At 36.4% G+C, this 72089-nt stretch overlaps 1 protein-coding gene across 1 annotated transcript; it reads left to right on the top strand.

Moving 5' to 3' along the window:
• The first annotated feature begins 38520 nt into the window (after positions 1–38520).
• LOC101337565 (sodium/hydrogen exchanger 2-like) lies at positions 38521–64878 on the top strand. The gene is given in 5 exon segments (XM_033849291.1): positions 38521–38695; positions 41747–42210; positions 42731–42985; positions 61866–61952; positions 64804–64878. Coding segments are annotated over 5 exon segments (1056 nt in total).
• Positions 64879–72089: the final 7211 nt, after the last annotated feature.

Below are 72089 nucleotides of genomic sequence, written 5' to 3'. Positions count from 1 at the left end.
CATGTGAAGCCATCTGGTCCTTGTGTTTTGTTTGTAGGAAGATTTTAAATCTCAGTTTCAATTTCATTACTTCTGATTGGTCTGTTCGTATTTTTTGTATTTCTTCCTGGTTCAGTCATGGAAGGTTGTACCTTTCTAAGAAGTTGTCCATTTCTTCCAGGTTATCCAATTTATTGACATATAGTTGCTTTTTGTAGTCTCGTATGATCCTTTGTATTTCTGCAGTACCAGTTTTAACTTGTTGTTAATTTCTAATTTATTGATTTGTGTCCTCTCTTTTTTCTTGATGTTTCTGGATAAAGGTTGGTTAATTTTGTTTTTCTTCTCCAAGAACCAGTTTTTAGTTTCATTGATCTGTGCTATTGTTTTCTTCATTTCTATTTCATTCATTCATTTATTTATTTATTTATTTATTTATTTATTTATTTATTTAATATATTTTTTTTTACATCTTTATTCGAGTATAATTGCTTTACAATGTTGTGCCAGTTTCTGCTTTATAACGAAGTGAATCAGTTACACACATACATATGTTCCCATATTTCTTCCCTCCTGCATCTACCTCCCTCTGACCCTCCGTGTCCCACCCCTCCAGGTGGTCACAAAGCACCAAGCTGATCTGCCTGTGCTATGCGGCTGCTTCCCACTAGCTATCTACCTTACGTTTGGTAGTGTATATACGTCCATGCCTCTCTCTCGCTTTGTCACAGCTTACACTTCCCCCTCCCCATATCCTCAAGTCCATTCTCTAGTAGGCCTGTGTCTTTATTCCTGTCTTATCCCTAGGTTCTTCATGACACTTTTTTCTTAAATTCCATATATATGTGTTAGCATACAGTATTTATATTTCTCTTTCTGACTTACTTCACTCAGTGTGACAGACGCTAGGTCTATCCACCTCATTACAGAGAGCTCAATTTCATGTATTTTTATGGCTGAGTAATATTCCATTGTATATATGTGCCACATCTTCTTTATCCATTCATCCAATGAAGGACACATAGGTTGTTTCCATCTCCAGGCTATTGCAAATAGACCTGCAATGAATATTTTGGTACATGACACTTTTTGAATTATGGTTTTCTCAGGATATATGCCCAGTAGTGGGATTGCTGGGTCATATGGTAGTTCTATTTGAAGCTTTTTAAGGAGCTTCCATACTGTTCTCCATAGTGGCTGTACCAATTCACATTCCCACCAGAAGTGCAACAGTGTTCCCTTTTCTCCACACCCTCTCTAGTATTTATTGTTTCTAGATTTTTTGATGATGGCCATTCTGATTTGTGTGCCATGATATCTCATTGTAGTTTAGATTTGCATTTCTCTAATGAATAATGATGTTGAGCATTTTTTCATGTGTTTGTTGGCAGTCTGTATATCTTCTTTGGAGAAATGTCTATTTAGGTCTTCTGCCACATTTTTGGATTGTGTTGTTTGGTTTTTTTGTAATTGAGCTGCATGAGCTGCTTGTAAATTTTGGAGATTAATCCTTTGTCAGTTGCTTCATTTGTAAATATTTTCTCCCATTCTGAGGGTTGTCTTTAGGTCTTGTTTATGGTTTCCTTTGCTGTGCAAAAGCTTTTAAGTTTCATTAGGTCTCATTTGTTTATTTTTGGGTTTTTTTCCATTTCCCTAGGAGGTAGGTCAAAAAGGATCTTGCTGTGATTTATGTCATAGAGTGTTCTGCCTATGTTTTCCTCTATGAGTTTGATAGTTTCTGGCCTTACATTTAGGTCTTTAATCCATTTTGAGCTTATTTTTGTGTATGGTGTTAAGAAGTGATCTAATCTCATACTTTTACATTTACCTGTCCAGTTTTCCGAGCACCATTTATTGAAGAGGCTGTCCTTTCTCCACTGTATATTCCTGCCTCCTTTATCAAAGATAGGTTACCATATGTGTGTGGGTTTATCTCTGGGCTTTCTATCCTGTTCCGTTGATCTATCTTTATGTTTTTGTGCCAGTACCATACTGTCTTGATTACTGTAGCTTTGTAGTACAGTCTGAAGTCAGGGAGCCTGATTCCTCCAGCTCCATTCTTTGTTCTCAAGATTGCTTTGGCTATCTGGGGTCTTTTGTGTTTCCATACAAATTGTGAAATTTTTTGTTCTAGTTCTGTGAAAAATGCAAGTGGTAGTTTGATAGGGACTGCATTGAATCTGTAGATTGCTTTTTGTTGTGGAGTCATTTTCACACTGTTGATTCTTCCAATCCAAGAACATGGTATATCTCTCCATCTCTTTGTATCATCTTTAATTTCTTTCAATAGTGTCTTATAATTTTCTGCATACAAGTCTTTTGTCTCCTTAGGTAAGTTTATTCCTAGATATTTGATTCTTTTTGTTGCAATGGTAAAAGGGAGTGTTTTCTTGATTTCACTTTCAGATTTTTCATCATTAGTGTATAGGAATGCCAGAGATTTCTGTGCATTAATTTTGTATCCTGCTACTTTACCAAATTCATTGATTAGCTCTAGTAGCTTTCTGGTAGCGTCTTTAGGATTCTCTATGTATATTATCATGTCTTCTGCAAACAGTGACAGCTTTACTTATTCTTTTCCAATTTGGATTCCTTTTATTTCCTTTTCTTCTCTGATTGCTGTGGCTAAAAATTCCAAAACTATGTTGAATAAGAGTGGACAATCTTGTCTTGTTCCTGATCTTAGTGGAAATGCTTTCAGTTTTTCACCATTGAGGATGATGTTGGCTGTGGGTTTGTCATGTATGGCCTTTATTATGTTGAGGAAAGTTCCCTCTATGGCTACATTCTGCAGGGTTTTTATCATAAATGGGTGTTGAATTTTGTCAAAAGCTTTCTCTGCATCTATTGAGATGATCATATGGCTTTTCTCCTTTAATTTGTTAATATGGTGTATCACGTTGTTTGATTTGTGTATATTGAAGAATCCTTGCATTCCTGGAATAAACCCCACTTGATCATGGTGCATGATCCTTTTAATGTGCTGTTGGATTCTGTTTGCTAGTATTTTGTTGAGGATTTTTACATCTATGTTTATCTGTGATATTGGCCTGTAGTTTTCTTTCTTTGTGACATCCTTTTCTGGTTTTGGTGTCAAGGTGATGGTGGCCTTGTAGAATGAGTTTGGGAGTGTTCCACCCTCTGCTGTATTTTGGAAAAGTTTGAGAAGTATAGATGATCTTTATGATATCTTTCCCTCTACTAACTTTTTTTTTGGTCTTCTTTGTCTAGTTGTTTTGGGTGTAAGTTAAGTTGTTTCTTTGAGATTTTTCTTGTTCCCTGAAGTAGGATTTTATTGCTATAAACTTCCTTCTTAGAACTGCTGTTGCTGCATCCCATAGGTTTTGGGTCATTTCATGTTTTTGTTGTCATTTGTTTCTGTGTAATTTTGATTTTCTCTTTGATTTCTTCAGTGACCTCTTGGCTATTTAGTAGCATAATTTTTAACCTGCACATGTTTGTATTTTTTACATTTTTTTCCTGTAACTGATTTGTAATCTCATAGCGTTCTGTTGGAAAAGATGCTTGATATTTCAATTTTCTAAAATTTACTAAGGCTTGATTTGTGAGCCAAGATGTGTTCTACCTGGGAGAATGTTCCATCTGCACTTGAGAATAAAGTGTATTCTACTGCTTTCGGTTGGAATGTCTTAGAAATATAGGTGTACCTGGTCTAATATGTCATTTATGTCTTTTGTTTCCTTATTAATTTTCTGTCTGGATGATCTGTCCATTGGTGTAAGTGGGGTATTAAAGTCCCCCACTCTTATTGTGTTACTATCAATTTCCCTTTATGTTTATTAGCATTCCCCTTTATGGCTGTTAGTTTTGAAATGCTCCTATGATGGGTGAAAAAATATTTATAACTGTTTTATCTTCTTCTTGGATTGATCCCTTGATCATTATGTAGTGTCCTTCCTTGCTTCTTGTCATAGTCTTTATTTTAAAATCTATTTTGTCTGATATGAGTATTGCTGCTCCAGCTTTATTTTGATTTCCATTTACATGGAACATCTTTTTCCATCCCCTCACTTTCAGTCCATATGTGTCACTGGGTCTGAAGTGAGTCTCTTGTAGACAGCATATATATGTGTGTTGTTTTTGTGTCCATTCAGCCAGTCTGTATCTTTTGGTTGGAGCATTTAATCCTTTTATATTTAAGGTAATTTTCAATATGTATGTTACTATTACCATTTTCTTAATTGTTTTGGGTTTTTTTTTTGTAAGTCGTTTTCTTTTCCTGTGTTTCCCACTTAGAGAAGTTCCTTTAACATTTGTTGTAGAGCTGATTTGGTGGTGCTGAATTCTCTTAGCTTTTGCTTGTCTGCAAAACTTTTGATTTCTCTGTTGAATCTTAATGAGATCCTTGCTGAGTAGAGTAATCTTGGTTGTAGGTTTTTCCCTTTCATGACTTTAAGTATATCATGCCACTCCCTTCTGGCCTGCAGAGTGTCTGCTGAGAAATCAGCTGATAATCTTATGAGAATCCCTTGGATGTTATTTGTTGCTTTTCCCTTGCTGAATTTAATATTTTTTCTTTGAATTTATTATTTTTCTTATTAATATGTGTTTTGTCATGTTTCTCCTTTTGTTTATCCTGTATGGGACTCTGTGCACTTCCTGGAATTGGGTGACTATTTCCTTTCCCATGTTAGGGAAGTTTTTGAATATAATCTCTTCAAATATTTTCCCAGACCCTTTCCCTTTCTCTTCTTCTTCTGGGACCCCTGTAATTCGAATGTTGGTGAGTTTGATGTTGTCCCAGAAGTTTCTGATACTGTCTTAATTTCTTTTCATTCTTTTTTCTTTATTCTGCTCCTTGGCAGTTATTTCCACCTTTATATCTTCCATCTCACTTATTCTTTCTTCTGCCTCAGTTATTCTGCTATTATATCCTTCTACTGTATTTTTCATTTGAGTTATTGTGTTGTCTATTACTCTTTATTCTTTAGTTTTTCTAGGTCCTTTTTAAACATTTCATGGATCTTCTGGATCCATGCCTCCATTCTATTTCTGAGATCTTGCATCATGTTTTTTTTTGTTGTTGTTGTTTTGTTTTGTTTTTTGCAGTATGAGGGCCTCTCACTGCTGTGGCCTCTCCCGTTGTGGAGCACAGACTCCGGACGCGCAGGCTCAGCAGCCACAGCTCACGGGCCCAGCCGCTCTGCAGCATGTGGGATCCTCCCAGACCGGGGCATGAACCCACGTCCCCTGCATCAGCAGGCAGACTCTCAACCACTGCGCCACCAGGGAAACCCTTGCATCATGTTTACTATCATTACTGTGAAGTCTTTTTCAGGTAGATTGCCTATTTTCTCTTCATTTATTTGGTCTTGTGTAAAAACCTTGCTCCTTTGTCTGCAACATACTTCTCTGTCATCTCATTTTGTTTAACTTACTCTCTTTGTGGTCTCCTTTCCACAGGTTGCAGGGTTGTAGTTCCTCTTACTTTTGGTGTCTTCCCCCTGGTTGGTGAGGTTGGTCCTGGACCTTGTTTAGGCTTCCTGGTGGGAGAGACTCGTGCCTGTGCTCTGATGATTGGAACTTAGTCTTGTCCTTCGAATGGACAGGGCTGCATCACGGGGTGTGTTTTGGGGTGTCTGTGAGCTTAGTATGACTTTAGGGAGCCTGTCTGCTGATGGCTTCATTTGTGTTCCTGTCTTGCTTGTTGTTTGTTGTGAAGTGTCCAGCACTGGAGCCTGCAGGCAGTTGGGTGGAACCAGGTCTTGGTGTTGAGATGGAGAACTCTGGGAGAGCTCATGACGATTAATATTCCCTGAGCCCAGGAATTCTCTGGTGGTTCACTGTCCTGGACTGGAGGAGTCCCACCTGAGGCTCAGTCCCAACCCCTGGCTGGGGAACCAAGACCCCAGAAGCTGTGCAGCACAAAAAAAGAAGAAAAAAAAGGTAAAGAAAACTGACAAAAATGTCAAGACAAATAAAAATTACAAAAACAAACAAACAAACAGCAGAGACAAAAAAAATGAAAAGAAAACAAACAGACAAACAAAACTCAAGACAAATGATAAAACACAACCAAAAACATACCAAAAAAGATAATAACAAAACAAAACATGGGGCTTCCCTAGTGGCACAGTGGTTGAGAGTCCACCTGCCAATGCAGGGGACACGGGTTCGTGCCCCAGTCCAGGAAGATCCCACATGCCGCGGAGTGGCGGGGCCCGTGAGCCATGGCCACTGAGCCTGTGTGTCTGGAGCCTGTTCTCCGCAACGGGAGTGGCCACAACAGTGAGAGGCCCGAGTACCGCGAAAACAATCAAACAAACAATACAAAACAAAACAAAACAAAACATATCAAAGAACAGAAACAAAAACAATACAAAACAGTAGAAAAGTAGAGTAAAAATAGAAAAATAAAAAATTATAAATAGAAAAAATAAATTAAAAAAATAGAAAATAAAGCCACAACACAACAAAACAAAGCAAAAATAATAGTTATTGCAACACTTCCTGGGGCCTCTGTTATCAGTGTGCTTACCCCCACAGTGAGCCACAGCCAATCCCTGTGTCCCCAGGAGGCCCTCCAATACCTCTCGGTAGGTCTCTGGACCTGCTATGGGCACTGTGGTTGCAGCTTAGACTCTTATCTGGCCCAACTCCCATGTGTACTTGCCTCCAAATTCCACAGCTGCTAAAGCTAGACCAGTCTCAGTTGTTGGAGCACTCATCCATTCAGATATTCCACAGATACAGGGTCTACCAAGCTGATCACAGAGATTTAATTTATGTCTCATGCCGCTGCACAGAGAGATTTTCATTCCTCTTCCGTAGTCATAACCCCTGTGGCTCAGCTTTTGTTTTCAACCCACCTCTGCATGTGGGCCACCCACAGGCATCTGTTCCCCACCCAGGCGAGAGCAAGTCAAAGCAGCAGCTGATTGGTGCACACTTACTCGTTCAGGTTGAGGAGGTTTAAGATGGCCACAACTGGGGCATGTGCAAAGTGCCTGTGGTGGCAAGACTGGCAGGAATTTGCAACAGACTGGGGTGTGCTCACTCTGGTGGGAATCCCTCCCAGTGTCCATGGACACAGAAGTTGGCATGTGGGGAGAGAGTCGTGATGGCAGCCCCACCCATTACATGACACTCAACAATGCTGCTTCTTTTCCAAGGCAGACCATGACTCCTCTAGGAGCATTCCTGGCCATGGAGCCCCTCACTCCCATCTCCTCAGGTTGTCTCCACACAGCCAACAGCAGTCCTCTCCCTGGATCTACTCTCCCAACCCCATGCTTTAGCACTCAGCCCTTGCCAGCATTGACAGATTCCTGTCTCGGCTGGAGCACCCAGGGTTGATTCCCAAGGAGGCTTTGGCATGGGTGGTGCACACAGGCCCACCGGGGTCTGCATGGCCAAAGGAGGCTTTGGTGGTGGTGGCGCTCATGACACTGGAGCCTGCGTGGGTTGAGGAAGGTTTGGCTTGAAGGGTGGGCAAGCCTGCTCAGATGGGTGCTCTTCCCAGGGCCTGTGGAAACAGGAGCCAGGGGATGGGGAAGGGAGTTGCAAAGGCAGCTCCACCCCTTGTGCACTACTCAACAATGACACCTTGCTTCTATGGTGTCCCAGGCTTCTTCTACAAACATTCCTGGTTGCGGAGCTCCTTACTCCTGTTCCTTCAGGCTGTCTCTTCACAGCCAATAGCTGTCCCCTCATTGGGTTGGCTCTCCAAATCCCACTTTCCAGCAGCCAGCCCCCCTTCTCACCAGGAGACACAGGACTCAGGCTGGGGTGCACATGGCTGTGGCACAGACCATGGGTGCAGTTCTTACTTTGTCCTGCCTTCCACAGACTGGATGCTGTGTTCCCCTCCAATCCCCTGAAGGTCCCTTTCTGCCCCACCTGAGTTCCCTGCTGTGAGGGGGCATTTCTGAGTGCAGGAACCACTCCTCACTTTCAGGTCCCCACCAGGGGTGCTGGTTCCTTCCGGTTTCCTCTTTTCTTTTTTTCCTTTCTTTCATCCTACCCAGTTGCGTGGGGATTTTTCTTGTTCTTTTAGGTGTCTGAAGTCTTCCACTACTGTTCAGCTCTGTGAGAATTGTTCCATTTGTAGATGTATGCTTGATGTACTTGTGAGGAGAGGCAAATTCTGCATCTTCCTATTCTGCAATCTTGACTCCTCTCCTTCAATCTCATTTTCAAGTGTTCTTTGTATGTTTCAGATAACAATCTTTCGTGAGAGATGTCTTTTGCAAATATTTTATCCCAGTCTCCCGCTTGTCTTATTCTCTTGACAATGTCTTTTGCATAGCAGATGTTCTTAAATTTACTTAAGTTCAGTTTATAAATCTTTTTCTTTCATGGACTGTGTCTTTGGTGTTATATCTAAAACGTCATCACCATAACCAAAATTGTCCAGATTTTATCCTATGTTAGCCTCTAGAAGTTTTATAGCTTTTCATTTTACATTTAGGTCTATGATCAATCTTGAGTTGATTTTTGTGAAGAGTTTAAGGTCTGCATCTAGATTCTTCTCTTTTTTTTGTCATGAGTGTCCTGTTGTCCCAATACCTTTTGTTGAAAAATTTATCTTTTCCCCATTGTATTGCCTTCGCTCCTTTGTCAAAAGATCAGTTGACTATATTTATGTGGGTCTATATCTGGGCTCTCTATTCTGTTTCATTGATCTCTTTGTCTATCCTTTCACCAATACCACAGTGTCTTGATTGCCATAGCTTTGTATTAAGTCTAGAAGTCAAGTAGTGTCAGTCTTCCAACTTTACTCTCCTTCAATATTGTATTAACTATTCTGTATCTTTTGTCTCCATATAAACATTGGAATCAATTTCTGATATCAAAAAACTTGCTGGAATTTTGGTTGGAATTGCTTTGAATCTATCAACCAGATTGGGAAGAGCTTGCAGATTGACAACATTGAGTCTCCCCTATCTATGAACATGAACTATATCTCCATTTATTTGGTTATTCTATGATATCTTTCAACAGACTTTTGTAGTTTTCCTCATATAAAACTTATACATAATTTGTTATATTTATATGTATCTTTTTTCATTTTTTAGGAAAATGGTATTGTGTTTTTAATTTCAAATTCTACTAATTCATTGCTAGAGTAGGAAAGAGATTGTTTTTTGTATATTAATCTTGTATCCTGCAACCTTGCTATGATCACTCATAGTTCCAGGAGTTTTTTCATCAATTCTTTTAGATTTTCTACACAGACAATTATGGCATCTGTGAACTGAAACAGTTTTATTTCTTCTTTCTCAATCTGTATACCTTTTATTTCCTCTTCTTGTCATATTGCGTTAGATAGAAGTTCCAATAGAGTGTTGAAGAAAAGTGATGAGAGGGATATGCTTGCTTTGCTCCTGATCTTAGTGGGAAAGAGTTGAGTTTCTCATGATTAAGTAGGATGTTAACTAGGTTTTTTGTAGATATTCTTTATTAAGTTAGGAAAGTTGCCCTCTATTCCTAGATTTCTGAGAGTTTTTACCATGAATGGGTGTTGGATTTGGCCAAATGAATTCTCCACATCTGCATTTTGTCAAATGATCATATCATTTGATTTTTCTTCTATTACCTGTTGACATGATGGATTACAGGCATACCTTGGAGATATGGTAAGTTTGGTTCCAGACCAGCACAATAAAGTAAATACTGCAATAAAGTGAGTCACATGAATTTTTTGGTTTCCTAGTGCATAAAAAATTATGATTATACTATACTGTAGTCTATTAAGTGTGCAATAGCATTATGTAGAAAAACAATGTACATCTCAATTAAAACCTACTTTATTGCTTAAAAAGCTAACCATCATATGAGCTTTTAGTGAGTCATAATCCTTTTGCTGGTGGAGGATTTGCCTTGATGTTGATGGCTACTTACTGATTAGAGTGATGGTTGCTAAAGATTGGGGTGGCTGTGGCAATTTTTTAAAATAAGACAACAATAACTTTTGCTGCATTGATTGACTCTTCCTTTCATGAATGATTCCTCTGTAGCATGCAATGCTGTTTGGTACAATTTCACCCACAGTAGAATTTCTTTCAAAACTGTAGTCAATCCTCTCAAAACCTGCTGCTGCTTTATTAAATAACTTTATGTAATATTCTAAATCCTTTGCTGTAATTTCAACAATCTTCACAGTGTCTTCACCAGGAGTAAATTCCATCTCAAGAAGCCAACTTCTTTGCTCGTCCAAAAGAAGCACCTCCTCATCCACTAAAATTTTATCATGAGATTGCAGCAGTTCAGTCACATCTTCAAGCTCCACTTCTAATTCTAGTTCTCTTGCTATTTCCACTATATCTGCAGTTATTTCCTCCATTGAAGTCTTGAACCCTTCAAAGTCATCCATGAGGTTTGGAATCAACTTCTTCTAAACTCTGGTTAATGTTGACATTTTGACCACTTCCCATGAATTATGAATGTTCTTAATGACATCTAGAATAGTGAATCCTTTCCAGAAAGTTTTGAACTTGCTTCTCCCAGGTGCCTCAGAGGAATTACTTTATGGCAGCTATAGCCTTATGAAATGTATTTCTTAAAGAATAAGACTTAAAAGTCAAAATTATTCCTGGATCCATGGACTACGGAATGGAAGTTGTGTTTGCAGGAAGGAAAACAACATTAATCTCATTGTACATCTCCATCAGAGCTCTGGGGTGACTAGGTGCATTGTCGATGAATAGTAATATTTTGAGAGGATTTTCTTTTCTGAGCAGTAGGTCTCAATAATGGGCTTAAAATATTCAGTAAATAAACCATGTTGTAAACAGATGTGCTGCCATCCAGGCTTTGTTGTTCCATTTATAGAACACAGGCAGAGTAGATATAGCATAATTCTTAAGGGCCTCAGGGTTTTTAATAATGGTAAATGAGCCTTGGCTTCAACTTAAAGTTCCCAGTTGCATTAGCCCATAGTAAGCGAGTCAGCCTGTGCTCTGAGGCTTTGAAAGCCAGACATTTCCTTCTCTCTAGCTAAGAAAGTCCTAGATGGCATCTTCTTCCAATATAAGTTTGTTTCATCTGCATTTAAAATTTATCTTTGAGAGTAGCCACTTTCAGTAATTATCTTAGCTAGATCTGCTGGATACTTGCTACAGCTTCTACATCTGCACTTGCTGCTTCACCTTGCAATTTTATGTTATGGAGATGGGTTATTTCCTTAAACCACATGAACGAACCTCTGTTATCTTCAAACTTTTTTCTGCATCTTCCTCACTTCTCTTAGCCTTCATAGAATTGAAAGAGTTAGGGCTTTTTAATTTTCTTCAAGAAATTTTTCTTGGCATTCACAACTTGGCTGTTTGTCACAAGAAGCCTAGCTTTCAGCATACCTCGGCTTTTTTTTTTAAAACATCTTTATTGCAGTATAATTGTTTCACAATGGTGTGTTAGTTTCTGCTTTATAATAAAGTGAATCAGTTATACATATACATATGTCTCCATATCTCTTCCCTCTTGTGTTTCCCTCCCTCCCGCCCTCCCTATCCCACCCCTGTAGTTGGTCACAAGCCACCGAGCTGATCTCCCTGTGCTATGTGGCTGCTTCCCACTAGCTATCTATCTTACGTTTGTTAGTGTATATATGTCCATGCCACTCTCTCACTTTGTCCCAGCTTACCATTCCCCCTCCCCATATCCTCAAGTCCGTTCTCTATTAGGTCTGTGTCTTTATTCCCATCTTGCCCATAGGTTCTTCATGACCATTTCTCCAAAGAAGATATACAGATTGCCAAAAAAACACATGAAAGAATGCTCAACATCATTAATCATTAGAGAAATGCAAATCAAAACTATGAGATAACATCTTACACCAGTCAGAATGGCCATCATCAAAAAATCTACAAACAATAAATGCTGGAGAGGGTGTGGAGAAAAGGGAACCCTCTTGCACTGTTGGTGGGAATGTAAATTGATACAGCCACTATGGAGAACAGTATGGAGGTTCCTTAAAAAACTAAAAATAGAACTACCATATGACCCAGCAATCCTACTACTGGAAATATACCCTGAGAAAACCATAATTCAAAAAGAGTCATGTACCAAAACGTTCATTGCAGCTCTATTTACAGTAGCCAGGACATGGAAGCAACCTAAGTGCTCATCAACAGATGGATGGATAAAGAAGATGTGCCACTTATATACAATGGAATATTACTCAGCCATAAAAAGAAATGAAATTGAGTTATTTGTAGTGAGGTGGATGGACCTAGAGTCTGTCATACAGAGTGATGTAAGTCAGAAAGAGAAAAACAAATACCGTATGCTAACACATATATATGGAATCTGAAAAAGAAAACAAAAAAACCGGCTTTTGACATACTTTCCTCACTAAGCTTAATAGTTTCTAGCTTTAGATTTAAAGTGAGAGATGTGTGACTCTTCCTTTCACTTGAACACTTAGAGGCCATGGTAGCATTATTAATTGGCCTAATTTCAATATTGTTGTGTCTCAGGGAATGGGGAGGCCTGAGGATAGGAAAAGAGATGGGGGAAAGACTGGTCGGTGGAGCAGTCAGAACGCACACCCCATTTATTATGTTTGTCAGCTTATATGGGCATGGTTCATGACACCCCCAAATAACTAAAATAGTAACATCAAAGATTACTGATCACAAATCACCATAACAAATATAAAAATAATGCAAAACTTTGAAATATTTTAAAATTTACCAAAACGTGACACAGAGATACAAAGTGAGCAAATATGTTGGAAAAATGGTATCAATAGACTTGCTTGAAATAGGGCTGCCACATATCTGCAAACACAGTAAAGTGAACACAATAAAAAGTGGTATGCCTGTACATTAACTGATTTTCCAATGCTGAACAAGGCTTGAGTATCTGGAAGAAATCTTGGTATTTTGTGCTGTATATTTTTTAATACATTTTTGATTCAATTTGCAAATATTTTATGGAAGATTTTTGCATCTGTGTTTATGATATGTTGATCACCAGTTTTGTTTTATTACAATGTCTTTTTCTGGTTTTGACATTAAGGTAATACTGGCTTCACAGCATGAATTAGGAGATATTCCCTCTGCTTCTATCCTCTAGAAGAGATTATAGAGAACTGGATATAGTTCCTTCTTTAAATATTTGGTAAAATTCACCTGTGAAGACAATTGGGCCTGGTGGTCTCTGTTTTGAAATCTTATTAATTATTGATTAAATTTATTTATAGATATAGACTTATTCAGATTGTCTCTCTCTTCTTGCATAAATTTTGGCATATTGTGTCTTTCAAGGAACTGGTCCATTTCAACTAGCTTATCAAATCTGTGGTCATAGAGTTGTTCATGTTATTCCATTATTATCCTATCCATAGGATCTGTAATGATGTATTGGCTTTCATTTCTATTATTAGTAAGTTGTGTCTTTATTTTTTTTCTTAGTCTTTCTGGAGGCTTTTTCAATTTAATAATATTTTCAAAGTACCAGGTTTTTTTAAATTTACTATATTGATTTAGTTTTTTCCAATTTCATTGGCTTCTACTCCAACATTTAAAATTTATATATATATATATATATATATTACTTTGAATTTAATTTGCTCTTTTATTTCTAGTTTTCTAAGGTAGAAGCTTAGGTTATTGATTTTAGAGCTTTCTAATTTTCTAATATATGCATTTGATGATATGAATTTTTCTCTAAGCACTGCCTTCACTGCATCCCACAAATTTTGGTAAGCTTATTTTCATAGTTATTTATTTCAAAAAATTTAAAAAAATTGCTCTTCAGAGTTCTTCTTTGACTCACATGTCCTTTCTTCCTTCCTTCCTTCCTTCCTTCCTTCCTTCCTTCCTTCCTTCCTTCCTTCCTTCCTTCCTTTCTTTCTTTCTTTCCTTCTCTTTCTTTTTATTGGGATATAGTTTCTTTACAATGTCATGTTAGTTTCTGCTGTACAGTGAAGTGAATTAGCTATATGTGTACATATATCCCCTCATTTTTGGATTTCCTTCCAATTTAGGTCAGCACAGAGCACAGAGTAGAGTTCCCTGTGCTATACAGCAGTTTTTCATTAGTTATCTACTTTATACATACTAGTGTACATTTAGTCCCAATCTCCCAATTCATCCCAACACCTACTTCCCCACTTGGTACCCATATGTTTGTTCTCTAAATCGGTGTCTGTATTTCTGCTTTGCAAACAGGTTCATCCATACCATTTTTCTAGATTCCACATATATGTGGTAATATACAATATTTGTTTTTCTCCTTCTGACTTACTTCACTCTGTATGACAGTCTCTAGCTCTACCCATGTCTCTACAAATGACCCAATTTTGTTCCTTTTTATCGCTGAGTAATATTCCATTGCATGTATGTACCACATTTTCTTTATCCATTCATCTGTCAACAGATATTCAGATTGCTTCCATGACCTGGTTATTGTAAATAGTGCTGCAATAAACATTAGGGTTCATGTGTCTTTTTAAATTATGGTTTTCTCTGAGTGGATGCCCAGGAGTGGGATTGCAGGATCATAGGGTAACTCTAATTTTAGTTTTCTAAGGAAACTTCATGCTCTTCTACATAGTGGCTATATCAGTTTACATTCCCAGCAGCAGAGTAAGAGGTTTCCCTTTTCTCCACACCCTCTCTAGCATTTATTGTTCATAGATTTTTTGATCATGGCCACTCTGATGGGTGTGAGGTGATACCTCTTTGCAGTTTCGATTTGCATTTCTCTAATAATTAGTTATGTTCAGTATTTTTTCATGTGTTTGTGGGCCAGCTGTATGTCTTCTTTGTAGAAATATCTATTTAAGACTTCTGCCAATTTATTAATGGTATTTTTTGATAGTGAGCTGCATGAGCATTTTGTATATACTTGGAGGTTAATCCCTTGTCAGTTGCTTCATTTGAAATTATTTTCTCCCATTCTGAGGGTTGTCTTTTCATCTTGTTTATGGTTTCCTTTGCTGTGCAAAATATTTTAAGGTTAATTATGTCCCATTTGTTTATTTTGTTTACATTTCCATTACTCTAGGGGATGGGTTAAAAATGATCTTGCTGCAATTTTTGTCAAAGTGTTCTGCCTACATTTTCCTCTAAGAGTTTTATAATGTCCGACCTTACATTTAGGTCTTTAATCCATTTTGAGTTTATTTTTGTGTATGGTATTATGGAGTCTTCTAATTTCATTCTTTTATATGTAGCTGTCCAATTTTCCCAGTACCACCTATTGAAAAGGCTGTGTTTTCTCCATTGTACTTTCCTGCCTCTTCTTTCATAGATTAGATGACTATACGTGCATGGGTTTATCTCTGGGATTTCTCTCCTTTTCCATTGATCTATATTTCTGCTTTTGTGCCAGTACCATACTGTCTTGATGACTGTAGCTTTATAGCATAGTCTGAAGTTAGGGAGCCTGATTCCTTCTGCTCCTTTTTCTTTCTCAAGATTACTTTGGATATTCGGGGTCTTTAAATTTTTTGTTCTTATTCTGTGAAAAATTCCCTTGGTAATTTGATAGGAATTGCATTGAATCTGTACATTGCTTTGGGTGGTATAGTCATTTTCACAATATTTATTCTTCTGATCCAAGAACATGGTATATCTCTCCATCTGTTAGTGTCAACTTTGATTTCTTTCATCAGTATGTTATAGTTTTCTGAGTACAGGTCTTTGGTCTCCTTTGGTAGGTTTATTCCTAAGTATTTTATTCTTTTGGTTGCAATGGTAAATGGGATTGATTCTTTAACTTCTCTTTCTGATTTTTTATTGTTAGTATGTAGGAATGCAAGAGATTTCTGTGCATTAATTTCGTATCCTGCAACTTTACCAAATTCATTGAGGAGCACTAGTAGTTTTCTGGTGATATCTCTAGGATTTTCTATGGATAGTATTATGTCATCTGGAAAGAGTGATGGTTTTACTTCTTCTTTGCCATGTTGGATTACTTTTATTTCTTACTTTTTTTTTGATAGCCTTGGCTAGGGCTTCCAAAACTATGTTGAATTATAGTGGTAACAGTGGATATCCTTCTCTGGTTCCTGATCTTAGAGGAAATGCTTTCGGATTTTCACCATTCAGTATGATGTTTACTGTGGGTTTTGTCATACATGGCCTTTATTATGTTGAAGTAGATTCCCTCCATCCTCATTTTCTGGAGAGTTTTTATAATAAATGCGTGTTGAAATTTGTCAAAAGCTTTCCTGCATCTATTGACATAATCATATGGTTTTATTTTTCCATTTTTTAATATGGTGTATCACATTGACTGATTTGCATATATCGAAAAATCCTTACCTCCCTGGGATAAATCTCACTTGATAATGGTGTATGATCCTTTTAATGTGTTAATGGATTCTGTTTACTAGTACATTTTTGAGGACTTTTGCGCCTATGTTCATCAGTGATACTGGTCTATAATTTCATTTTTTTGTGATATATTTGTCTGGTTTTGTTGTCAGGGTGATGGTGGCCTCATGATAAGCTTGGGAGTGTTCCTCCATCTGCAATTTTTTGGAAGAATTTGAGAAGGATAGGTGTTAGTGTTTCTCTAAATGTCTGATAGAATTTGCCTGTGAAGTCATCTTGTCCTGGACTTTTGTATTTTGCAAGATTTTTAAAAAGTTTTTATTGGAGCATAGTTGCATTACAATATTGTGTTACTTTCTACTGTACAGCAAAGTGAATCAGCTATACATATACATATATCCCATTTTTTGGATTTCCTTCCCATTTAGGCCACCACAGATCATTTTGTAGAGTTCCCTGAGCTATACAGTAGGTTTCAATTAGTTATCTATTTTATACATAGTATCAATAGTGAATTGGGAGATTGGGATTGACATATACACACTAATATGTATAAAATAGGTAACTAATAAGAACCTGCTGTATAAAAAATATAATAAAATAAAATTCAAAAAAGAAATAGTGTATACATGTCAATCCCAATCTCTCAATTCATTCTACACGCCCCCCTTCATCCTTGGTATCCATATGTTTGTTGTCTATGTCTGTGTCTCTATTTCTGCTTTGTAAATAACAACGTCTATACAATTTTTTTCAGATTCCACATATGTGAATTAATATATGATATTAGTTTTTCTTTTCTGACTAACTTCACTCTGTATGACAGTCTCTAGGTCCATCCATGTCTCTACAAATGACCCAATTTTGTTCAGTTTAATGGCTGAGTAATATTCCATTGTATATATATATATATATCACATCTTCTTTATCCATTCATCTGTCAATGAACATTTAGGTGGCTTCCATGTGCTGGCTATTGTAAGTAGTGCTTCTATGAACATTGGAGTGTATGTATCATTTTGAGTTATGAGTATATGCCCAGCAGTGTGATCATTGGGTCATATGATAGTTCTATTTTTAGTTTTTTAAGGAACCTCCATAGTTTTCCCCATAGTGGCTCTATCAATTTACATTTCCAAAAACAGTGTAAAAGTGTTCCCTTTTCTCCACACCCTCTCCAGCATTTATTTTTGGTAGAAATTTCTATGATGGTCATTTTGATGGGTATGAGGTGATACCTCATTTTAGTTTTGATTTTCATTTCTTTAATAATTAGTGTTGTTGAGCAGCTTTTCAGTTTGTTGGCCAACTGTATGTCTTCTTTGGAGAAACGTCTGTTTAGGTCTTCTGCCCATTGCTTGATTGGATCACTTCTTTTTTTTTTTGATATTGAGCTGCATGAGCTGTTTGTACATTTTGGAGAGTAAACCTCAGTTAGTTGTTTCATTTGAAAATATTTTCTCCCATTCTGAGGGTTGTCTTTTCATCAGATTTATGGTCTCCATTGTTGTACAAAAGCTTTTAAGTTTAATTAGGTCCCATTTTTATTTTTTGTTTTTATTTTCATTACTCTAGGATGTGTGTCAAAAAGGATCTTGCTGTGATTTATATCAAAGTATGTTCTGCCTATGTTTTCCTCTAAGTGTTATAGTTTCTGGCCTTACATTTTGGTTTAATCCATTTTGAGTTTATTTTTGTGTACGGTACTGGGGAGTATTCTAATTTCATTCTTTTATATGTAGCTGTCTGGTTTTCCCAGCACCACTCATTGAAGAGGTTCTCTTTTATCCATTGTATATTCTTCCCTCCTTTATCAAAGATAAGGTGACCATATGTACGTGAGTTTATCTCTGGGCTTTGTATCCTGTTCCATTGATCTATATTTCTGTTTTGGTGCCAATACCTTACTGTCTTGATGACTGTAGCTTTGTAGTATAGTCTGACGTCTGAGAGCCTGATTCCTCCAGCTCCGTTTTTCTTTCTCAAGATTGCTTTGGCTATTTGGGGTCTTTTGTGTTTCCACACAAATTCTGAAAATTTTTGCTCTGGTTCTGTGAAAAATGCCATTAGTAATTTGATGGGAATTGCATTGTGTCTGTAGAATGCTTTGGGTAGTAGAGTCTTTTTCACATTACTGATTCTTCCAATCCAGGAACATGATATATCTCTCCACCTGTTGGTGTTCTCTTTGATTTCTTTCATCAGTATCTTTTAGTTTCCTGTGTGCTGATCTTTTGTCTCCTTAGGTAGGTTTATTCCTAAGTAATTTATTCTTTTTGCTGCAATGGTAAATTGGATTGTTTCCTTAATTTCTGTTTCTGATTGTTCATTGTTAGTCTATAAGAATGCAAGAGATTTCTCTGTATTAATTTTGTATCCTGTGACTTTACCAAATTCACTGATTAGCAGTAGTAGTTTTCTGTTGGCACCTTTAGGATTTTCTATGTAGAGTATCATATCATCTGCAAACAGTGACAGTTTCGAAGATTTTTAATCACAGTTTTAATTTCATTACTTGTGATTGGTCTCTTCATATTTTCTATTTCTTCCTGGTTCAGTCTTGGAAGGTTTTGCCTTTCTAAGAATTTGTCCATTTCTTACAAGTTGTCCATTTTATTGACATATAATTACTTGTAGTAGTCTCTTATGATTCTTTGTATTTCTTCAGTGTCTGTTATAATTTCTCCTTTTCATTTCTAATTTTATGATTTGAGTCCTCTCCTTTTTTTTTCCTTGCTGAGTGTGGCTAAATGCTTATCAATCTTGCTTAACTTCTCAAGGAAACAAGTTTTAGTTTCATTGATTTTTTTGCTGTTTTTTTCTTTATTTCTATTTTATTTACTTCTGCTCTGAATTTCACAGTTTTATTCCTTCTACTAACTTTGGGTTTTGTTTGTTCTTCTTTCTCTTGTTGCTTTAGGTGTACTGATAGGTGATTTATTTGAGATTTTTCTTGTTTCTTGAGGTAGGATTGTATTGCTATAAACTTCCGTCTTACAACTGCTTTTGCTGCATCCTGTAGGTTTTGGATCGTCGTGTTTTCATTGTCATTTGTATCCATGAACTTTTTTGATTTCCTCTTTGATTTTTCCAGTGAACTTTTGGTTATTTAGTAACATATTGTTTAACCTCCATTTGTTTGTGTTTTTTACAGTTTTTTGCCTATAAATATTTTATAATCTCATAGCTTTCTGGTCAGAAATGATGCTTGATACAATTTCAATTTTCTTAAATTTACTGAGGCTTGATTTGTGACTCAAGATGTGTTCTATCCTGGAGAATGTTCTGAGTGCACTTGAGAAGAAAGCATATTCTGCTGCTTTTGGCTGGAATGTCTTAGAAATATCAATTAAGTCTATCTGGTCTATTACGTCATTTAAAGCTTTTGTTTCCATATTAATTTTCTGTCTGTCTGATCTGTCCTTTGGTGTAATTGGGATGTTAAATTCCCACATTATTATTTTGTTACTGTCAATTTCCCCTTTTATGGCTGTTAGCATGTGCCTTAGGTATTCAGGTGTTCATAAATTGGGCGCATAAATATTTACAATTGTTATCTATTTTTCTTAGATTGATCCCTTGACCATTATGTAGTGTCCTTCTTTGTCTTTTGTAACAGTTTTTATTTTAAAGTATATTTTATCTGATATGAGTATTGCTACACCAGTTTTATTCTGATTTACATTTGCATGGAATATTTTTCCATTTCCTCACTTTCAGACTGTATGTGTCCCTGGGTCTGAAGTAGTTCTCTTGTAGACAGCTTATATATGTGTCTTGTTTTCGTATCCATTCAGCCAGTCTGTGTCTTTTGGTTGGAGAATTTAATCCATTTACATTCAAGGTAATTATCAATATTTGTGTTCTTTTTTTTAACATCTTTATTGGAGTATAATTGCTTTACAATATGTGTGTTCTTATTACCATTTTCTTAATTGTTTTGGGTTTGTTTTTGTAGGTCTTTTTCTTCTCTTGTGTTTCCTGTCTAGAGAAGTTCCTTAGCATTTGTTGTAAAGCTAGTTTGGTGGTGCTGAATTCTCTTAGCTTTTGTTTGTCTGTAAAGTTTTGATTTCTGTCGAATCTGAATGAGATACTTGTTGGGTAGAGTAATCTTGGTTGTAGGTTTTTCCCTTGCATGACTTTAAATATATCATGCCACTCCCTTCTGGCCTTCAGAGTTTCTGCTGAAAAATCAGCTGATACCCTTATGGAAATCCTCTTGTATGTTATTTGTTGCTTTTCCTTTGCTGCATTTAATTTTTATTTTATTATTAATATGTGTTTCAGCATGTTTCTCCTTGGGTTTATCCTTTACGGGACTCTCCGTGCTTCCTGGACTTGGGACATTATTTCTTTTCCCATGTTAGGGAAGTTTTCAAATATCATCCTTCACATATTTTCTCAGATCCTGTCTCTGTCTCTTCTTCTTTTGGGACCCATATAATTCGAATGTTAATGCTTTTAATGTTGTCCCAGAAGTTTCTGAGACTGTCTTCTTTTCTTTTCATTCTTTTTTCTTTGTTCAGCTCCTTGGCAGTTATTTCCACCTTTCTATCTCCCATCTCACTTAATTCTTTCTTCTGCCTCAGTTATTCTGCTATTGATTCCTTCTAGTGTATTTTTCATTAGAGGTATTGTGTTGTTTATCACTGTTTGTTCTTTAGTTTTTCTAGGTCTTTGTTAAATATTTCTTTTATCTTCTGGATCCATACCTCCATTCTATTTCTGAGATCTTGGATCATTTTTACTATCATTACTGTGAATTTTTTTCAGGTAGGTTGCCTATTTCCTCTTCATTTATTTGGTCTCATAGGTTCTTACCTTGCTCCTTTGTCTGTAACATAGTTTTTTGTTGTCTCATTTTTTTTTGATGGGTGGGGCCCTGTTCTTGTCTTGCTGGGTTTTTTCCCTGTGGCATCCAGCACTGCAGTTTGCAGGCAGTTGGGTGGAGCCGGGTCTTGGTGCCGAGATGAGGACCTATGGGAGAGCTCAGGCCTATTAATATTCCCTGGGGCCTGAAGTATCTGTTAGTCCAACAGCTTGGACTCAGCGCTCCCACCACAGGAACTCAGGCCTGACCCCCCAGGGGTCAGGGGGGCTTTTAAAGAGCATAAAATTAACAAAGAATAACAAATAAAATAAATTGGAAAAATAAAAAAATATATTTGAAAAATAATGAAAATTAAATAACAACAACAAAACAAGACAGAACCACAGTAGCAAGAAAATAAAAAATAAAATTAAAAGGTAAGAATAAAAAAATAAAAATTTCCCTGGTGTCTCCAATATCAGTTTCCTTGCCTCTGTGGTGATCCAATGCCAATCCCCACCTCCCCAGTATGTCCTCCAAGAACTCTAGGTAGGTCTCTGGACCCGCTGTGTCAACCCCACCTCTGTGCTTGCTCCTCTCACCAGCGTCTGCTCCTGAAGGTGGCCTGGAGCACATGTGACTGTGCAGGCTAGCTGGGGCACATTCCTCCACAGGGATGCCTTCAGGGGCTGGTGTAGCCTGAGGAGGTCTCGGAGGGGGGAAGCACTCTACCCATCTGGCCCTGTGTGGCAGATGAGGCCCTGTCAGGGGCAGCCTTAGGCTGCACGGACCCGTGCAGCCAGAGCAAGATTTGGCAGATGCAGGGCTCAGGCCCCAGACCTGTGTAGCCCTTGGAGGCATTGGCAGGTTTGGGTTTTATGCCCAGGACCCACGTGGCCAACAGAGGCTTTGGCAGGGCTGGGGCTTAGGTCCAGGAGCTGCAGAGCTAGAGGAGGGCTTGGGGTGGTGGCTCAGGTCCAGGACCTTCATGGCTGGAAGAGATGTTGGCAGGGCCCAGGTTCAGGCCCAGGACCTGGGCGGCCAGAGGGGGCATTGGGGGTTTGGCAGGCTTAGGACCTGTGCGGCTGGAAGAGGCCATGGTGGGGGCAGAGCTCAGACCTGCGGTCTTAGGCCCAGGACCCTAGCAGCCTCGCCAGAGCCCAAGTGGGCAGGGGAGACCCCAGCCATATTCCCTCTGATCCCCTGAAGGCTCCTCTTCATCCCTGCTGATCCCCCCTGCCATGAGTGGGCCCTTCTGAGTGTGGGAAAACCTCTTCTGCCCCAGCCAGCCCTGAGGGTCACCAGTCCCATCCTGCTTCCACTTTTCACCCCCCACCTTCCCTCCCATGTCTTACCTGGTCACACAGGGATTCCTCTAGTCCCCTTAGGTGTCTGAGGTACCCCACAAGTGTCCAGTAGGTGTCCTGTGAGAATTGCTCTGATGCATTCTTGTTGTACTTGTGTGGAGACGTGAACTCCATGTCTTCCTACTCTGCCATCTTGACTCTGTCCCTGACTTGTGTTATTTAGAAGTGTATTTTTGAAATTCCAATTATTTGAGGATTTTCCACCTGTCTTTCTGTTATTGATTTCTAGTTTAACTCCACTGTGATTAAAAGCAGACATTGTATTATATATATTATTTTAAAATATTTAAGGTATGTTTTATGGCTCAGAATGTGGTTTATATTGATTAATGTCCCATATGAGTTTGAGATGAATGTGTATTTTGCTGTTGTTGGATGAAGTAGTCTATAGATGTCAATTATATTCAGTTGATTGATGGTGCTGTGGAGTTCAATTATGTCCCTACTGATTTTCAGCCTCCTGGATCAGTTCATTTCTGATAGAGGGGCGCTGAAGTCTTTAACTATAATAGTGAATTTTGCTATTTCTCCTTTCAGTTCTATCATTTTTTTTCTTGCATATTCTGATGCTCTGTTTGGTGCATATATCTGGATCTTCATTTTGGTCCACTCTCATAACCTCTATCTTTTATTTGGTGTGTTAGACCATTAACATTAAAATGATTATTGATATATCTGTATTAATATTTATTATATTTAATATTGTTGTCTATTTATTGTCTTTCACTCTTTACTCTTTTTCTGCCTTTTGTGGGTTTTAATTGAAAATTTTGTATGATTCCATTTACTTTCCTTTCTTAACATATTAATTATACTTCCTTTTTCACTTAAAAATATTCCTAATTCCTCCCTCTCATTTTTTGCATCATTGCTATTATTCATTTTACTTATACATAAAATACATAGGTATATAAATATACATAAGCATACAAAATTGAATACATTGTTGTTATTATTATTTTGAACAAACTCTTACCCATTAGATCCATTAAGAATACGAAAAAAGGTTTTCTTTTATTCCTTCTCCAGTTTTCTTTCTTTCTTTATATAGATATGAGTTTCTGACATATATCATTTTATTCTCTCTGAAGAATGTCTTTTAACATTTCTTGCAAGACAGGTGTACTGGCAACAGTTTCTCTCAATTTTTATTTGTGTTAGAAATTATTTCTTCTTCAAATTTCAAGAATAATGTTGCTGGATACAGAATTTTAAGTTTGTGTGTGTGGTTGTTTTTTTATTCCTCTCAATGCAATATTTTGCTCCACTCTCTTCTTGCTTGCATGTTTTCTGAGGAGAAGTAAGATGTAATACTCCTGTTATTTCTTTGCTCCTATATAGTTAAGATGTTTTATTCCTTTGGCTTCTTCCCAGATTTTTTCTTTATCTTTGATTTTATGCAGTTTGAATATTCTATGCCTAGGTTTAGGTTTTGGGCATGTATTCTCCTTTGTATTCCCTGTGCTTCATGGATCTATTGAATTAATGTGTGATATTAATTCTTCATTATTCTTATTTATTCATTATTCTTCTTCATTATTGTTTCAAAAATTCTTATGTTATTTTCTCTATTCTCCTTTTATTCCTGTTATGGATATGATACATTTTTTTTGTATCTGTCTTACAGTTCTTGGATATACTGTTCCATTTATTTCAGTTTTTGTACTTTTGCTTTTCAGTTTTGGAAGTTTCTATTGAGGTCATATCGGCAAGCTCGGAGATTCTTTCCTCAGCTGTGCTCATTCTACTAATTAGCCCATTAAATGCATCCTTCATTTCTGTTTTTTATCTCTATCATTTATTTTTGATTGTTTCTTTTAATTTTTATCTCTTTGCTTATACTGTCTAACTCTTCTTGCATGTTGTCTACTTTTTTCTTTAACCCCCTTAGCAAAATAATAATAGTTGTTTTCAATTCTCAGTCTGATAATTCCAACATCCCTGCCACATCTGAGTTAGGATCTAATGTTTGCTCTGTCTCTTCAAACTGTGTTTTTGGCCTTTTAGTATGTCTTTTAATGTTTTTGAAAGCCAGACATGATATACTAGGGTTAACACATTGTGGTAAATAGGTTTTTGGTGGTACAGTGGTAAGGTATTGGGGGAGAGAAGCAGTCTATAGTTCTATGATTAGGTTTCAGTCTTTCAGTGAGTGTGTGTCTCTGGGCTATGCACCTCACAAATACTTATCAGTTTCTTCTCCTTCTTACATGGGACAGGATAACTAGCATGGGCAGAAGTTGGGTATTTCTCTTCCCCCTTGAGGAAGACTAGAGAGGACTCGAGTTTCCCCAGGTCAGTTAGTCTCCTAATAGCTTAGGCTTTGGTAAAATAGTTTCTCCTAAGGACAGGCTTTGTTTAAAAGAACAGAATGTTCTGGTGTATTTCAAAATGATTATTTTTCCCTTTCCCCCTGCAGGTAGCACAGGGGGATTTTTCTCTTCTTCCATATTCACTGTGAGAATCTTGTAGATTTTCTGGAGTTAAATCATGGGAACCCCTTTATAACTCCCCCCCAACAAGAGTTTTAAAATTTTAAACATATCCACACTGATCCTCTAGGAATTTGTCAATTGAAGTTTAAAATTTCCTACCCTGGTATTTGCCCCAGGAAAGTTTTCTGCTTGTGAATTTTTGCTCCAGAATCTTGTGATACTCTGTATTCCAAGTCTAGAATACAGAAAGTAGTTTATCAAGAGTAGAGTACAGTGTATATTGAAAGTGATGGTACAGCATAAGTCTGGAGAAGTAGGTCACTTAACTATTTAGTTCAGTAAATATTGATAAACACTCCTATGTGTGAGGCACAATGCTAAGAACAAGAGATCTATAAATTAATAAGTTATTGCCCTGAAGGTGCTCGCAGTAGTGTAAGGGACAGTAGAGAATAAAAATAATTTCAACATAGCAAATAAAATACAGTGATAGAGGCATGGTGTCATATGGGACATTGAGGTGGGGTACTTAATACAATTTAATTTCCTGGAGAAAATGACATCTGAATTACATCTTGAAGGAGGAATAAAAAATATCCAGAGAAGAAAGGTAGGAATGGCTTTCTGGAAACAAATAACCATATGACCACAGCACAGAGGTGAGGAATACCATATTCTATGAAAGCAACCACAAATATTTTGGTGTCATTAAGGCATGAAATTAGAGAAAGAAATTGGTAGCAAATGAGAGTGGATAGTTGTGTATGAGTGAAGTAATGACCAATATTTTTCATATGTTTGAATTTTATTCTTTTCATTGTTGGGAGTCAGTGATGTGTTTTAGACAGGGATTGACATTATCAATTTGATATTTTAGAAAGATAATTTTGGCAAACAATATATTGAATGGTTTGGATGATGATGAGACCAGATATAGGAAGAGCTGTTAAGAGGCCATTACACTGGTCCTGGGAGAGATGTTGAGGTCACAAACTGATACAGTGAAAATAGAGAAGAAGATAAAGATATGAGAAATGGATAGGAAATGAAATTAACAGGATTTGTAATAGGTTAGATATATAAGGTAAGGGAGAAATAGGTTAGATACATAAGGTAAGGGAGAAATGTAAAGAATAACTCCCAGGTTTCTAGCATGTTTGACATGGTGGTACTGCTAGCTGATATAGGGAATACAGGAAGAAAATCTGGGTTAGAGTAAGAACATATGAGGTAATATATCCAATTCTGAACAGGTTGAGTTGGAGGGTGGAGTTTATAAACATTGTAGCATGTTTTAAGAAATGAGTATTTTTTTAAGTGATATAGCTCTCTGGATATAAATGTTTCCATTTCAGTCTTGATACTTTTTAAGGGGAATATTTGAATGCATTTAGACTTCTTTTTGGTCCATGTGGAAGGTTGGGACAGATGGGGTGTGTGTGTGTGTGTACAGAAGCATGTTCACATGTTTGTAGAAACAGCATATATAAAGAAGGCCTAAGCCCTGCACTGAGCTAGGAGAGATATATAGTTGTGTGAAATTGCAAATACAGTCTTGGGCATGCCATAAATGTCACACTACTTACTATAAAAAGTCAAACTAAAGTTGATTTTTGAGGACACATACTAATCAACTGGTGTTTCAATCTCAGTCACTGTGTTTTGCATATATGAATGTGTGTGTGTGTGTGTGTGTGTGTGTGTGTGTGTGTGTGTGTGTGTGTTTGAGGACCTTTCCCCTTCTTTAGAATCTCAGAAAATTCTGGAGGTTATATATGGTTCCTGGAAATCTTGTCTTTGCTGCAATGTTGATGTTATTGACTTGTTCATCATCTGAATCTACATGATACCTTGAAGACCTGTTGCATTTGTGTCAAGATTTGGCCTGACTTTATTTGACAAGTTTGGAAGCTGTCCTGTCTAGGATACAGCTTCCCTAGATTGTTCTATCACACCGCTACTCCCAAGAAGTCATGGCATCTTTCTAAGGCATCAGATTCAGGGCATAAGTCCTCTGCTGCTTATAGAACTCCAAACCATATTTCCTTTCTGGTCTTGAGAAATTTTATTCTCTTTCACTGCTTATGCTTCTCTCTCCTCAAATTTATACATTTTATTTTTTGTTTCCAAGCCTACTTACCTCAGGTTACTTAGGCTTCTGGAAAACAAAAACTATGAATGTTATAATTTCTGAAAGCAACTTCTGTGTTTAACACTGAATTCCAACACTTCCCTGAGACTAGAAGGACCAAGAAAGGGAAAAATACAGCAAGAACGAAATACATATGCCTTATCCTGGGTTACCTTGAAAGCTGAGCCTGATTCAAAAGCTTTTTCATGCAGATAGTTTGTTTGGGAAGTGATTCTGGGCAGTGAGAATGAGGAACCAGAGAGAGTAAAACAGGGAAGGAGAAAAATCCAATTATGTGGAATCAAGTTGGTTACTACCGTGGATAGTTGATATTCAATCTAGATAGACCATCCTGAGGAGATATATAGAATGCACCTCAGAATGACCACCTGTCTAAGGGGTATCGTCTTTCCATTGACTCCTGGTCCTAATTTAGTTGAGGATTATGCTATTGAGATGAGGTATTGTCAGCATGAAGTGGGATCAAAGCTTGCAAAACACTTTTTGTCAGTATGTGGCTGGAATCAGACCTGAGGGTGAGACTCTGTGACATAGTGCTCAAGATGTGTCCTATAGAGTCCACCCTTTGCATTCTCTGTCTCTCCCTTAAGTTTTTAATGCAGTGGCCAACTGCATTCTCTAAAAGTGACAATACATGGGGGAGATTAATGGAACATGCTACTACTGTCCATGCCATTACAACTGGTCCCAAGTCCGTATTGATATTTATTGTCTCACTCCTCCACCTGCAGTCTATTTTCCCCTCACTCTCAGTCAGTATTTTAGTTGGGATAGGTTGCTTGTCTGGTGAGATTATCCAAACTTTCAATGTTAAGAGGTCTGAATCCTTAGTTGACTTGCCCTTGCCTGGTTATAATAACTGTAATTGTCTATTAAGCATTATTATGAGGTGTGGAAACAAAAAGAGACACCCTAGTAAAATTCCCTGGGTTCTAGAAATTTCTCCCTACCTCACTCATATAAGAGTAACCTTAGCTCTTCATAGTAATATGGTCAATTTCCACCATTAATGTTAAATTCTTCCTTTGCCTGCTGGTCTACTTTTATCAGAAGTCCTAACTGACTAGGTGGGGGTTGTAGTTTCATGTTCAGTGGCACCCTACACTCTCCTCTTTTTTAGAAGCATTGTTTCCCAGTTGAAACAAGGGTTTTGAACCTGGCAGAGCCTAAGAATTTAAGAATAGAAAGTCAGCCCACAAGGGTTGGAGAGAAGAGCCAATCCCATTATTCACTGGACCAATTTATTCTAGTATTGAGGATAAGAACCATATATCAGCTATTTGTTCAAGGAATATGCTTTATACTAGAGGATTGTGCCACAACCTTGTGTGGTGTAGTTTCCAAATGGAACATTCATTGAACACCTACTAGCTTTTTAATTAGGCTGACTGATCTCAGATGATGTGACATATGGTAGAACTAGTAGACCTCAGATGGAAGAAGAATTATGTCATTAACCAACAACAGTGGCTTGCTGGTCTCTTTGAAGGGATCATACTATATCAAGAGTTCAATATCAGTCTCTGCTGCTGGTAGATTGGTTATGCAGAAGTAGAGGTAGCTATATCAGCCTTAGTTAAGAAAAGCCTTTGCTTAGCTCTCAGTGCTACTATTGTAGCCAATTTATTCATGGTTCCATTACAAGAGCACTGGGATAGCCTAGAAGAGAGGTTGGCTGATAGCTATAGGGTGAATTATCCAATTCACTTAAATGTTGAGGACATCCTCAACATTAATGTGTGTTACAAACTTTTTCATGTTTTGCCCATTCCTATGTGTCATTCACATACCTCTACCCTAGACTTCCTTGTCTCCAATATTTTAATCTTGCTATTTCCAGGCCTCTGACCAGCTGGCCAAGCCATTATCACTGCCCAGAAGGCCATGGATATCCACATTTCCATCTAGTTCTCCTTCCACATTGTATCAGTTAGCTATTGTTACATAATAAATCACCCCCAAATTCAACTGTTTAAAACAATAGACATATATTTTTGCTCATGAGATTTTGGTCAGCTGGATGATTCTGTTTTTCTAGATCATGCTTTGTTGATCTCAGTTGGGCTTGTTCATGCATCTGTGGTCAACTACTACATCAGCTGGGAGATGGCTGGTCTAAAAGAGCTTTTCTCACATGTATGGTAATTTGTTGCCTATTGGCTAGGATAATTGGGGGCCACATGCAACTCATCATCCAGCAAACTATCCTGGACTTGTTCATATAGTCATATAAGGGTTTTGAGAGAGAGGGGAAGCATAGAAAGCCTCTTGAGTACTAGGCCCTGAATTGTTACTTAATGCTTCATGCAACGGGCCAGACAAATCACAAGGCCAGCCCATTCTCAAGGGATGGAGAAATAGACTTTACCTCTTAATGGGAGGAGTTGAAAAGTCAGGAAGAACAGGGTAAAGAATTGCAGACATTTTTATAATTAATGTATTATACACATCAAATTGATAACCAGGTATACTATATAAAATTTTGCCAAGTTGGAGGATTTTCATTTATTTCTCCCCTTTAAGGACATCTATATATGTGGCTGATAGATGCAGTAACAGGCTACTTTTGGTTTACAACAGTATACTGAGCCTACCATATGTGAACCAGGCCCTGGAATATTCTCTCTCTCTCTCTCTGTCTTTTTTTTTTTACAGCTGGTCATAGGGTACCCTAGGCAAGGGAGAGACATCAGTGCAACAGAGATAAGTGACAAGAAGTCTAGGCCTTCTGTTTGTGCAACTTATTTTGAGACCAGTCTATTGAATGATGGATTGCTATTGACTTGGTGGATCTGATAATAACCAGCTCACGATGGTCAGCTCTAGTGGTAGTCACTGATGTCCTTTAGTCATGTGTTTAGTCTCTACTAGGGTTTAGTAGCACATCTAGGTCTTCTTTTCAAACATCAAGGAGTTATCTGCTGCAGAAGGCACGACCTTGTTCCATAACCCCTGGAGTCTGTGTTATAACTCTCTAATTGGGGCTATAGAGTGCACACAGCATCCCATCCACTACAGATACCTCTCACACCATCAAATCTGCTAGATCATATGACCTGAGAAAAGGACTGCTTTCACCTGGATCTTTTTCATAGCTTCTGTGATATAAAGTCTAAAATTAAGGCCCAATATTATATGTTGCCTTGATATCTGAAACCAGAAAGGACCCTTTGGCTTAAATGCAAAGTTCCCCTCTGTATTCTGCCTTGTGGATAAGGTCTCCTAGTTAGTCCACCCTCCTTATCAAGGGTGCCAGGCACAATTCCTGCTTATCCCTGGGTAGTGGGTTTCAGTTCTTCTCCAGCCTATAGAATTATTCAAACAAGCCAATTTCATCTTCTGACAGGAACTAGGCAGCACCTCACTCTCTTGATACTATAAAGCCTGTTTTCCACAGCCCTTTCTTGTTCACTCCATTCCAGATTGCAACACTCAGGTAGTCTTGTGTGGCATATGGTGTCCTCCTCCCCTGGGCTGTGAGTATATATGACTCTTAAACTGCTGTTGATTTCATCTGTCCAGTGTTGGTTGTTGTATTTTTGGTCATTGCCATAACTCTAAGGTGTTTATCACTAATGGGGTGAATGGGAAACAAAACACCCTCTCTTACTGCTCAGAGCCCTACTCAAAACTGCGCCTTTTAAATCTCTTGATAAATGGGTAAGGACAATATTTCTAAGTGTGATATACTACTGTATCCAACGTTCGGTGAGGACCACCAATCACTGCATTGCTTTTATATTGGAAGGGGATCCAATATAAGATTTCTGCCAAATGTTGAATATCCCAACCCAATTATTACCCAGGGACTGGAGAAATAACAACAACGTAGGTCCATAGAACATTTGGACCCGTTTTCAGATGGACTTAGGCCAGTACTCCACATATCATCCTGTTCTCCTTAAGCTCCTGTCTTATTCAGAGAACAATGACAGTATTTCATGTCTTTCAATATCAGTGTCATCTCCAGCTTTATATCAAATAGTTTTTTCCTTTAATCTCTTTTGTGAGATATTAATATTGCTATATTTCATTTTTAAAGCAATTTGCTTTGTATATTTTTTCTATCTTTTTCTTTGCAACTTTTATTTGAGGTTTATCTCTTGCTAACAACATATAGCTGGATTTAGCAACTCCAATCTGAGAGCATCTGCCATTTAATAATGAGTTTATCCCACTTACATTGCCTATCATTATGATTATATTTAGACCTATTCCTATATGTTATTTTGTGTCTTCCTATTTGCAGTTTCTAGAGTTTTTTCCTATCTTTTTTGATCTTTGTTATGTTGACAATCTTCATTAGGTTGACTGAGTTTTCTTTGCTCTATTTTTCTTCCTCTATTTTATTATCCTTATTACTTTTTAACTAAGCTCTGTAGAATATCCATATTCTGCTTATGGTTTATATCTTGGGCATATCTCATTGCTTTACTGGTCACTTTCAGGGATCAACAGTCTAATTTTAAGTATGACAAACATCAATCTAGTCTATTACTATATTTTTAATCTCTCTCTCTCTCTTCCTGTATTTGGGTCTGACTCATGATTGGAAGCCTGCAGTGAGAAGTGGTGGTAGAGAGGAGGTTATGTGTGGGTGGCTTCTTTCCTATTCCTTTAAATTCCCTTTTATGCCTTTCTTCCCTGCTTGTTTGGCTGCCTCTAGCTCATGCAGGAGGGTTGGTGTTTGAAGGGGAGTTGAGGGGAAGAAAATATATCTTACTGGAATGCTCCAGTGTATTTTGGCACCAAATGCCCTCATGGTGTGTCATATGTGCAAATGCAAACTTTTTCTCCATGGTTATTCCCCTTTGTGACTTCTTGGGAAAGCTCATCTGCTTTAGGGATATTCCAGTGCCTGTACATTCCTATGTCTGGGATATGCCCCTGTGGGTGACTACTTATCAATTTCCTCTTCTTTTCTATTTCTGTCAGTAATAGATGCTCCATCTTATTTTCTTAGAAAAGAGTCATTTCTCCAGGCAGGAATATCTCTTGGTATAACAAAAGGACTCTGAAAAAGTACAGGCAGGGATTTTCTGATACGGACCTCTTTAATAACGTGGATGTTACCAATAAAAAAGTGTAGTGATTCTGAGTGTGTGTGCGCGTGCACGTGTGTGTGTAAGAGCATTCATCAAAGCTGGGGAGGCACTTCAAACTACACATAACCTCTGGAATACCTAATATTTCCATCTCCACTCCCTTGTTTGCAAATCACTACTCTGCTGAGCCACACATTTTGATGGGATGTGTCATATTCTTAACTGATTGGGTGTAGAAATAAAGATTTCAGTCTATGTGTGGGTACACTCAGGCCTCTCCTATTCAAAGAAGTGAAGAGATTGAAAGCTTTTACTTCTTGTGTGTTTGCTCTTTTTTTGATGTCTTCTCTTCTTTTGTCTCCTTCTTTTTCTCACATGCAGCTGGGATAGTATTAGTATTTGTATTTGTATTTGTATTAGTATATAGTAATTAAAACTGTGTGCCAGTCTTGGACCTGTTTGCTCTCAGATCCATTCCTTGACATTTGCTTGCTTTGCTCTGTTTGCAGAGTGGCAGACTCCTCTAGGTTGTGTTTCTCAGGCTCCTGTGTCAGCTGGCTTCCTGGTGGACTCGTACAATTGTAGGTAGTGATGGGAATTTGGAGAGAGAGAAGAGAGAGGCCAGAGTATTTCTCTCTCTCTCTTATTTTCCTTGAGGAGGTCTCTGGCAGCAACTGTTCATGACTCTAGCTCTCGCTGAACATTACTGCTAATGTTTTAGCTTCTGCCAGGTTATTCTGGCCTCTGTGATAAGTTTCCATCTCCTCTCTTTGTCTCTTCAGCCTAGGGGTAGTAGCAGCTTCTTGTTGCTGCTAATCTTTCTAATCTGTTAACTTTATGTTTTCATTGTTGTGTCTCTATTTCAGGTTACTGTCATCTCCTAATCGGTCTCAAAGTCTTTATTCATGCCACTCAATTAAGATGCAGTCACACAATTTTTTTTTCATTCCTGGAATTTGCCATGATCTTTCTCTGGTTGTTTATGTCTCTATTTTGCTTTGCTAGTGAAACACATCCCTTTTTGTCAGACTATCTCCAACTTTTTTTCCTTTGAGTCTCAGTTCAGATTTTTTCCAGAACGTTTTCTCTGTCTTCTTTCTTCTTTTAGTCTGGGTTAAGAACCTTGATTCTGTGCTCCCATGTGTTGTGTATTCCCCCAGTGTCTAGTTGTACTACATTAGGATTGGATTTTTAATTTGTATCTCCCATTAGTCTGTACCACAAAGGCCAAACCTATATTGGAAGTATTTAGCATCATATGCCAAATACCTAGCAGGAAATACAAGGTATACACTCAATAGATACCTATTGGTTATATTCTTATTGTTGAATGAATCTCACTTATTATATTCTAATGACCTTTCAGGTCGATGTGTCTATTTCTCTCACTAACTCATAAGCTCCTTCATTGCAGGGAATCAGTGTTACCCCTCATGTCTACAGCATCTAGTTCTATCCCCACATAGCATAATAGGTGCATAGAAGATACAAATGATTTAGAACACTAAACCTTATTTTTGAAGACGAGTGAATAGAAGTTCACAAAGGTTAAGTAAACTGTCTAAGGTCATAGAACTGAGGTAGGAGATAGATGGGCTCCAGGCTAGGCATTTACAACTGGCCTCCTATTTACATTGACTGGGGTGATAAAAAGATGGATTTCAGGCCAGGCACTTACAACTAACCTCCTGTTTGCATTTCCTGAGACAGGAGATAGGTGGGTTCCAGGTTAGGCATTTACAATCAGCCTCCTGTTTGCTCTCTAAAATGGAAGTATTAACAGAAACAGAGTAAATAGCCAGCCTTTGTCTCCTGTGGACACCTTAAGATAACAGTCATGGCAGGGACAGAGAGGGGCTAAACCCCGTTTGAGTAAAGATCAAGAGGTTATATATTTCCCTTCCTTGAGATAAGAGAGACACTGCACATGTGCAGAAGGGGTCCTTGGGGGTCAAAAGTCAGGGGACACTGCCAGGCCATAGTGAGTCTTGATTCTCCCAGACCCTTTCACGTCAAGATCCATCTTGGCTGAGAGGTGCGTGCGCACCTAAGGGGAGGGTCCTGAGACAAATTAGCCAAGGGGGACAAAACAAGATGATTGGCCAGATGGGAGACAAAAACCCAGCAAACCACCCCTTTATAAAGAATTTAAACTTCCCAAAGGGGCGACTCTCCCTCTCTGAGTTTGCCCGTGTGTCTTTCCACATGTACTCTACTTTTCCAATAAACTTTTAACTTTTCTCTTTACCTTCTGTCTCCTCGCCCAAATTCTTTCCTGACAAGGCAGGCAAGAACTGGGGGATCCAGGAGCTAGCCACTGGCCTCTGTGGTCTAGCCATTAGGACTCCTGGCCCGGGAACTAGGATCTTGCTTCCAGCTACTACTCACTGCTGCTTGCTGCAAGCTGCTGCTTCCTGCTGCGTGCGTCCGAAATCAGAACTAGCACCTAATGGTGGCACTAGAATCGAGGTCTTCTAATTCATAGTTTATTGCACTTTTATATTTACCAAGTCCTCTGAGATCAGTCATCTATCTCATACTATGAATTTTTTAAATTAATTAATTAATTAATTAGTTTTTGGCTGCATTGGATCTTCATTGCTGTGCACCGGCTTTCCCTAGTTGTGGCAAGCAGAGGCTATTCTTCATTGTGGTGTTGGGGCTTCTCATTGTGGTGGCATCTCTGGTTGCAGAGCATGGGTTCAGCCATGTGGACTTCAGTAGTTGTGGCTCACGGGCTCTAGAGTTCAGGCTCAGTAGTTGTGGTGCATGGGTTTATATGCTCCACGGCATGTGGGATCTTCCTGGACCAGGGCTTGAACCCATGTCCCCTGCATTGGCAGACAGATTCTTAACCACTGCGCCACCAGGAAAGTCCACATATTATGAATTTAAGTTAATAATTATGTTCTTTACAGATTTACATTATATGTCTTAATAACAATGGGTTATAGAATTAAATATTTGTCTTGTATTTTTTAAAAGGAGGGAAATACCTATCAATTACATGCATAAACAATTACCCAAAATATATAAAAACATGTGTTTACACAAAGCTTGTTCAATAATATTCATAGCAGCCTTTTTCACAGTCGCCAAAACTAGTAACAACACAAATGTCCATCAACATAAGGATGGATAAACAAATTGTGGGATATTTGTACAATGGAACAGCACTTGACAGTAAAAAGGATTGAACAACTGATACATATAACAATGTGGATAATTACCACAGATACTATGATGATCAAAAGAAGCCAGACACAAGAGAGTAGATATTTTATGATTCAATTCATATGGAGTTCAATAATAGGTAAAAACTAATCTATTGAAAAAAAATCAGAACAGTGGTTGTCTGTGTGTTAAGGTGGAGATAAGCTGAAAAGGAGCATGAGACAAAGGTTCAATATCTTTCTTTGGGTAGTAGTTATGCAGGTGTATATAAATTGCCAAAACATCAAGTTGAACACTTAAGAACTGTGCATTTTATTAAATATAAATTATAATCAATAAAAAGAGAAAAGAATGGAGAGGTGTTTTTCTTTTCATGGAATAACCTTCCATAGATCCTAAAATCACATTATATGCCTCTTATATAAAAATCTAGACCTAGATAATGATGGACACCAATGTTGAATATTCCACACCTGATATGATTACTCTAGAACTTGGTCTAACATAAACCTGGAAAATAATTACTGAGAATAGTGGTTAGTGTCAAATTTGCAGTCTCTGATCTAAAAACAAAGTAAATAGCTAAATGCTGTGTACAGGATCATGGTAAATGAAATTGCAAATGGAGAAATTTACAGGGAAATTAAATTTTAAGTTGTCAGATTTTTAACTTATACCCCACTTTAAAAAATTAGATTTATTTTCAAGAAGACTGCTTGTTGACATATCAAAGGTTTATGCATTGGTGAGTTTGTGTCTCCAAATTATTCCTTTTTGTTGAAAAATGGGTCACTGATTTATCATTAGCTGTTAGGATAGATGGTGTTTAAGCAACTAAGAAAAAAATTGGGTCATCGATTTATTTAATAGCCTAGGGCTCCCGTATTTTAATTACTTGTGTTCTCTGTGAATAGTCAAATATGATAGCAGTCCTACATCCTGTTTTGTGAAATACTTATTTACTTATTTTGGCCTTCCTTAGTTTCTTCCTTCCTCCCTTTCTATGTGTGTATATGTATATATAGTTTTTGCTTTCTGTCAGAAAGGGAAGGATGATTATTATTAAAAAGAAGAATTTACCAGGAAAATACTTTTCTACTTTTACTGTGTAATTTTGCAGTATTTTGAGCACAAAGAAAACAAGAAAAAATAATTTTCCTTGGTATCACAAATATTTATATTTGCTATAATACTCAAAGTGTACATCATTTTAAAATAGACTTATCACCTTCCCCCATGAAATATTTTTATTGAGTAGCTGTTGCAAGCTTTGTTATATAAACATATGTCTTTATATAAGCAATGTCTATAATGCAATGTCTTTACCCTGAGAAAATGGGGATCTATTCTGGTCTATTTAATTTCACAGGCTGAAAGTACAAAATATTTATAATTAAGAAACAATACTAATAAAGGATTTTATAATAATACAGAACAAATACAAAGATGTAGTTAAAAATGCAATAGTAGAGAAAATTCACCATCTTTATCAACTTGTCACAGGATTCATATGTATATTATTCATACTAACAGTTAGTTATATGGACAATGTGATGTGGATGCTTAGCATTGAAAGTTCAGGGAAAGAAATCACATGGAAATTTCAGAAAACTTTTTCTTTTTTTAGATTGGCTCTATTCTTTCTCTGAAACTAATAACACAATATATTTGTTGATGAAAATAATCAATAAGCAATTTATAATAGAAATTGAAAAGAGTTTTATTTGAGCCAAACAGAGGACTATAGCCCGGAAGACAGCCTCTCAGATAACTCTGAGGAAATGCTCCAGAGAAGCATGGTTTTCAGTACAATTTTATATCTTTTCAGAACAAAGAACATTAAACAAGTCAGGGATACATTCCTTCAAAGTTTCACAAAAGCAGATTTACACGTACACAGTGAATCACTATGGCTTTGGCACCTGGGTAGGGAGTCTTATCATCAAAGGAGTACCAGCATTAGTGTTCAGGAAAGGAGGCTAATGTTTATTTCTAACATGGACATTCTTTACTTCTGGTTAATGTGCCCTTTTCTTTAATAATTAAAGCAGATGTACAATGTATGTTTGATAGGCCACAAACAGCCTATTTTAATTAGCATAAAATTCAAGTTTACTTATGTATAAGACAAATGACTTCCCCATATCTCAATATGTGAAAATTTATTTCATCACATTTCACATTTAATTACATTTTTCCCCGATTGCCACAAACAAAATAAATATGTAAATATTAAATTTTTGATGCTATTCTATTTGGTAATCTATGTAACAAGATGTCCTCTAAAGAGTTTGACAAAGGACAGCAACAGAAAAGAAGACACCAGGTTTAAAATTATGCCTAATTTGAGGATAATAAAAATGAAAAAGGCACAATGATACAAAAGGATATGTAACTATTCTGGAGATTGGCCTCTCTAGTGAAATTTCACTGAGTTTATAAGCAATCAATACATATTTTTCATGGTGAAACCTGAGAAAATTGATTAACAAGTAAAGTAGGCATAATTTACATGGAGTGGAAGTTGGAGTAGAAGGTGCTTGTCCTTTTTCAGAAGTTCTATTGAAAGATATCACATGGAAGATAGGAATTATGGTAAAAAAATAAAAATAGTATTTCTATTCCCCTCTTAAGTACTAGGCCATTTATTCATAAAAAAGAAAAGACTTTTCTCCTAGAATTTCCAGGAGCAGCTGATTTAATTTTGTTGACCCCTTCGCCTCTCTCTGTGGAAATAAGGAGCTCTACCTCTAGAGTTTTCCCCAAAAGACAGCTTGAATTTGGCATACTAGTTAGGATTCTCGTACGCAGAAGTCTTTATAGTCTCTGGAGATTTAGGAATTATTCTTGAATAGTTTTCCATATCCATTCTGAATTGGAGTTATCTTTAGTAAGAAAATAGATTGCTAAGTGGCCAGAATCCAGTTCCCAGTGAATTTCTTCCCTTGAGAGTTAGGACTGGGGGTAAAATCCTATTCCATGTCAATCAATGAATTTGTCCCAGCTTCCTCCCTTTGCTGGCTCTGGCTCTAATTTCATTCCAGGGCATAACAGCCCAGCATTTCTCTTCTAGGACTCCATGGAGCTGCTGGAATTTTCACTGATCCATTAAATGCTAGACAGCAGGACTAAGGGTCAGGGACAGCAAATTGCATTTGTGAGCAACTGCAGCTGCGGGGTGGGGGGGAGATTAAGTATTTTAGCAAGCACAGCTGGCAGAGCTGGTGGTGGCCCATGGGCTGGGCCTCCTCTTACCTCTGCTACTGGGGCAGCTCTGCTCCCAGCTTCTGGGCACCTCTGGGGGTAACATGCTGCACTACTGGGACCAGACGGCAAAAAATAGCAGCTGGGGACCCAAAAGAACACAGGAAAATGCCTCGATGGTGTCTGCTCACACACTCCTCTTTTCCCTGTATTACCAGCATGTGCAAATTCCTTTCGAGATCACACTCTGGATTATGTTAGCCTCTCTGGCAAAGATAGGTAAGTGAGTGGGCTTCCCTGGTGGCACAGTGGTTGAGAGTCCTCCTGCCGATGCAGGGGACACGGGTTCGTGCCCCGGTCCGGCAAGATCCCACATGCCACGGAGAAGCTAGGCCCGTGAGCCATGGCTGCTGAGCCTGCGCATCTGGAGCCTGTGCTCTGCAACGGGAGAGGCCACAACAGTGAGAGGCCCGCATACCGCAAAAAAAAAAAAAAAAAAAAGATAATTGAGAAACTTCCCAAGGCTCTCCTAGGGAGTTGCCTAATGGAGGAGGGGACTTTCAGGGCCTTTCCAGATGTTAAGAAAGGCACCTTTTCCTTAATAGACCAGAGAAAGGCAAAGTGGAATATTTGCCTCCTGAGCTCTGTCACAAGGATCTTTATCTTCATACCTCAAACCCTCTTGCAGTGATTATGTTCAAATGTTGGTGGTCTCCCAGCAGAAGGAGGTGGAATTAATGGGCTCAGCACAGGAACTTAGACTGCAAAGGGTCCCAGCTGTTCAAGGGTTGAGAAGATGAGGCATAACTTTAAAAGGGAGAACAGAGAAATCTTAATAGAATGATTCTAGCTGATCTGAGTCTTTAGGCAACCTTTTTTCCTCACAGGATGCTCATTATAGTTGCCAGGTACTGAGAAAGTGGAACAAGTCCATTTCCTATTTTTTAAAAGATAGGCCTTTTTGTCACCACTCAGAATTTAAGTGGAAACACAAAGACTAAATCCAGCAAGAAAAGAAGAGCTGCTATGTTTTAACTATTTCACCTTTATGAACACCCTGATTTACTAGTGTTGTGATTCTCCTAAGGAGATTTATTATCAGTTATTCCTCTTATGTTCTTTAATAATTTATCAGACCTTTGCCTTGGTGGTATTAAAATTATGAGAGTCCTTTAACAGTTCAAAGTATTTATGATGAAGTTAACATTTTTAAGTAGGTTGAGAACCAAAAACAATGCCAGGAAAACATAAAAGACTGTAGAATTTTGTCATTTTTAAATGAATTTATTCTAAAATAAATCATGTTCAGCATTTCAAAGTGTTATTTAAGTGACTTTATAGACACCAAAACTTTATCATTCATGAAATGTAATATTTAATGATGACACAGAAAATCCATAGATTCATAGCACGATAGATTGTCAGAGCTGGAAAAACCCTAGAAATCATTCTTATCCAGAGGCCCAGGGAGAGAAGATGCTTTGTGAAGTTCAACAAACCAGAACTAGAATGCTAGTCTCATGCTTCCTTGATTAGAAATACATGCTGTTTTGGGTGATAGTAATTAGCACTTGTGGATTCTTTTAAATTATTAGGGTTAATAATTAAGGTTATTAGGATTAGGTTTCTTTTGAATTATTTTTTCAGTACTAGATATATTGATTGTAATAAATAGTCTAATTAAATGTTAATTTCAGGATAACAGGGCAAAGGGACTTCCCAGTAGGTCTTTATCCCAATGTGTTTAAGTAGGACTTTATTGAGCCATCACTGACAGATAATATTTTGCTGTGACCTTGTAAGAGAATGTAAATTTAAAAAAATTCCTTGTTAGCATTCATTCAACAAATATTTTTGAGCACATTTTATGTGTGGAGCATTATATTGGGCCCATGGGCTACAGAGATGAATAAGACCCCATCTTTCCCATGAGGAGTTTTCAAATTATTTCAATGCCTAGAGGAAATAAGTGGTTCTGTAGAGGATAAAGAGAGACCTAGCATGGTTTAGTGGAAAGATAAGATTACTTTGAGCTATTTAATATTTGCTCAAATTTAGGAGCCAGTGCCTGGCACATAGGCAATCAGTATGTGTTAGATGATTGAAGTACTTCTTTGGCCTCATATTTATCATTTCTAATATGGGGATAACAGTATTTACATCGCTGTGTTGGTATGATGAGAAAATCAAATAGAAGAGTATACGTGAAAGCACTTTTGAAACTATTTAAAGTCTAGCTTAGGAACCAACTGACTTTCTTTTCTAAAAATATATTTATTATTTATTTGATAAGTATCTTTTGAGCTATTTCTATGTGCTATCAGTGTGCTAGGGGATTAATGTAAAAACTAGCTTCAATCCTTGAGAAAGTTGTAGTCAAATTAATTAGCAAATATTTTAGAAAGGGATCTCAGCAGTGTATTAGTGGTGACTGGGGCAGAGAGGAAGGGGATGGATTAGCTCAGATGACCATTAAGGTCCTTTCTATAGCAGAGAGGATTGATGACAATTAGAGTCGTTATTTATAGGCTTCATGTAAGCTAGAGCATGATGATGTGGCATATAATGTGGGCAAAGGTAAAAGAATACAGGATAAAACAGAGAACTGCTGCTATGTGGGTTGCTAGATATGGCTGCATTTCCCTCGTGGGATGAAAGACTCATATCATTGTATGAGAAAAAACTAACTTTATAGTTGGGATTGTATTTTGATAATTCAGTAGTATGCATTAGTGTTAAGACCATATCTGTCAATCAGACCAAGTGACAGTTTGGGGTAATTATAGGAACACTAATCTAAAAGTCAGGAGACCTGGCTGGGTTGTCACCTCAGTTCTGCCACATAATTACCATTTAGCCATGAAAAGTCACTTTACTTCTTTGGCCTCAATTTCCTTATAAGTAGTTGTGATTCCTCATCAATGAAGAGTTAGTTATTATTACTAAAGCCCTTTTCAACTCTTATTATTCAAAGCAGACATTTGAATTATGGTTGTCATTTCTATATTTTTAAGTTTCTGATGTCTTTGACTATGATCATGAGAAGAGCAGAAGAATATTGCCAGCTGATAAATGCATTGTTTCCATTTTAAAACATGTACTCACATTTGAAAATGATTCAGTGCACACTGAAAAAAAATATTTTCCATTATAAAGAAAATTGTCTCCACTCATGCATCTGCATCTTTATCAAGTCATTATTAAAATGTAAAATGCAAAATGACTGAGAAGCTATTTTCCTGAAATCATGAGGCTTCAGAAGAAGGCTGACATATAGAGATGACTGATAATAAAGATGTTATAATAGTCTATCTTTTTTCTCTCTTCTAGGATTTCACCTCTATAATAAGTTACCTGCAGTTGTACCTGAAAGCTGCCTCTTGATATTTGTAGGTCTCATCATGGGAGGACTAATTTACAGTTTAAATGACAAATCCCCACCAGTCATAAACAGTGATATATTTTTCTTGTATTTACTTCCACCAATAGTCCTTGATGCAGGATATTTTATGCCTAGTTGGCCATTTTTTGAAAACATAGGGACCATTCTGTCATATGCTGTAGTTGGAACCATGTGGAATGCATTTGGGATAGGCCTTTTCCTCTATGGCATATGTCAGGTGAAGTACTTCAAACTTCAAGATGTGTCATTGCTCCATAACTTTTGGTTTGGTAGTTTGATTGCTGCAGTAGATCCTGTGACTGTACTCTCTGTATTTGAAGAAATTCATGTGAATGGAAAGCTTCATATTTTGGTGTTTGGAGAATCCCTCCTTAATGATGCTGTTACTGTTGTAAGTATCCGAAGCATGAGCTTTCATGGTAATTAATTAGGTTCTCTTATGGTCACCCTTGGAATTTAAATAAGAATTGAATTCTGGTTTAGACCATGATTGAGCAATTTAGTCTTAGGAATAAGTTTATGAATTGAGAGAATATGATTTACTGGTCATTAATATGTTTTCAAAAATAACCATGCTTTTTTGATACTATACTAATCTTGTATCAGTTTATTAAACTAGGATAAAACTTCTGGAGGCCACAGTCTTTCTAGTCATGTCAAATAAGAATATTTTAGCCATGAAGCATATATTCACAGCCCATCAGACAATTTTCAAACAGAATCATACATAATTTGATATTGACTTGTAGAAATATCTTTTGATGTAGGGAAGATTTCTAGGAACTCATGTTGGGAAGGAAATGGGGAGTTGGAGGACTTCAAAGTTGAGAAACCTCAAAATAGAAGGATACATAGGGCATAAGTTGAGACTTTTCTGATTGGTAAATTCACTCTAATCTTTTTTTATGAAGATGCTCTATAAGTTGTTCAAATCTTTCTCTGAAATGCCATCTATCAAACCATTGGATATTTTGGCTGGAATAGGGAAATATTTTTTGGTTGGAATAGGAGGCATTTTCACTGGGCTCCTGTTTGGCATGGTTGCTGCCTTTACCACACACTTTACCAAGACCAGCTGGGTCATCAAACTTCTCTTTATCTTCTTATATAGCTATCTCTCCTACCTGACAGCTGAAATGTTCCATCTCTCAGGGATTGTGGCATAAGTATCTGGAAAAGTCTTTGATTTATTGAATTTCTTTTAGGAATTGAGTCTGATTTCCCACTAGAAATCTAGGAAATTGCATTACCTAGATATGGGAGAAGGACCCTCCCTTTATGTTCTTCTAGGGTTTCCTGTTATCTCTAATAGTCACTTAGTCATAGCTCTGCAAGTGTTATTGTGGTCAAGTTCATGGGCTCCCTGTAGAGACTAAATGACTACATCCCAACTACCTTGCCTATTTTGGGGCGGGGGTCAGTATGACTCTTCCATTGTATAACAAAAATGCTGAGAATTTGGCATGGGACTACCTAGGGCAGTTCTCTATCTTTGCAGGGAAGAATCATTTCTCCTAATGGATTAGTTATCTGAGCCCAGTAGCATTCCAGTGGTAAGTAATTAGTTGGCCCAGCATATAAATAAGCTTGGCATTAGTCCTTGTATAGATGAACTTTCTGCCATAACAATTAAGTAATTTTATTACTTCTTTTGTAAACCATATGGCATGTTATTTTTTTTTTCGTATCCATCACTGGCATTTAACCAATGATGATAGTACCTCATATCTAGTAATTAGCTTGTAAGGCTAAATGCCCACATGGTAAGTATTAACACCAAAATGCTTTTGTACTAGGGTTCAGACAGACCATCCCATTCTGTGTTTTTAAAAGGAATAGAATGCTTTTTTTTTTTCAAATGTTGCATGTTTTCTGAAAGCTTAAAACGAAAAAGAGAAAAGATTGATTTTTTTTTTTTTTTTTTTTTTTTTGCAGTACGCGGACCACTCACTGTTGTGGCCTCTCCCGCTGCGGAGCACAGGCTCCGGACGTGCAGGCTCAGCGGCCATGGCTCACAGGCCTAGCTTCTCCGCAGCATGTGGGATCTTTCCCGACCGGGGCACGAACCCGTGTCCCCTGCATCGGCAGGCGGACTCTCAACCACTGCGCCACCAGGGAAGCCCGAAAAGATTGATTTTTAAGTTAAGTTCTATAGAACTAATGCCATTTGATTTTAGGTTGCTCTAAGTTCTAAATGGAATTACTGTACATGATAAATGTCACAGTATAGTGCTTGAAATTAGTCTGTTTTAAATAAAATGTTCTAGGTTGAAAGCAAAGATTCTATCTAGGGTCTGGGTGATTGTATTTTAACTTGTTGAGGGATGTAGTTTGTGCTTAAATTGTCTTTGATTTTTATTGTTTGTATTACCTATTAATGAAAGACATGTTAAAAAAATCCAATAAAGGAATTGGATTAGGAAATTTAAATTTAATTCTTCTAATCCAGGGCATTTTCCAAAGCTTTGAATACAGTATGTTTTAAGTGGCTTCCTTCTTTTGAGCACCCTGGTCTTTTAAAGAACTTTGCAACGTGGAGAGTATTGCCATGTCTGTGTTGAGTCCTGAAAGAAACAGGGGGTCTCTCAGGTTAAAATGAATCCCAGTCAATCTTTTTCCATTGTCCCTGAGAGATACTTTAATTAAAAAAACAGACAAGGGGCTTCCCTGGTGGCGCAGTGGTTGAGAGTCCGCCTGCCGATGCAGGGGACGCGGGTTCCTGCCCCGGTCCGGGAGGATCCCACGTGCCGCGGAGTGGCTGGGCCCGTGAGCCATGGCCACTGGGCCTGCGTGTCCGGAGCCTGTGCTCTGCAACGCGAGAGGTCACAGCAGTGAGAGGCCTGCATACCGCAAAAACAAACAAACAAACAACAACAAAAAACAGACAAGTATTTATGAGCTCCTGTATGTTTAGTGCTATTCTCATTGTTAGGAGTGATAAAAGTTACTTTTTAAAAAAATTAAATTCTTGCTTTCAGAGATCTTATAATCTACTTGATGAAAAACATACACATGAAATAATAGGTTGACAAGAAAGAAAGATGGGAAATACTCAAATGTACGGTAACAATGAAGAGCACTTATCTGCTGTCATGCCTGGGCCTGGGCCAGAGTTCCTTGTGGAGAAGGGAAGGTCTGAGACCTAGGGGAAAAGCAAGAGTTGGGGGCGGGGTGTAGAAAAGGGAGAAGAGGAGGCTGGCTTCATGGCTCTCTCAACACTGAAGACCTAGAGGCTATAGAATTTTCTGCCTGCTTCCTCCTTTTGCCTTCCATAATAACTTCTTTTAATCTTTAGTGCCATTAAATATTGCACAGTTTTTGATTCATATTAACTGCCTTAAGTGTGAGGACAATTTGTAACCAGGTACTCATTAAATTTTCCAGAAAGTGGCCACAAGGTACTTAATTATTTTTACCTTATGCATATGTGAGCATGTTTTATCCATCGCCACCCCCAAAGATTGTGAGCTCCTGTAAGATAGTGACAATATCCTCCGTACTTTTCTGTTTTAACTAATTAACTAGCATACCATAGATGCTAAATATTTATTGAAGATAAGTTTTATTAATTTATTTATTTAGTATTATTATTACTTTACTTTTGTGTGCCTCCTAGAGAAAAGTTAGACTGGTAAAATGCTTTGGGGACTGGTAAAAATATTGTTATTTTGTTACCAAACTCAAGTTCAGCTGCTTGCCTCTTGAAAGCTGATACTGGAGACACAAGTGTTGGTTGGAAAAGGAAAAGTTGCTTTATTCAGGAGGCTGGCAACCTGGGGAGAAGGTGGACCAAGAACCAATTCCACAGATTCTGCTCAGCCATGAAAGTTTTTAAAGGGGAAAGGGGAAGCTAGTTGCAATTAATTATTTGGGGAGGGCGTCAGAATCTTGGTCATCTTTCACTGTGTGCAGACTTACTGACTCCTTGTGATCTTTCTTTAGATGCTATCTTGTTCATGCAGTTTGCTCGTGAGGTTACTGAAGGGGAAAATAGGGAAAAGATCTAGTCATCGGTTAATTACTTATTCTTCATTCCTACTACTTCAGTCTAAGAAAAAAAATCAACAGGTTAGACAAGGCATTATGTGATCAAAATATTTGAGAAATATGCTTGGGCCAGAGATTAGTGAAGCATGGGGGCACCTGGTGTAAGGTTAAGTTAAAATACAGCTGCTAAAGTGATGGGACAAAGGGCCTCCTGCAAAGAGCTGCTTCCTGCAAAAATCTGTTTCCTGCAAAGAGCTGCTTACAATTTGATAGGTGTATTAAATACCTAGTAGCCCATGTAACAGTGCTAGGTGCTACATACAAAATTTGTATACAGAGATACAACCCCTTTTTTAATTATTAGAGCTTGCTGTTACTTCAACACTTTATATAGTAAGGGTGAAAGCAAATAAGTGTTTGAAATTGATAGTCTAAGTGGTCTAAAAAGAAAGCTGTTCTCACCTTAAAATCCTTGTTATAATATTTTTTTAAAAAAAAAACTAGTATTAGAATTTGATTCCTAAGTGGCTGTACTTCAAAACAATACTATTTGTCTCCCCTTTTTTAAATGTTTTGCTGAATTAAAACTTTGGATTTGTACAGTGAAAAGAGAAAGAAATGAAAAGGAAAAAATGGGTGACCAAAAGTCTGTTGGGTGACAGCTGATAGTGAAGGGAAAAGAAATAAAAGAAGTAGGGACAGGAAACCTTATAAAGTAGGTGAGAATTATTGCCAAATTAGCACATGGGGTGTGCCAGACTATCAATATAAGAACACAAATTTAACTTATGTAGGCAGGCTTGATTTGTTTTGCATGGAGAGCTACAGGAACCATATTTGATTATTACTGGTAAAGGTCTCACATGGATCTTTTTTGACAGGTGTTCTAAACTGTAAATTTTAGTCCTAGCCATTACCCAAAAAGGTGAATAGTTACAACTTAATTTTATAGTAATTTACTATTGCACCATATACAGTTTGTTATGTAAAGAGAAATCATAAGGTATGCAGAGTTATGAAGTAAAAAATACCTGAAAATTTTTGAGTTTAGTACAGGCATATCTCACTTTATTGTGCTTCATTTTATTACACTTCACAGTTATTGCATGTTTTACAAACTGAAGATTTGTGGCAACCCTGCATTGAGCAAGACTATCGGTGCCATTTATCCAATAGCATTTGCTCACTTCCTGTCTCTGTGTCACATTTTGATAATTCTTGCAATATTTTAAACCCTCTACCAGCAGAAAGATTACAACTCACTGAAGGTTCAGTTGATGGTTAGCATTTTTAGCAATAAAGACTTTTAAAATTAAGGTATATCCATTGATTTTCAGACATAATGCTATTGTACATGTAATAGATTACAGTACAGAATAAACATAATTTTATGTGCACTGGGAAAACAAAAACTTCATGTGACTTGCTTTATTGCAATATTCACTTTATTAGAGTGATCTGGTACAGAACCTGCAATATCACTGAGGTATGCCTATATTCCACCTAGATTTTGTTGTGTTTTAGATCTTTGGCTTTTCTTCCTTATAAAGCACAGTCTTGGGGTGCTTACAGTAACTTTTTTTTGTATGAGAAGGATATTAATAACATTTTACTATATGAAAAATAAGTGATCTATGCAGGATAATTTTTTCTATTTTAACATGGTGTGGCATTGGGTGATAGAAAGGCCATAAGTACTGGAATTAGTCAGAGTTGGGTTCAAATATATGCTCTGCAACTTACTAGTTGTTTAACATTGGGCCAGTTAGTTAACTTATTTACATTTTGTGTATTTTGTGAGTTTATGAAGATTAAATAGAATAATTCATGAAATGTGAGTATCATGTATTAGCAGTATCAATATTAGCAGTTCTAACCATTTTATTAGGAATGTGTTATATTTAATAGTTAATAAATGAAAATGTATTTTAATCCTGCTTTATCCCCAAATTTTACTTAAATAGCTTTTCCTTTACCTGATATTGCCACCTTCATTAGCTCTTCTTACCCTAGCTAAAAGAAATGACCAAATTATAGTTCTGGTTTTGCATAATTGATCTTTCACTCTCACCTCTCTTTATACCTTCTTTTTGGTGTCATTTCTAAAAAAGAATTAGAAATGACCTAAGTGTTGTGGAGGGGTACTTTAAAACCACAGCTACTTCATTCATCTTTTATCTGGTTATTGTCTTTCTTTATGAGATATATGAAGGTATGTTTTTCTATAGTTAGAAAACAGAATAGAAAGAAAAATTACAATCAATCTTTGAAAATAATCAGTTTATATGCAAATTGTATTTCTAGCTTAATGTATATACTGTCAGAGTGACTTCATGTTACCTATGATCATAAAATGATTAAGAGTAGGAACCATGTCTAAAAATAGAATTACCATATGACCCAGCAATCCCACTACTCCGCCTATACCCAGAGAAAAGCATAAATCTAAAAGACACATGTACCCCAGTGTTCATTGCAGCACTATTTACAATAGCCAGGTCAGGTCATGGAAGCAACCTAAATATCCACTGACAGATGAATGGATAAAGAAGATGTGGTACATATATACAATGGCATATTACTCAACCATAAAAAGAAGAAAATTAGGTCATTTGTAGAGACGTGAATGGACCTCGGGACTGTCATACAGAGTGAAGTAAGTCAGAAAGAGAAAAACAAATATTGTGTATTAACACATATATGTGGAGTCTAGAAAAATGTTACAGATGAAGGGGTTTGCAAGGCAGAAATAGAGACACACATGTAGAGAACATACATACGGGGGAAGTGGGATGAATTGGGAGACTAAGATTGACATATATACACTAATATGTATAAAATAGATAACCAATAATAACCTGCTGTATAAAAAAATAAATAAATAAAATTCAATTAAAAAAAGAGTAGGAACTATGTATGGGGGAGAAATCACACAATGCACCATACTGATCAGAAAATATTAAGCAGTATCAACTGGGAATTGCCTTAGATGTGGTCATAGCGCATATCTGGTGGCAATAATATATTCTGGGTAATATTTTAATTAGTTACCACCTCTAAGATCCTCTAAGATGCAAATGTAGAACTCTCTTGTGCTGAAAGACACCAGACAGCATGTAGTATTTCAGTAATTTCAGCAGATGATCTATGTGAATCTTACTCCCTGAGGATTTCATTATTTCATTTCTCTCAAACAATCTCAAATTGACCCAAGAGAATGGACATTTGTGGTTATAGAGCTGTTTTTTTTTTTTTTTTTTTTTTTTTTACAGAATAAAACCTTCATGTAACAGGTTGGAAAACAAGAAATTTATGATAATTATTAAGTAACCAAATGCTATTTATTGGAAGAAATTATTAAACATAGTGAAAATAAAAAGGAAATATATTCTCTGGAGATTAATTAGCACTTGAGAGTTCACTTAAGGCTTTTGATGCCCAATTATTTTTAGATGTTTTTTAAAATGAATTTTTATTGGAGAATAGTAGCGTTACAATGTTGTGTTAGTTTCTGCTGTACAGCAAAGTGAATGAGCTATATGTATACATATATCCCCTCATTTTTGGATTTCTTTCCCATTTAGGTCACCACGGAGCACTGAGTAGAGTTCCCTGTGCTATACAGCAGATTCTCATTAGTTATCTATTTCATATATAGTAGTGTATATATGTCAATCCCAATCTCCCAATTAATCCCACCCCCCTTATCCCCCTTGGTATCCATAAGTTTGTTCTCTATGTCTGAGTCTCTATTTCTGCTTTGCAAATAGATCACTTATACCATTTTTCTAGATTCCACATATATGTGTTAATATACGTTATTTGTTTTACTCTTTCTGACTTACTTTGCTCTGTATGACAGTCTCTATGTCCATCCACGTCTCTGCAAATGACACACTTTTGTTCCTTTTTATGGCTGAGTAATATTCCATTATAAATATATACCACATCTTTATCCATTCATCTGTTGATGGGCATTTAGGTTGCTTCCATGTCATGGCTATTGTAAATACTGTTGCAATGAACACTGGGGTGCATGTATATTTTTGAACTATGGTTGTCTCAGGGTATATGCCCAGGAGCAAGATTGCTGGATAGTATGGTAACTCTATTTTTAGTTTTTTAAAGAACCCCCATACTGTTCTCCATAGTGGCTGTATCAATTTACATTCCCACCAACAGTGTAAGAGGGTTCCCTTATCTCCACACCCACTCCAGCATTTATTGTTTGTAGATTTTTTGATGATGGCCATTGTGATTGGTGTGAGGGTAATACTGCATTGCAGTTTTGATTTGCATTTCTCTAGTAATTAGTGATGTTGAGCATCTTTACATGTGTTTGTTGGCCATCTGCATATCTTCTTTGGAGAAATGTCTATTTAAGTCTTCTGCCCATTTTAGGATTGGGTTGTTTGTTTTTATGACATTGACCTGCAAAAGCTGCTTGTAAATTTTGGAGATTAATCCTTTGACAGTTGCTTCATTTGCAAATATTTTCTCCCATTCTGAGGGTTGTCTTTTGGTCTTGTTTATGGTTTCCTTTGCTGTGTAAAAGCTTTTAAGTTTCACTAGGTCCCATTTGTTTATTTTTGTTTTTATTTCCATTTCTCTAGGAGGTGGGTCAAAAAGGGTCTTACTGTGAGTCATGTCATAGAGTGCTTGTTTTCCTCTAAGAGTCTTAGTGTCTGGCCTTACATTTAGGTCTTTCATCCATTTTGAGTTTATTTTTTGTCTATGGTGTTAGGGAGTGTTCTCATTTCATTCTTTTACATGTAGTTGTCTAGTTTTCCCAGCACCACTTATTGAAGAGGCTGTCTTTTTTCCATTGTATATTCTTGCCTCCTTTATCAGAAATCAGGTGACCATACATGTGTGGGTTTATCTCTGGGCTTTCTATCCTGTTCCATTGATCTATATTTCTGTTTTTGTGCCGGTACCATACTGTCTTGACTTCTGTAGCTTTGTAGTACAGTCTGAAGTCTGGAAGCCTGATTCTTCCAGCTCTGTTTTTCTTTCTCAAGAATGCTTTGGCTCTTTGGGGTATTTTGTGTTTCCATACAAATTGTGAAATTTTTTGTCCTAGTTCTGTTATAAATGCCATTGGTAGTTTGATAAGGATTGCGTTGAATCTGCAGATTGTTTTGGGTAGTATAGTCATTTTCACAATGTTATTATTCCAATCTAAGAACATGATCTATCTCTCCATCTGTTTGTATCATCTTTAATTTCCTTCATCAGTGTCTTATAGTATTCTGCATACAGGTCTTTTGACTCCTTAGGCACAACTGAGGCGTGTGCACTTGCTCCAATGATATCCCCCTCTACTTTCTCCAGCAGCAATATGGATTGGTTTAGAGATTATCATACTAAGTTTAGTAAGTCATAAAGAGAAAGACAAATACCATATGATATCATTTATATGTATCATCTAAAATATGATACAAATGATCTTATTTACAAAATATACTCACGGACATAGAAAACAAACTTATGGTTAAAGGGCGAAAAGGGATAGTGGAGGGATTGGGATTAGCAGATACAAGCTACTATATATAGACTAGATAAACAAGAAGGTCCTACTGTATAGTACAGGGAACTATATTCAATATCCTGTAATAAACCATAATGGAAAAAGATATGAAAAACAGTATATATGTATACATATAACTGAATCACTTTGCTGTATACCAGAAACTAACACAACACTGTAAGTCAACTATACTTCAATTGAAAAAAAGAAAGAGTAGTAATATGTTAAGACCTAGCAAGAGCAAATGTTAAAGATGAATGCAAGGATTTCTGTAGATTTGTATGTATAGTTTCGTGTGAAAATTCATGAGATGAAACAAATCCTCTTTCCAATACCATTTTATTTCTAAATTATAATGTGTAGATAACCACTACATCTGGTACGGGAAAAGGAAAAAGATCCTTATCATAAAATAGTCAATGAGGTATCTGTACCTCTTTTAAGCCTGGCATCACAATTTAGTTTAATTTTGTGCCTAGATATACATAGGAAAGATGAGCTGAATACAGACCATATGAGGCTAGGAATTTTTTCCCTTTGGATTTTAGCCATATTAAATGATATATTTATTTGCAATTCTGTTAAATTAGATTTCTGTAGAATATTCTCATTCTTTTGATTTGGGGACCCACTTAGGATAAGTAATAAACAAAACTGAAAAGTCAGCATTCTGGCAATATGTCAATATTGCTGAAGCAATACACCTAAGCTGGCCAAAATGCAGTTTGACTCAAAGTATTCTGGATGAATTTCCATTTAGCCAAATGGTAATTTGGCCTCAAATGAATATCCTGTCACTAACTTTGAGTTCTGGTAATTTTAATACAGCATAAGAATGATTAGAAATTTGATTATACATCTTTAAGCAGTATTGGAACAACTTAAATGTTCAACAGTGGGGAAGTAGTTATTATTAGAAAAATAATAATATAAAGTCATGTGTGGCTTTGGAAGGTTTTGTTCCAAAGTGTTAGCAATAATTTTCTCTCTGGATGGGTGGGATTATGGGTGTTATATGCTTCCTTTGCATATTTGTATTTTTCTCTAAGAGCTTCCATTGCTTTTGTAGTAATAAGAAAGAAAATTAAAAGGGTAAAGAAACTTAGTTTTTAAAAGAAAATTAAAAGCTCTAAAATTTTCAGTGGATTTAGCTCTCAATTATTTTAATCATACTGCTCTAATAGTTTGACTAAGTTTTCATTTTCTGGCACTGTGTAAAATATTTAAATTGAATTAAAATGTTTTTAAAAACAGTAATATGGACCAAAATTCTTAGTCATATACAGAGGCTGCCAGACTACTCCCATGGCCTCCAAATTGCCATATATATATATTTTCCAAACAAATCAATTTTGGCTAAATTGTCTGTTAGCCAACTTATTTCAGCTCAAATTTTGTGTAAGAATCCCCACTTTCAGCCCATCTGTCAAGTAACCTTGCATTCTCTTTCTGGTCTTGAAGTAAATTATCTGATAAACTCATTCACAATAAGATGTTCGAAACATAATCACTGGGAGTAAGATCTATGGGACAAAGGTTTAACTGGTGCCCTTCAAATAGTACTAGTACCTGAGCAAGCACTTCTCTCGTGGTTAAGGCTCATTTTTGAGACTACAGACAAATGTGAGGAATAAAAAGCTTTGGCTGAGGCTTGAGTCTCAGAACTCTAGACTCCGGGTGACAGGAGTAAAAAGAAACCTTTTTTCAAAGCCTTGAAGAACATGGAATCCTGGCTCATCAAAGATTAAAACCAACACAGGTCACATTACTTAACTTTTAGTTCACCAGCTTGGGTCACCTCACTAGTATTTATAAGACTGAAGAGAAGTTACATTCTGTTTGTAGAGACTATTTTTGCAGAATGCCCCAGATTAGTCCACATGGGCCTAAGGAAGGGAATTGCACTGCTTTCATCCTAAAAAACAGAAAAATCAAAGGAAAAACCAAAGCACAACCAAAATAAAATGTAACTATTTAAAGAAATCTCTCTGAGGAAATAAACCTTTAAATAGTTTAGTTAGTTTAGGCTTTTAAATTATTCATCACAAATCCTTAGAATTCCAATCTAGTTTAACACTAATTTATTATAACATGTTTGTAGCATTTTCCTTCTGTTGATTACTCAAGTATTCTACTTATTGGAAAATTTAGGAGTTCTTGTGCTGATTTTCTTCGTGAACAAATGTCATGTGAATACAGTCACCAGAAAGGACCAATTTATTATAGCCTATGGAGGACTGAGGGGAGCAATCTGTTTCTCCCTTGATTTTCTGCTCCCAGAGTTTTCCAGAAAGAAGCTCTTCATTGCAGCAACCACAGTTGTTATCCTCTTTACCGTTATTGTTCAGGTAAACAAAACAAAGTAGTGCAATTTGAAACCTTACACTTAGATGGATATGAATGGGCCAACATTCTCCTTCAGAAACTTGAAATGAGTGTATATTTAGGAGAGACAATTATAGCATGTGAAATAGTCTCTACCATAACTCAAACAGAACATTTGCAAAACTTGAGATGAGATTTATTTTTAAATCAATAGGGGAATGGAAGAATTGCCATTTATTCAAGTGGTTGACACCAATAGCTTTACAGCAAAGACTGAATTTTAGCTACTTAAAAAGGTAAGGTTGAGGGCTTCCCTGGTGGCGCAGTGGTTAAGAGTCTGTCTGCCGATGCAGGGGACACGGGTTCGTGCCCCGGTCTGGGAAGATCCCACATGCCGCGGAGCGGCTAGGCCCGTGAGCCATGGCCGCTGAGCCTGTGCGCCCGGAGCCTGTGCTCCGCAACGGGAGAGGCCACAACAGTGAGAGGCCCAGTTACCGCAAAAAAAAAAAAAAAAGGTAAGGTTGAGGTTGAGAACAGAAGAGGAAATAAATATAATGCTTTAGGAGTTTCATTCTAAGGCAGCTTTTCTCTTGAATTATCTCTTTATCCTCTCCATATCACCATTTCCCTCTAATTGCCATTTCACTTCAGTTTTATAAAGCTGGGCAAAAGAATATTGAAATAATGTCTAAAAACCTATTCAGCAACTTAATGAGATAGTATTTCAAATTTTGGCTAAAATGTTTTAACGAGCATAATGATGGTGGATATTTGTGTGTGTGTGTGTGTGTGTGTGTGTGTGTGTGTGTGTGTGTGTGTGGTGGAATAAGACAAGTCAGAAGATATGAATCTGGCAGGCTTCCCTTAAACAAAATAATTATTTCTCTAGAATGGGTGAGATCATTCCTTAGGCTTTGAATTTTTTGTTTTGTTTTATTTTGTTTGTAAATGACTGATTAAGGTTGAACATTTATTTTCTTCTCATTTAAAACTTAATGAATTGTATTAAACCAGTCCCAAATCAAATTGTGTTTTTATCTAAGCACTAACTAATTTTCACTTTAATATGTGTCATGTAGCGCAATGTTACTTCAAAAGGCAAAGTCATTTTAAAGAATTAACTTTCAATTCCTATATCTTTTAGAATTCTTAATGTCTCTGATAATTTATCAGTAACACTCATGTTCTCCTTTAATTTTGCATTTCTTCCAGGTGTTCAAATGCATCTTACTCCTAGAGACTTCATCATTTGATATTTACATTTTCCCATTGATTAATACTGTAATCCATTTAAGACCCTGATTGGGGAGTTTAGGTGTTTGGGGGAGGTGTTGTTGGATGATTGCAATTGTAGACAGATTGTACAATGACATCTCATGTTATTCTAACACCATCTAGTGGTTAAAATATTTTCAGAAATTTAAAGTTTATTTAAGAATTAAGACCCATTGGGGGAAAAAAAAACCTCAAAGTACAATGTTATATTTTACTTATTGGAGATTGATAAAATTGCCATGATGTGCTTCATGCAAATGAGTACCTGGTCCACCATCAGTAGAACATGTCTTTCAAATTTTTTCTGTGATACACTGGACATGCTCTGTAGTGATCTGGCCATTTTTACCCCTTTATTCTTCTTGAGGGGAAAAGAGGACTAGAGTTAAAATCAGAAGACCTGGGTGCTATTCACAACTTTATTCCAGATGAGCTTTCTATCTTGGACATTTTACTGATTACTCAGTATCTCTTTTTTTGTAGAAAGAGGATACAGGACCTATCTTTCAGGGTTGTTTGTTATAAAGATCAAATAGTAATATAAGTTTAAAAGCATTTTGTGTTTATAAGGTATTATTTTTATTATTACTATGACTGAGCACACTCAAGAAATTTATCTTCACATGCTGTGTCAGCTTGTCAGTTTCACTTAACTACAATTTGGATTCTGCCCTCACTGTTCCACCAAAATTATTCTTGCCAAAATGTCTCTGCTGGCCTCCTTAGTGGCAAGTTAGGACACATTATTTTGTCCTAACATTATGAAACTTGTCAGCACAGTTTTATACAGTGGGCTACTTCTTTCTTGAAATGCTTTTTTTTTTTTTGCTTTTTTTGACCTCATACCCTGCTAGTGTTTCTGTCTTTCTGGGCATTTCATAGACATCTTTGCAGGCTGATCCTTTTCTATTGGGTCTGTAAATGTAAGGGTTCTCCAGTATTAGGTCCTGAATATTCTGTTCTCCCTATACTTTTTCATTAGGTGTTTATGTTCATTTTCATGGCTTCAAGCATAATATAAATTCTGATGACTTCTCTTTACCTGTAGTCCAGCTATCTACTCTGAGATCTAGATGTTTACATTCAACTGTTACTTCATACTTACACTTGGATGTCTCACAAAAATATCACAGCTGTTAACTGAAAAAAAAAAGCACAACCTAAAAATTGTGAGTTATGTTTTATTTGGGCACCTTACTGAGGACTATAGCCTGGGAACAGCCTCTCAGATAACTCTGAGGAACTATTTCAAAGAGGTAAGAGAGGAGCCAGGATATATAGGAGTTTTTGCTGAAAAAAAGTGTAGTCAAACATCAAAACATTACTGCTAATCACAAAAAGCAGACATCCCAAGTTAATGATTTTAGTGCTTTTCTATGTATGGGAAGATGCAAGGGTCTGAGCTCATTGAAATTATTCCTTAGACATGCATCTTAACTTTCTAGGGCCACTGTACTCTTTTTCTCCATCCTGAATTCCTCTCAGGGCATACCTTTGGGGGTAGCTGCAGTGGCTGATGGCTTGATGGCAGGCAATATTCATTGTCTATGGGAATGGCAGGCAACATTTGTTTTCGTCCACACAGGCAATATATCTACAGAGGATAAATCTGATCCTCATCTGTTTTGCTTCTGTCTTAGTAAATGGCTCTGATATCCATCCATTTACTAAGGCTAGAAATGTAGAATACATCTTTGATTACTTCCTTTTACTTATCCTTCACGTCAAACCCTGTGGTTTCTAACTCCAAAATAGATCTTCAGTATATGTATTTAACTTTTAAAAAGTTTCTAGATATACAAAATTGTATTAATAATATATTTTGATTTATGACACACTAGAATCATTGGCCCATACATGGCATTTATTTATTCATTCATTCATTCTTTCATTCTTTCAGTTAATACTTCTAACAGTTGTGAGCCCAGTACTAAATTTGAGAAAGTTAACAATAACCCGTGCAATGCATTCCTATCCTGTTTTCTTTCATCTCTCTCTCTCTCTCACAGGTAACTGATATCCTGAATGAATCATTTACCAATCTCTTGTCTTTTAAAAAATAGTTTTTGAAATCACATATTACACACATAGACACACATAAACAATATATTGATCAGTTTAAATTGTATTCTAACTTTATAAAAGTGTGTATGTGGGGGGGAGGTGTATGTGTATGTTTTGCATGTAGCCTTCTGGAATTTTTTGGTCTATTAACATTTTATTACTAATACTTATTCACATAGTTGTGAGTAGTTGTAGCTCATTCATTTTCAGTGTTCTACAATACTGCATTTTATGATTATACACCAATTTATTTATTCATTGTCCTTTCAATTGATATTTTTTCTTTTTTGCTTTTACAAATGGTGTTGTCTAAAATATTCTTGTATCTGTCTCCTTGTAGAATCTCTATGCTATTCTCCATTACTATTGCCATTATCTTAGTCCAAGCTACTATCATCTGTTTCCTGAACTGCCTTAAAATTTTCCATTTTCCTTTCCCCTTTCAATCTGTTATCCCCACAGAATCAAAAGCAATATTTTTAAAACACAAATTTTATTACTTTCCAAAATTCTTCTATTGGTTCTTTTTGAACTTTTAATAAATTCCAAAACACTTAACATGACTATAAGCTGTGACAAATGTGGCTCATGTCTACCTTTGAAGCCTCACATATTTGGGCCATTCTCCCTCTTGATCACTGTGTTTTAAAAGACTCTTTAACTGCTTCAAATTGACAAACTTTTTCTCAATTTGGGGTTTTCCAAAAGGTCATTCCTTCTCCCTAAAACACTATCTCCTAAGTTCCCTGCATATCTGTCTTCCTTTTATCCTTTAATCCTCAGCTATATACGACCTCCTCAGAGAAGCCTTCCCAGACCTTCTATGTAAGTGCGTTTGATTTTATTTCTGGGAGAGCCGAAACTGTAATTAAACTATGTCTTGTTTTGATGGTTTAGGGCTTAGTATAAGCATCTCCATTTTGGGCCTATTGTTTTGAACACTTTCATAGAATGTATCACTATATGTATGTATGTATGTATGTATGTATATATCTATCTACCTATCAATCTTTTAGTTATTTTCTTCTCCACTTGGGTGATGTCTGTCTCCTCTACTAGGCTGAGTTCCATGAATGCAGAAAACATATATGATTTATTCTCCACTATATACTCAGAGTCTACTAGTGTGGGCTCCAATGAAATGTGCAATAAATATCTGTGAAATAAATGGATAAATAGTAAATAAAAGTTAATTTGGAGTATGAATATAAATTATGAACATATATAGTAGAGCTTTGAACTTGAGACCATTTTTTTAAAAAAACATGATTTTTATTGATTTACTCAAGACTTCATTTAACCAGCTATGCTACAGAGATTCAAAATGTGGAATAAAATTTTGTCTCTCACCTATATTTTACATCTTCAAAAGACCAGAATATAATAGTACAAATACATAAAATGGGTTATAAGAGGATATGTCACTGGGTCAGGTTGGTTTGACATCTTTATTTTAAAAGCATTAATTTTGATCTATCCATGGTAGACTGAATGAAATGAATTAAAGTAAGTGAAGATGGAGAGTTGCATGGATGGGTTTAAAAATGCAAATATGGAGTCAACCTTTCAAAATGCCAGGTCATTAGACAGACCTGCTCACACTAGGAAGCTTTTTGCCTGTGATAAACACTGTTAAAGGATGTAGTTCTATCCCATGAAAGCATTGTATGATGATTTTTCAAATGTCAGAATGAATTTAGTGGAATCGCACAACTCAAATGTCATCTAAAAAGTGGGAATTACACAAAATTACTTATGAAAACCATATGAATAGGACGATCTCCTGACTTTGGGCAATTCAGGTGCATTTGCAAAAAATTACAGCGTTCCAAATTGTAAAGGAAGCTTTTGGGGTGACATGCTCATTTGGTGTGTTAAAGAAACCAGGGCCTAAGTAAGACATTTTTGTCATTTAACAGTGCTGAAGAGCTGATGAAGAGCTAGGACACCCTGAGTTTCTTTTAAGTTTCAACCTTAACATTAATGGGAATTATTACCTGCTTCTTTCCACATCTCTGAAATAAGGTGAAAATAGAAACCTTATGGGGATGCATTTTCAAAGTGTTTTGAAAATGACTAAGTAGTGTGGAAGTTCATTGAAAGCAATAGATTTTGTTGTTTATTTGCAGCCAGTTTTTTTCCATATTCCACCTCATGTTTTATACTTCAGTTGACAGCTTTCTTTCTTAAAGTCCTTGTTCCCACGTGTAAATGTTAGAGCAAATCTCAACTTCTCTTACTTTTCATTCAAGCATACTTTTGTTTAAAAAGACAAAACAAAACAAAGAAAAGAGAACTCTGCAAAGAGCAACTTGTTTTATAGTAGTCATCCATGGAAGCTCCTTCAACATCCCAACATAACTGCATCTGCTCCTAGCCTTTTCTTTCTTCTTATTACAGAGCTGGGGTCTCCTATCTCAAGCTATGCTCTGTAATCTATTCCTTTCTTGTCTTGCATTTTCAATCATTCATTTTGTCTCATGTATATTCACACTCTTCTTTTCAACTAGATCCTTCCCATCAACTTTAAACAGGCTCAAGTTACTCCTATTTAAAACATAACACAGGGCTTCCCTGGTGGTGCAGTGGTTGAGAGTCTGCCTGCTGATGCAGGGGACACGGGTTTGTGCCCCGGTCTGGGAAGATCCCACATGCTGTGGAACAGCTGGGCCCGTGAGCCATGGCCGCTGGGCCTGTGTGTCCGGAGCCTGTGCTCCCCAACAGGAGAGGCCACAACAGTGAGAGGCCCGTGTACCACAATAAAAAAAAAAACACAACTACAAATCTAAAGTAATTCTCTCTTTTGACCTCATAAATCTTTGTTGCTCCCATCTCTTTTATTAAGGTTACTAATGGCATGTGCAATCCTCATTTCACTTGAGCCTTCACAGGGATTCCACATGAGTCAAACTTCCACCTTCTTGAAATATTGTCTTTTTTGTGCTTTGTGACAACTCACTTTCTGATTTTCCTCTTACCTCTCTGGTTCCTCTTTCTCTGTCTCTTTTGCAAGCTTATTCTTATTGTTATATCACTAAATATCAGAGTTCCTCAAAGATTGCTGTAGAGCCTTTCCTCTTCTCACTCTTTACTCTTTCCCTAATGATTTCATCCATACCCACATAACGTCTTCATTTACTCACTGTATACATACGACTTATGAATTTATATCTCCAGCCTAAATATCTGAGTTCTAGAACATACAGTTTTCTTGACATCCTCACTTGGCCATCTCACAGGGATCTTAAGTTTTGTATGTTTAAAATTAAACTTTTGATTTTCCCTGTCAATCTAGTTCCTATTTTTAGTCGTCCTCATTTAGATTAGTGTTACCATCCTCTACCCCTTTTGCTCAAGCATGGAATCTTAGTGTCATCCTTTCTGTCATACTGTCCTTTTTTATGTCTATTTGGTCACTAAGTCAGTTTCTTTGTATCTGCTCTGCCATCATCTTTGTCTAAGCTATCACCATCTCTAACATGGAATACAAAAAACGGTCTCCTAAACCATCTCCTCATATCCATTATGGCTCATTTTCAACACATTTTCCACACTGCAGCTAGTTATCTTCTTAAAGCACAAATCTGGTCAAGCCATTTCAATTTTCAATTAGTCTTAGAATTTTTAAAAAATGGTTAACACAGCCTGGAAAGCTTTGCATTGTCTAACCCCAGCCTCTCTCTCCAGTCTTAATAATAATATGATCTCCCTTGTACTCTACAACCCAACTACACAAGGTTTTCATTTTCTCTAATATGCCATGCCAAGGAGTGTTATCAGTGTTATTATTCCCTGAGCCAGGAATGGTTCTTTCCCCTTCATATAGCTAAAGTCTGCTCATCCTTTAGGTTTTAGCTTAGGAAAAACTTATCCTTCAATTTAAACTATGTTACTCTGTCATAAACCAGATTCATTTCCTTCAGAACACTTATCTCAAGTTGTAGTTGTTCATTCATTAATGCAATTATTAAACTAATGGCTCTCTCCCTGAGACATACTACACTGTAACCTCCATAAGACTATGGGCCCTTTCGACTTTACTTTCCCATTGTAACTCCAGTGCCTAATATAGAATTTGGCAATAATACATGTTCAATAAATATTGTGGCACAACTCGATGAATATTTATTAATATAGAATGTTTGCTTCTTTTATTATCCCTCTTAAGAAAAATTTAAAGTAACATGTGGAGAGGACTGTAATCCCATATATAATGGATGATGAATATTAAAGACAAAATGGTATATCTGAGGTATTTGGCAATAATTGAAATGAAAATCTCTTACAGCACTTTGGCTCTGTGATTTGACTACTTCTTTCTGTTTTTGAAATATAGTGGTAGATTTTTTGTGTGTGTGGTACGGGGGCCTCTCACTGTTGTGGCCTCTCCTGTTGTGGAGCACAGACTCCAGATGTGCAGGCTCAGCGGCCATGGCTCATGGGCCCAGCCGCTCTGCAGCATGTGGGATCCTCCCGGACCGGGTCACGAACCCGTGTTCCCTGCATCGGCAGACAGACTCTCAACCACTGCGCCACCAGGGAAGCCCCAGATTTTTTTTTTAGGATTCATTAAATGACCCACATATTTGTAAACAATATATATATATATATATATTCCCCATTGATCTTTGTGAGAGAAAACCACAGCATGTCTCTCTGGTGTTAGACCAATGTTGCCTCTGAATTTTAAGAGAATATTCTAAATTCCTATCATGGCCAGATTAAGAGAGATGTGCATATGCACTCACACATAGACACACAGACATGCAGAGAGACACACACACACAGACACACACACACCAGGGAAATATTCAAGCACTAATTTCATATGAAAGAAATTCAGCTTTCTGTTTTTCATTTTGTAGGGGATGGCCATTCATCCTCTTGTTGACTTATTAGATGTGACTAGAAGAGAGACTTCTCCAACTGTGAGCGAACAAATTCTCATTCGGGTAAGATGTCTATACATCACGTAGGTCATTTTGTCGACTGGAACTAACCCTTGTATATTAGGTCCTTACATGTTAGGTCTTCTTATACTTGAATTTCTCTAATAAAAGGAGACGTGATTTTATGAATTCTGAACAGGTATTTGTTATACTGTGACAATCTGTAATTTGAAAATCAATAAGTCAGTTCTTCTGGTAAGAGGTAAGAACAATGGAAGTCTGAATTCTAGCATTTGCTCTGTTACTATCCAACTTCCCTCATTATCTTAGAAAAGTCTTTTAACTTTTTGTGACCTTGGTTTCATAATCAGTAAATTTAAATGGTTGTTTAAATGATCTCTGAAGTCCTATCCAGGTTGAATAATCTATGAATTATGAGTTATTTTACTTCAAATTATAACTGTTTTTGGTTTAACATATTAATTCTTAATACTAGACTAAATTATCCAGTAACTTAGTTAATTCTCTATTTGATATCATAAAGCAATTGCTTATAAGATGACCTATGTAATCCTTATGTAGTTGGAAAATTTTTCTTGGGGTAGTTTAGTCTTTGGTGGAGTTTTTTTTGTACCATCGAGTATTGAGGAAGTTAAAATTTCCATATTCAAATTTCAAAATATACTCTTTGAAATAGGGTTTCAAAATTACACAGAGTTTAGAAGAAAATGACTCATTTCTACGTTAGAAGTAAGGAGAAGTTCAGAGAAATTTAAAGATGTGACCTCTATATCACTTGGTTTTATCTTCTTATAGAAATAGAATTTGAATTGTTGCTTATCCCAAGTGGGCTTTTATAAAATATAACAATAGTAGTATTGAAATATAGAGAATGTTAAGAATGATTTCAAGATACCCTTAGATTTATTAATGTGGAAAAAGCTCTGGGAATTTTAGTCAAATAGGAGAAGAGCTAGCTTGTCTACCTTGCTTCTAACTTCAATGTGGCCCAGTTCATAATTTTCTGAGATACATTTTCAGCACATGTAATGGCTTTCTATACATAAAACACTTAAGTTTTATTAATAACTATGTGCCTAAGAATGTGTACAGATAAGTGTGACTAATTCAACATTTTATGTTATTTTCTTCAAATTTTAATACTTGATTGCCCAATTTGTAAAAAAAAAATATGTTGGGGTTTTTATTATAATGGAATTACATTTTTAGGCTATTTTGGGGAGAAATCATATTTTTTACTGTATTATGTCTACCATATGGATGACTTTTAATGACTGTATAATATATATTATATTGATAAGACATAATTTAATTTATTTAACCAATTTATAGGACAGAGTCAAACTTTATTTTCTTTTTTCCAACCTTTTATTTTAAAAATGTCAAGCATACAGATTTCAAAGATAGTTCAATGAATATGTATATACCCTCTACCTGGATTCAGTGTAACCTTTGCCATCTTTGCTTTACCACTCTGTCTATATATGTATATATTATTATTGTCATTTGCTGAATCATTTGAGATTAAGTTGTAGACAGCTGACTATTCACTGCTAAATATTTCAGCATGTATTAATATTTCCTAAGTAAAAGGACGCTCTAGTACATAATCACAATTTTTAAATCAAATTCAGAGTTTAAAACTGAAACAATAGTGTAATCTAATATAACTCCATATTCAAAATTTTTCCAAGTGTCCCAATAATGTTTTTATAGTAGTTTTCTCCTGATCTAGGATCATACATTGTATTTAGTTGTCATATCTTTTTAGTTACCTTTAATCTAAAATTATTTTTCAGCGTTTTGTTGTTTGTTATGACACTGGCATTTTTGAAAAGTGCATGAAGTTACTTTGTAGAATATCACTCAAATTGGGTTTATTATTTCCTCATAAATATATTCAGGTTATTTTTTGTGATGTTATATCAAACTTTATTTTATTTATTTTTTTTATTGCGGTACACGGGCCTCTCACTGTTGTGGCCTCTCCCGTTGCAGAGCACAGGCTCCGGACGCGCAGGCTCAGAGGCCATGGCTCACGGGCCTAGCCGCTCCGTGGCATGTGGGATCTTCCCGGACCGGAGCACGAACCCGTGTCCCATGCATCGGCAGGCAGACCCTCAACCACTGTGCCACCAGGAAAACCCCAAATTAAACTTTTAATCTTAGTATTTAAAGTCCTTTGTTAACTATTTTCTCTTCCCCACCCTTGACCTACATCTATCCAACCTTGTTTTTCTCATAAATCTCTTATATAGTTCCTTGTTTTCTCCCATACATTTTACTCACAATATTCCCATTACATAGAATGATTTATTTTTTCCATATGTAACCCCATTTCTTCAGGGCCAGCTCACAATGCACATTTTCATATAAGCCTTCTCTAACTCCATCTTTTTCTATTTCTTTCCTAAATTTTCCTTTTCTTGTTGCATTTATACATGTACACATGCCAAGTTTGAACTGTATTATCCTGCACATGCTTTGATCCCTGTCCACTTCTTTAAGTCTTGCCTCTTCAATTTGGTTCTATGTCCTTCAAAGGCAAGGGCCATGCCTTTTACTACTTTTATTTCCTTCCCTTTACCAGACCCAGATTTCTGGTAGATGAATGAATCTATCATATGATACTGATTGATATGTGCATTTTCAATTTTAAATGGAGTGTCTCCAATGCTTATACTAGAATTACTGCAGATATTCTTACATATATATATATATAGATGCTTCTTTTTATGCTTACCCTGAAAAGAGCTTAAGATTAAAAAAATAAGCAAGTGGGTTGAAATCAACAGTTTCGAAGACACTTTTGATGGATTCTTTTATTTGGTAGTAATTGACCAAGTTCCTCAAGCATACTGTATATTTAGCCATATGTTTTGTTCTATTGCAGTTATTTGATCATTTGCTGGCTGGCATAGAAGACATATCGGGACACTGGGGACAATATTACTGGAAAGACAAGTGAAAATTTGCCAAAAGTATGCTTATGTACATGTATAGAAAAGTGGAAGTGAGCCTGTATCTCTTTCTGTATGTTTCTCTTGGGTATAGTTGAGATTTATTCATCCACATGTTATAAAAAAGATGCAGCTAAAAAACAAAGACAAAGATCTTTCTTTTTCTTTTTATAATGAAGGACATGACTGATGCCAAGTCCAGACCCCAAAACTAAATTGTGTGCCATAAAATTCTCAGACCTCCCTTTTTTGGGGATAGGGAATATTATGCCCAGTTCCAGAGAAAGGGATTTTACAACAGATCATGTTACTATCCTAATCAAGGTTTCTATTATCTTGTCACTTAAAAAATATCCAAACTTTTTACCTCAGTTTACGAATCTGGCTACTGTTAGCTTTCCTTCCACATCTCATTCTGTTCTCTCTGCCACATACTACACTGTAGCCATGTTGTCCTTCCTAACACATTAAGTTCAGCACATTTCTAACTTAAAGCCTTTATGTAATGTTCCATCTGTCTGGCATGCTCTTCTATCTGATCTTTGCATGCCTAGTACCTTTGTGTCATTTAAGCCTTGGCTAAAATTTCATTTCCTCAAAGAGTTCTTCCCTTGCTGCTCAATAATTCTCTATTATATCAATGTACTGTAATTATCTGAATAACATATAACTCTCTAATATTTTAATGTCTTATCTTGTTTATTAAATAAAATTTTATTTTAATTTGGAAAAATATAATTCTTATAAATATATCATTATTCTTATTGTATGTTTCTCTCCAACTAAAATGTAAGTGGCAAAAGGGCAGAGACCTTGTCTGCACTAAGTTCTGTAACTGCAGCACTTAGAAAAGTTCCTTCCACATAGTAAGTACCCAATAAATATTTTTGAATGAATGACTAAATGAATTATAAAAGGGATATTTTTAATGTTGATATTAAATCTAGTCCTAGATTTTAAATCCAAATGTTTAAACTATTCTAAATTATGATCTATTCCTAAGTGCCCTGGTAGCAACCTTTATTAAATCTGCTGCTTCAGTCTAGGTTCCTTGAAGGAGCTGTGTAAAACAACAGATACTTTTTTTTTTAACATCTTTATTGGAGTATAATGGCTTTACAATGGTGTGTTAGTTTCTGCTTTATAACAAAGTGAATCAGTTATAGATATACACATGTTCCCATTTCTCTTCCCTCCTGCGTCTCCCTCCCTCCCTATCCCACCCCGCTAGGCATTCACAAACCACCTAGCTGATCTACCTGTGCTACGCGGCTGCTTCCTACTAGCTATCCACTATACGCTTGGCAGATACGGTTTTAGCAGCAAACCCTTGGCACAAGCGGTAGAGTTGATACTTTGTCAACATCCTTTTATGCCACCATCCAGGAAAGATGTTTTCTAAGGTGAAGTTAATGTCAGAGAACCAAGATAAATTATAATAGTGGTCACCCCCAAAGCAACTTTATTTTAAACTCTGATAAAGAATAGATTAATTTACCCTTCTTATAAATGCAAAAGATCTAACAAAAATCGGTCTTTTCCACATGTTTGATTTGGATGTTTGTTTTTATCACAGAGAAGGAATGTAAACCATGAATGGGACTATTTACACTTATTGTCTTGTACTTCCTGATAATTCAAATGGCCAAACAATTAAATATTTTTTTACAGTAAACAGTTTGAGCTAATTACTTGGCTTTCTGTTTACGTTCCATGTGGTTTTATGCAGTGACTTTTGTCTGTGGAAGAGCTACACACACAGACTTTGAAAACTTCATGAATAACCTAGGGGAAAGACAGGAATAAAGACACAGACCTACTAGAGAATGGACTTGAGGCTATGGGGAGGGGGAAGGGTAAGCTGTGACAAAGTGAGAGAGTGGCACGGACATACATGCACTACCAAACGTAAAATAGATAGCTAGTGGGAAGCAGCTGCATAGCATAGGGAGATCAGCTCGGTGCTTTGTAACCACCTAGAGTGGTGGGATAAGGAGGCCAGGAGGGAGGGAGATGCAAGAGGGAAGAGATATGGGGATATATGTATATGTATACCTGATTCACTTTTTTATAAAGCAGAAACTAACACACCACTGTAAAACAATTATACTCCAATAAAGATGTTAAAAAAAAAAAAACTTCATGGTTACATAGATTTGGTCATCTCCTTTCCTTCTTCTTCCCTTTGCTCTCACCTATTCTCACAAATATCCTCTTCCTCTAAAATAGCATCTCTACCAAGCTCCATAAATTTCTGGGTCTGATTTTTTTCATTGATAAAAATTGCTATTTAACATTCTACAGTTTTTTTTTTTTTGTTTTTCTGATACTGCCAACTATTGTCTTCTTGAGCCAATTTCAGGTTGACAACTTGAGCATAGAGTCAAGGTGACCTTAAACTCCTGGAGCATCAGAAAGTGCCTTTTTTAAATGTAATACAGTTTATTTTTCCCTTTATAGAAATAAAATATGATTTGTTGTTTTAAATGTTAAAAATTCAGAAAAGTAGAAAATATCGTCTTATTTTTAAGTAACAGTCACTTGGTATACTTCCCAGTCTTTTTGCCTATGCTTATTTTATTATTATTATGCTCATGCCATATATATAATTTTGCTTTTCTTTTTCACTTAGAATAGTTATGCACATTTTGACAAATTCTTAAAACTCTTAATGAAAATCATTTTAAATGGTTTTAAAATATTTCCTGACATGAAGGAATTGTAGTGCACTTAATTAACCACTTTTTATTGTTAGGCATTATGAGTGTTTCCAATTTTTCTGTTTTTATAGAATAAGAGTGCAGAGAAAGTGCCTTTTAATATGTAAACATTTGAAAAAGAAGTAGACCTCAGGAAAGTATTCAAGATTATGGTGTATGTTTTTTTAAAATATCCACTTATTGACAATAAGTTTATATTTAGCTGAACATTTTCACTCAGGTGTTATGAAACTGTGGTTTAACATGATTTATTTTTCATTTTGTGAGTTTACTGTGTGAGTTTAAACTCAGATTCCCTAAACAAACATTTAACAGTTGTTCTATTCCTTTTCCCATTCATTGACATGAACTATATAAGCCCTCTTCCTTCAATGGTCTTCTCTGAAATATAGACCCTACTTGGCCAATATTTCTGTCTTTGGTGCAAATGTTTTATCTTCATAGTCTGTGTTTCCCTTGGCTTGGTTGACATTAATGGGATAAACCTAAAATTTCAATTTCCTAATAAAGACGTATTTGAAATTAAGTAAAAATTTCTTATAAGTTATTTTCTCTTTACACCATAGATTATTTTTTTCCATTTAAACAAAGCACACTTGGAATAGGCAGTGGGTGAACCAGTTCTGGGACCTTCTAGCTAGAGTATAAAAGTACTGAAAAAAATGGCAGTAATTTTTTGGAATTTTTATTTTATATGCTTCTTGAACTGATTGGAGTATTTCAACAGCAAGTATCTGCAGAAGATATTGCTCAGATAATATGACCAGCCCAAATCAAGCATTGTGCTTCTTTATGAAAAGCTTGAAAGAAAACATGCCATTGAACTAGCAGAAACAGGCCAGTTAATATACACACCATCTAGTACATCTTTTCTGTAAGTGTGTGTGTGTGTATATGTGCACACCCATGTGTTTGTGCATGTTTGTGTGTCTTCATTTGTTTAATGAGATATCACAAAAAATTACAGAATTATTTAAAGTTCCTTCCCTTTCAAGCACAGTTGTCTTTCCTTGCATCACCTCCTGGGAAAATATTAAGAAGAGCTTAGATACAATGGAGAACATTTCTTTGAGTACCACAGGCTGCATTGTTTAGCATACAGTGGTGAACAAAGCTTAATGAAATAAACTCTGTCTGTGAAACTTAAATAAACTCTGTCTATGAAACTTTAGTTTCTAAAAGTTTAAAAAAGTTATCTATCTTCCAAGAAGTACATTTGTATTTTTATTTCATTTAAAGATTCGTGTTAGGTAAAATAATTTATCATTAACTTTTGTTGATTAAGGACTGAACTGAGTATTAAAATGTATTTAGTTTTTTTATTATTATTTTGCTGGGGAAAGTCAATACACAAAAATATAATTTGGAGTTTTCCTTGATGTAGGTCTTCAGACAATTGTTAGGAGACAATTGTAGAGAGATCTTGGAAAGGGAAAATATAACAAAGGGAAAGTAATAAAGGAAGAAAAATTGTTACTATAAATAATTATTTACTGTATTTGGTGTTTGAGTAGGAATTGGTGTTTTCCTGCATCATGAGATTTTGAGGCAGGGAGGTCCTTTTTATTAAATTTTTATAGAATTTTAAAAATCCTTCCAGAATAATTTGTTTTAATGGGTAAGAGGTAACTGTAGTTGTGTATTTAGCCTAGGACAAAAAGATTAACTAACTTATGCTTGGACCCATCATTCTCAATCAGCAAGTGCTTGATTTGACAGGAATACATTTCACCAGTGGATAACTCATTTCTCTATTCTACATTCAGAAGTCAAGGCCTCAAAGTTTAGCCATTGTTTAATAGTAATTAGCTAGAACACTATTGCAGCCCTTAGATATATATGGTATGTGTTGACATGGAACTATATCCAGGACACAATATTGGTTAGAATAAGAAGGTTGAAAAATAGAAAGTATAGCATGACCATTTTTTGTAGAAAATATAATTTATATACCTCCATCTGTATATGTGCATAAAAATTCTAAAAATGTATACACCAAGAGTTAATTGTAATTGTCTCTAAGTAATTACTTGAGTTTTGTATTATCTTTATATTTTTTGTGTATGTATCTATTAATTTTATAACCAGAAAAAAAATGTAAAGGCATCCAGGAAAGGAAATTCAAAATCAAAAGCAAAACAGAACTTAAGGTAAAAAAAAAAAAAAAAAAAAAAAATCCCAAACTCCGCAGTTGAAAAATGCGAATCCTCTGGGTTCCAAACAATTGACTAAAGTTAAGGGATGCCTTTTCAAGAATAAGTTAGCAAATAAACACTGGAATAGGATATCAAAATATAGTACAAAATAATTTTGTTTTAAAAGATTATTAATTAGAGGTCTTCCCTGGTGGCACAGTGGTTGAGCGTCCGCCTGCTGATGCAGGGGACACGGGTTTGTGCCCCGGTCCGGGAAGATCCCACGTGCTGTGGAGCGGCTAGGCCCGTGAGCCATGGCCGCTGAGCCTGCGCGTCCGGAGCCTGTGCTCCGCAACAGGAGAGGCCACAACAGTGAGAGGCCCGCGTACCAAAAAAAAAAAAAAAAAAAAAGGTTATTAATTAGAACATATTTTTTTTTATTGTTGAGTTTTTGACTTGACTTTTTAAAGTGAACTGCACCAGATGACCTCCTGAAGTATTTTCTGCTATAAAGTATTTCTGCTATTAGCTGGATCTTCTGTATCAGGTAAGGGTATACTGGCTACAGAGAAGGACAGATAGATGGGTAACAATTTTATGCTGTAAATCCTTGAATAGAGTAGGCTTTGGACCTATTAGGAAAGTTAGTAATTTTTTATTAAGCCAGGTATATGTAATCAAAACAAAGTTGAGAGCTAAGTATAAATTTGATATATTTGAGTTATATATATAGCAATTCTGATGAATTCAGGACCCTAAATGTGAATTTCATTTTATGTAGATCACACAAACTGGCTTTCATCATTGTCTGAAATGACCACAGAAATATTGACATTTCCCTTTGATGTAATAGTATAAATCTGGCATTAATATTAGGATAAGAAGTATACTAAATATTTAAGAATTTATAAGCCTTTATTAATGATAATATGTCAGAATTTAGATGGAGACTAATGTTTTAATTGCATAATTATCATAAAAATATTGTTGTAGGCTTGTATATATAGGAAAAGTCAATTCAATTATTAATAGATGGTAGCATACTTAAGAAAAATCTCAAGCCACTTTATGCCCATTAGGATGGCTATTTAAAAATAAATAAATAAATAAACAGAAAATAGCAAGTGTTGGCCAGATTGTGCTGAGATTGGAACACTTGTACATTCCTGTTGGGGATGTAAAATGGTGCAGCTGCTGTGGAAGATGATACAGTGATTCCTCAACAAAATTAAACATAGAATTACCATATGATCTAGCAATTCCACTTCTGGGTATTTACCCAAAAGATGTGAAAGCAGAGACTTGAACAGATGTTTGTACACCCTCATTCATAGCAGCATTATTTACAGTAGGCAAAATGTAGAAGTGACCTAAGTGGATATTGACGAATGGATAAACAAAATGTGATATATGCATACAATGGGATATTATTCAACCTTATAAAGGAAATAAATTTTAACAATGCTACAACATGGATGAACCTCAAAGACATTGTGCTAAGCGAAATAAGCCAGTTACAAAAAGATATATACTGTATGATTCCACTTATATGAGGTATCTAAAATAGGTAAATTCATAGACAGAAAGCAGAACGGTGGTTTCCAGGGCTAGGGGAAGGTGAGAATCTGGAGTTATAATTTAATGGGTACGATTTCAGTTGGGGAAGATGAAAAATTTCTAATGATGGATGGTGATGATGGTTGCAGAAAACTGTGAATATATTAAATGCTACTGAACTGTACCTTTAAAACTGCTTAAAATGAAAAAAGTAAAAGAAAAATCTCAAAAGCCATTTGAAATGCTAGTATGAAACAGCGTAATTCTGATGCCTGGTTTCAGTCATCATAAGTTAAACTGATTTACCATTTTCCTTGCATAATGATTGAATAAGTACTTTAACTTAAATTTCAACAGGTGTTCAATCTATATCTTTATTAAAGCCATTTTGAGGAAGTACTATCAATACTGTATAAATACTTATGTAGTTGTATATAGAGTAAACAGAGGTATGAATTATAAAAATTTTAGTACTCAAAAAGAGAACTGTCCTTTGAAATATTTTTAGCCCAATATTGAGATAAATGGACTTAAAATTAGAAATTCCCTGAATGTCTGAATTTGCTACCCTTAAAGTTCAGATTTCTTCTTTACAATGAGCCTTTCTACACTCTTCCTCTCCACTCCACCTTCAATTAGCCTTTCAGACCACCTTCATAATGCATCTATTGATAGTTTAGCTTTCATGAATTCATTTATGGAATTTCTATATTTATGTGTTGCATGCACATAATAAATCCAGGTACATTTTCTTGAAGCCACAGTCATGGAACAGCCAAGTCAGCCCCATCCCCAACACCTCTGGAT

The sequence above is a fragment of the Tursiops truncatus genome, chromosome X (assembly GCF_011762595.2).
Source record: "Tursiops truncatus isolate mTurTru1 chromosome X, mTurTru1.mat.Y, whole genome shotgun sequence".
Classification (NCBI taxonomy): domain Eukaryota; kingdom Metazoa; phylum Chordata; class Mammalia; order Artiodactyla; family Delphinidae; genus Tursiops; species Tursiops truncatus.
Note: the sequence above shows the minus strand (reverse complement) of the source record. Positions and strands in the feature narration are given on the sequence as shown.